General features: G+C 41.6%; 4 protein-coding genes and 1 long non-coding RNA gene across 6 annotated transcripts; 3 read left to right on the plus strand and 2 right to left on the minus strand.

Moving 5' to 3' along the window:
* Positions 1-2,012: 2,012 nt before the first annotated feature.
* Positions 2,013-18,868, plus strand: LOC6564588 (dynein axonemal heavy chain 6). Its single transcript, XM_032738485.1, has 27 exons — positions 2,013-2,800; positions 2,880-3,024; positions 3,311-3,661; positions 3,725-3,820; positions 3,880-4,010; positions 4,163-4,737; positions 4,986-5,396; positions 5,468-5,858; positions 5,946-6,222; positions 6,410-7,024; positions 7,101-7,553; positions 7,633-8,456; positions 9,534-10,128; positions 10,187-10,336; positions 10,480-10,791; positions 10,862-11,789; positions 11,860-12,039; positions 12,274-12,540; positions 12,610-12,795; positions 12,870-13,219; positions 13,311-13,452; positions 13,515-14,518; positions 14,583-14,763; positions 14,919-15,673; positions 15,762-16,830; positions 16,901-17,371; positions 18,310-18,868. The coding sequence occupies exons 1-27, from the start codon at positions 2,029-2,031 to the stop codon at positions 18,664-18,666; spliced, it is 11,988 nt and encodes a 3,995-aa protein (XP_032594376.1). The 5' UTR covers positions 2,013-2,028; the 3' UTR covers positions 18,667-18,868.
* Positions 18,869-19,294: 426 nt separating this feature from the next.
* Positions 19,295-29,205, minus strand: LOC6565414 (xenotropic and polytropic retrovirus receptor 1). 2 transcript variants are annotated; one of them, XM_032738486.2, is made up of 7 exons: positions 29,151-29,205; positions 23,250-23,444; positions 22,355-22,753; positions 20,848-21,823; positions 20,559-20,728; positions 20,370-20,503; positions 19,295-20,272 (listed from the first exon to the last, which is right to left on the minus strand). In XM_032738486.2, exons 2-7 carry the CDS (start codon positions 23,316-23,318, stop codon positions 19,990-19,992), a joined length of 2,031 nt encoding a protein of 676 aa, XP_032594377.1. In that variant the 5' UTR covers positions 23,319-23,444; positions 29,151-29,205; the 3' UTR covers positions 19,295-19,989. The 2 variants fall into 2 exon arrangements, with proteins under 2 accessions (XP_032594377.1, XP_001991022.1); XM_001990986.2 differs by lacking the exon at positions 29,151-29,205 and adding an exon at positions 25,504-25,739.
* On the plus strand, positions 26,154-28,524 carry LOC6565100 (transcriptional adapter 3). The gene has a single exon (XM_001990987.2). The coding sequence runs from the start codon at positions 26,282-26,284 to the stop codon at positions 28,100-28,102; it is 1,821 nt and encodes a 606-aa protein (XP_001991023.1). The 5' UTR covers positions 26,154-26,281; the 3' UTR covers positions 28,103-28,524.
* A 923-nt stretch (positions 29,206-30,128) lies between the features above and the next one.
* On the minus strand, positions 30,129-31,311 carry LOC116805593. Its single transcript, XR_004365271.1, has 3 exons — positions 31,229-31,311; positions 30,346-30,465; positions 30,129-30,287 (listed from the first exon to the last, which is right to left on the minus strand). It is a non-coding gene; the product is annotated as an uncharacterized LOC116805593 (long non-coding RNA).
* Positions 31,312-31,525: 214 nt separating this feature from the next.
* Positions 31,526-46,904, plus strand: LOC6565101 (actin-histidine N-methyltransferase). The gene is made up of 3 exons (XM_001990988.2): positions 31,526-32,540; positions 45,504-45,830; positions 45,959-46,904. The coding sequence occupies exons 1-3, from the start codon at positions 31,660-31,662 to the stop codon at positions 46,470-46,472; spliced, it is 1,722 nt and encodes a 573-aa protein (XP_001991024.1). The 5' UTR covers positions 31,526-31,659; the 3' UTR covers positions 46,473-46,904.
* Positions 46,905-71,840: the final 24,936 nt, after the last annotated feature.

Raw genomic sequence — 71,840 nt, forward strand, 5'->3', positions numbered from 1 at the left:
CGAGCGAAACCGAAACGTTAAATTGCCATCCGATTCGGCATCGGAATCCGAATGCAGTCGCTGTCGCTGTCGCAGTCGACGTCGCAACATTGGCTGATGATGCTTTCACCTTGAGCTTTTTTGCTAAATGCGATACTTTTTTTGTATATTCATCATCAGCCGCAACAACAGAAGTAGCACCAGCAGCAGTAGTACCAGCAGCAGCAGCAGCAACATTCGATATCGAAAATAAAAGCTTATCCGCCGCAGCGCCTGGCGACAACATCCGAATTTGAAGGTCAGCAGGCAGAATTTGAGCTTTTTCTTTATTTTGCGGTAGCCAGCAAGCGCAACAATCCGTTGCATGTAGACACAAAGTAAGTGTGTGTGTGTGTCTCAAAATGCCGGCAAAAGCTTTGTTTCGCCTATTTCCTGCTTCATTTCGTTCTTTTTGCGTTGCGTCGGTAATTAAATGGGTTAACGCGGCAAACGAAACCGACTGTAGCACATTTTCGAAATTCCAATTCCATTCCCAACAGGAAACGGAAAGCTTCCAGCAAAAGCTTGCCAAAGCTTCAGTTCAATCTGAGATTAACACTCTACTTGCCCAAAATAATGGGCGTTGGGGCAATGCAACTTTGGACATTAATTACAAATGTAATCAAAGCATTTTATTATATTTACAAATTATTATCCAAAGCAAATTTGAAGCTAACTAAAATTAAAAAGCAATAATAGCTGGAGCCTTTAGTTCGTTGGGAAACTTTTGATTTATTTGTTAGAAAGTAAGTCAATTATTTCGATAAAGTTGCGCAAAAGTTAGTAGAAATAATTGTGAACATTTTTCTACATTTTTGGTAGCTTGGTCGATGTGACCCAACTGATAATATTTACATTCGAAAACGAAGCCAGTATCATAATTGTTAATTTCAAAATAAGTAATGAGATACACGGGGAAGAATAAATTTATTTGCCGAAATTTTTACAGTTTGAATTCTTAAACGATCTATGGGATAACAAGTAATATTCTGATTTTATTAAGCTGACGCTGATTAGGGAGTTAAATGTTTTTGAGGGGTTCGAAAACTCTCCCTTTTGATTTTCATATTATTATTATTTTTTTTACAAGTGCCGAAATATTTAAGTCATTTTTCTCCAGCTCCATGAATCCTAAGCACGAAGTTCTTTGATTGATTTGGCAACACGCACAAATTTTCCAAAACTTTGTGGCTGTGGAAAACATTCTACGAAGATAAGGGATGAAATGAAATGACCCTCAAATCGCTTCCGGGATTTTTTATGCACACGTCAAGCAAGAAAATTCGTCATTCCTGTCTGCATCATCTGGAGCCTTTTTCTAAATCATTTTGATGCACTCAGTAATAATAAGATATTTTCGGCTCATCACCATCAAATGTTGACGGTCAGTGTATAAAATATACAACCGGTCTTACAAATAAAACCAATGAGTGCTAAAATGGTCTTTAATATTATTTATTCAAATTGACAAATAGCAAATAGCCAAATAGTCAAATGCATCTTCCACAAATCATCTGGCATTCACATATTGTAATTAATTGTCCTTGGCTCTTCTGGCACAAAGTTGCCTTCAGCTGCACATTCATTCTGAATATCGTTATATCCGCCTTCTCGTCAATTTCCTTGTCTGCAGTGCTTTTCGACTTTTATCTACATGTCCAAATTGACAATCAGATGACATCTTGCAAGCAGCAACATCCAATTTAATAAAGGCATTTTCTTATCTGCGTATCTCAACATCATATTTTCCAATAATTCAATGTAAATATGTCGGTTCTTACACAACCAGAATTGTTAGCTTTGGCAAAAGCAAAAGCAGCTGAAGCTTTTTGGCTGCTATGACACCAGGATAAGCTTCCCTGACCAAAAAAGAAGAAAAAACAACAATAAAAATAAAACACGCAACAAAATCAACAGTTGCCAGGCAAAGTAAATCAAAATAATATTTGTGTATATACACTTGGTTGGCACCTACACCGAGCCCGAATTTAAATATCGAACAGCCGCAGGATGCTCGTTAGCCATAGCTCCCTGGAGCAACCCAGTCCGAGGGCAATGGAGAAGGGCAACAATGGCGAAAATCCGGAGTCGGGCAGCGTGTCAAATACAGCCGGACAGCAGTTACGCAAGATCCGCCAAGGGTCGAGGGGACCGCGAAGCACCAAATTTGGCATTGAGCGCAATCTGAATATGAAAACGGGTGCCTCGCTCATACCCGATCTGAATCTGGTCATCAATCGCATGCGCAGCAAAAAGGACGACAGCTATGTGTATCTGGACTATATGCTGCCCAAGGATAGCGAATACTTTACGCCCTACAGCCTGCGCGAGGTGAACTTTGAGAATCTGAACACGATTAAGCCATACTATACAATAACACGGCACGGCGTCACCTATTGGCGAGTTTCCGAGCACTTCTTCACACCGCTCAATCAGTGGCAGCAGGAGTTTCAGCAGTTCCTCAGCATTATACAGATACGCAGCTTTGCCATCTTTCGCCTGTGGAAGGGCTTCAAGGTGTGGGAGAAGACGATCAAGTGGCGCAAACTGAGCATTGCCCGCAACTTTCTGCAGAACAATCTGTTAATCGCCATACCCCAATTAGCCAAGGCCATTCTGCGTATGCGCTCCGATGTTGTTGTACTGGAGCGCCTCAGTTTTGCCAACATTGAGAATATCGAGGAATGGCATCCGTTCTACTTTCTGGAGCTTCACATGCGCATCTACGAGCAGCTCAATCATCTCTTTCAGGACTTTCGCGCCTTCGTCGGCAAAACGCTATGTAAGTCGGTTCTTTTACATACATATATTATGCATATCATTTGTTGCATTTTATCCACACACACACATACACGTCACAGATCGCGCATGCACGGATGCTATCATGGCGCGTGGCTTCTATCCGGACGATGAGATCAATTATTATCCCTCGATCAAAAAAATGCGAGAGGCACACAGCTTCATGGATCGGGCTCGTAAGCGTTCTTTCTGCAAGACCCTAACCAAGTAAGTTAAAATTTCATTATAAAAATAAAAAACAAGTGAGAGAGGTGCAGTCGGTCGTAAGTAATCTGATACCAATTGCCACAGAACAGCCAAGAAATACCGAGAATAATAGGGATACCATCAATATCAGATGAGAAAAATATATATAACTTAACAATTTTAAGATATGAAATTGGCAATAAGTACATGTAGCAATATAGGTTACACAAGTTAGGATAGTTATCTGGGTTATCCAGTCGATCAGTGCATAAGGTATATAGCATTTCATTCCTTCGTTCATTGACAGCTTTCTCACTTATTGCGACCTGATGTTGTATCAGACGCTCTATCGCGTAACCATTCAGAGTTACGAGGATCTGCATCATGCATTCAATGAGCACCACCTGGTGGGGCCAACCGCAGCCGAAATCATGCGACACGAGCGTTTGGATACGAAAATTGAGAAGACGCGTCCGCCAAGCGCACCGCAGACTCCATTTTTCCTCGCCCAGCTGCGTCTGCTGCCCGACCGCATCGAGGTGGAGCCACAGGAGGATATACTTAAGCTGATATTTCAACGTATAACGGGATTGATATTGAAAACGGTGCTGAGTATACCACCCTTTACCAATGATGCGGAATTCAAGCAGTATACGGCGTAGGTTTTCGAACCACAAATCTGAAATCGAGTCTAATCGTGTAATTTTTGTAATTTTTGTAGGCCGTCGATAATGGGACGACAGGAGGAGTGTCTGTATGAAAGTGCGCCAGAGCTGACCTCATTATTGAAACAAGATGAGAAATTCAACTTCCATCGGTGAGTGAAGTGGTTATGGCATCATTTCCAGAATCGAAAATCTCTTATTATCCTGACAGGCGAAATATATTCATACTGATGCACACGGCCTACGAGATGGCACGTCTTTATACCGCACGCTTTCAATCCATACGAAAGAACTATGAGATTGATGCCGCCACAAATCCAGAAGAAATCAGTAGCGAGCGGGGTACGCAATTTAACTAGAACAGCTCTCTCTCTCATTCACTGTCTATCTCTCTATCTCTCTCTCTCTCTCTCTCTCTCTCTCTCTCTCTCTCTCTCTCTCTCTCTCTCTCTCTCTCTCTCTCTCTCTCTCTCTCTCTGTCGAAATTGGTGCAGATCTCACAGCGTTGCGCAACTATTGCGATCGGTATTGCAACAATTTGAGAGCATTGGATGGTATTCTAGATCACGTCTTTTTGGGTCTATTGAAATTGGGCCAGAGTGGTTTTAAGGATGCGGTTACGCCCGTCTGCCAACGACTACAAAACGTCCTGGCCATCTATTTGCCCAAACTGGCCGAGGAAGAGACAACAAAACTGTACGAGGATACCCAGGATTTCTATGGCCGTATCGGCTATGAGCCGCAGGCGACACTTCAAATAGTCGATCACATTCGCTTCCTGGACCACTGTCACGAAGAGCTGAATGAGCTATTTTTAGTTATCGATTATATACACGACCTGTTGCTGATCATCAAAGACTTTGAAATACCCATTGATGATCAACGCAAAGAGGACTACATGGACACGGAGGATTATATGAATCGGACCAAGGATACGCTGGCCGAGATACTGGAGAAACGGCAGGACTTCATCAATCAGCTGGAGGAGGTTATGCAAGACGACATCAACGCCCTCAAGGAAGACATACATGAAGTGGCCATCGAGGTCGTCGAAGAATGGCTGCTCATGGTAGGTAGCTCAACGGGTTATTCTGATAGTCGAGTCAGCAATGTTGATGTGAAAAGTTTGAAACCGTTCTTAAATCCGAATTTTTCTTTGAAATTCGACATCATGCTGTTCTCTTCTCACACATGCAGTCAATCGGCCGCAATTGATTTCAGACTTTACATACATCACAAATATACTTATAAATATTAAGTACAAAAGGGGATCTGCTACACTCTCACTTATTTTCCTTTCATGTTGCTGGCGCACAGAGCACGTCGAATCGCACAACGGTAAACGATAAACTGGACGATCTCCTAGCCCGGATGACAGCTTGTCGTGAGAGGGCAGACGAGCTGCTTGGCTATCAGAAGGAATTCCGCATTGATATGACCATGTATGAAGAGATGGACACCGGCTTCTATGATATACGAATGCGACAAAATTTGTACAAGACGCTCATCGACTGGGAGGAGTCGTTATCTAGTTGGTTGTCGTCCGATTTTAATAGCCTCGTCGTCGCGGCATTAATTGAACTAAATTCAAAGACTATCAAGAACTGTATGCAGTTCCAAAAGTATCTGCCACCCAACGATATTGTGCCAGTGTTACAAAAGTCCGCCGAGGATTTCAAGGAGAAACTGCCAGTTATTGGCTACCTCCGCAATCCCAATTTGCGTGCGGTAAGTGATTTCAAGTACAGTACACTGCAATTAAAATATTTCTACTCTTACCGTTTTACCATTTTGCACAGCGCCATTGGACGGAAATCGAGGATCTGCTGTTGCGGAAATTCTTCCAGGAGCCCAACATCAGGATTGCCACCTATGAGGAGGTGCACGCATTCGATGATCCGCACAATGCTGAGGCCCTCATGCAAATCTCGTCACAGGCAACGGGTGAAACGCAGCTGGAGAACATGCTTAAGAATATCGAGAATGTATGGAAGGAGACGGAGCTTTTCATTGTACCGCATCATGATCAAAAGGATGTCTTCATCCTCGCAGGCACCGATGAGCTGCAAACGGTCCTAGATGATGCCAATGTGAACATAAATACAATAGCTGCATCCAAATTTGTGGGTCCCATCAAGGGACGCGTGGATGAGTGGATAGGACTATTAGATCAATTTGGTCGAACCTTTGGTAAGTCCACTGTGAGCTCGTTGTGCACGATGAGCGACGACTAAGTCAAATCTGTGTGCGTAATCTAATATATGCACAAATGTACAGAGGCTTGGTTGGACTGCCAGGGCTCTTGGGTCTACTTGGAGGCAATCTTTGCCTCGGCCGACATACAGCGCCAGCTGCCCAATGAGGCCAAGATGTTCAACCAGGTGGACAAGAACTTCAAAGACATTGTGCGCCAGGCCAAAAAGGTGGCTCTGGCCCTGCCCACCATGTCCAGCGTAGAAATATACGATATGCTCATGGAGGACAATCGCCTACTAGACGCTATTTCCCGCGGCCTCGAAGCCTATCTAGAAGTGAAGCGCGTCGTCTTTCCCAGGTGCGTAATGAGCTCATAAGAGTAATGCACCCACTTGCTGAGTCCTAGTTTATTATTATCCCAATAATATTATAATTGTGTTCTCAAGTTTGGAAAAAACTTAGATGCCAGTTTCACAGGAATCATTCGCATTTAGTCACACTACTTGAACACAGTTTATTGAAGTGTTAATTTCATGGTTCTACAGATTCTACTTTCTGTCCAACGACGAGCTGCTCGAGATTCTCGCCCAGACGCGCATACCTCAAGCAGTGCAGCCGCATTTGCGCAAATGTTTCGATGCCATTTATCGCCTGGAGTTTGGGCAGAAGGATGGCGGCGATGGTAAGATGATACCGACGAATGATATCGTTGCATTCTTATCGCCCGAGGGTGAGAAGCTGCAGTTTGGCAAGGGCCTGAAGGCGCGCGGGGCCGTCGAAGAGTGGCTCAGCAAGGTGGAGGAATCGATGTTTGTCACCGTCAAACGATGCATGCGCTTCGGGTATCAGTGCTATGCGGCCAAGGAGCGTGACGAATGGTTCCAGGATCATCCCAATCAGGTGGTGCTCACAGTATCCCAGGTGCAATGGGCGACCGACATTCATCGCATATTCGAAGGAAAGGACAGGACTCCCACTAGCATCATTGAAAAAATGTCAAAATTTGAGCTGAAATGCCTCCAGGATCTAGGTGCACTGGCGACACTCACGCGCAAAAGCATTACATCGCTGTTACGAAAGATCCTCTGTGCGCTAATCACCATCGATGTGCACGCCAAGGACTCGGTCCGTATGCTCATCGAAAAGGGTGTCTACCAAACGTAAGGAAACAACAACAACAACAAAAAAATATTCCTTTTTAGATCGAATATTTTTGCTCAAGGAGTTTCTCTACAGGAACGACTTCAACTGGCTGAAGATGCTGCGTTTTTATTGGGCCATCGAAACGGAGACGGTCTTCTCGCGCATGGCCGCTGCTAATATACCGTATTATTATGAGTATCTGGGCGCTGGCGGTGTCCTGGTTCTTACCCCGCTCACAGATCGCTGTTATCTGTGTCTTATGGGCGCCTTTCAGATGGACTTGGGTGGCGCACCCGCCGGTCCCGCTGGTACGGGCAAAACGGAGACCACCAAAGATTTGGCCAAAGCCCTGGCCAAACAGTGCGTGGTCTTCAACTGCTCCGATGGCCTCGACTACAAGATGATGGGACGCTTCTTCTCTGGCCTGGCGCAGTGCGGCGCGTGGTGCTGCTTTGACGAGTTCAATCGTATCGACATTGAGGTGCTGTCTGTAATCGCCCAGCAGTTGATCACCATACGGACCGCCAAGGCCATGAAAGTCAAGCGGTGAGTAAGACACCCACCTCCGTGCCCCTTGTAGATATTCGGCAACCATTTTCTATTCCTTTTTGCTTATCCTGCTCAGCTTCATGTTTGAGGGTCGCGAAATCAAAATAAATCATTCGTGCTGTGTGTATATTACCATGAATCCGGGCTATGCCGGCCGCACAGAACTGCCCGACAATTTGAAGGCACTGTTCCGACCCATCTCGATGATGGTGCCCGACTATGCGCTCATCTCCGAGGTCATCCTTTACTCGGAGGGCTTTGAGGATCCCAAGATTCTGGCGCGCAAAATGGTGCAAATGTACCAGCTCTGCAGCCAGCAGCTCAGCCAACAGAATCATTATGATTTTGGAATGCGAGCCGTCAAATCTGTCCTGGTCATGGCCGGCGCCCTCAAGCGAGCCGCGCCCAATCAGCGGGAGGATATCACATTGATTGCGGCGCTACGTGACTCGAATATACCCAAGTTTTTGGCTGACGATTCGACACTGTTCCGTGGCATACTCAGCGATCTGTTCCCAGGTGTCGAGCTGCCCGATTCACAGCATCCCCAACTGGAGGAGAGTCTCCGCATCGGTCTGCGGCTAAAGAACCTTCAGCCAGTAGCCACCACAATACGCAAGTGCCTTCAGCTCTACGAGACAATGTGCGTCCGCTGGGGCGTCATGACGGTGGGGCCGACAGGTGGCGGAAAATCGGTGGTGCTGCATGCCCTAGAATTTGCCCTCTCCCATCTATTCGAGAACGAGGTAATGGATCCCAACTTTCGTCCCGTTGTCATACAAACGATGAATCCCAAAGCGGTTAGCATGAACGAGCTGTACGGCTATGTGGACCCCAAGACCCTGGAGTGGCAGGATGGCCTGCTGGGTCTGGCAGTGCGCGCAGCCACAAATGTAGAGGGTAAGTTGCTGGCATACCCCAATTGAAGCTTTTAATATTATAAGGTTAGTATATGATAGGATCACCTCTAGCCCATATAAACATAGAGATTATATTTTCCATTTAGCTTTCTCGCCACCTCAAAACTTAAAGTTTACTTAATTAATCCAAAATGAATAATAATTTAGTCGAAAAGAGATTAGTTCCACAAAAAAACAAGAGTGCTCTAGTCAAAAGGTACCCGACTAGGCGATACCAATTTTCATATTATCAGCAACAGCATAATCATCCTCCTACACCAATCTGATTCACTTTACACGTTTTTCACACAAAAAAATAATAAAAAATTAAATCGAAAAAATCATTATACAATAAATTAAAGAAACACATTTTTCACTTCACACTTCTTTTGGCACACAAAAAAAAATATAAGAAAACACATTCCATTTCACACTTATTTAAAAGACTTTGAAAACAATTACCCAATCGAATCGAATGGTATTTTAATTGGTTGCACACTTTGAGTATTTAAAAATATAAAAATTTGTAAAATATTGGATTTGCGTTCCATTGATCTGTAACTGTGTACTTCGATTTTGCTTTAAAAAAATAACGTTATTTATTTTATTTAATGAACAAATTAAAAAGCAGCTTAAGCGCTTTAAATATCGACGCGATATTTAATCAAATACTGCACCGATATAATAAAAAAATAAATTGCACCGATATAAATAATTAAATTTAAACAATTAAATAAATAAATTGCACGGATCTAGGAAGACGCCTACGCCGAATTGCAGAGTTTAGCTTCTGCAATCTTTCCCTTTCTCTCTCTCTCTCTCTCTCTCTCTCTCTCCAATCTCTTCTTTTTAATGGTACGCGTTTTTATTTACTTGCTTCCAATTACAAAATAATATAGCATATTAAATTCTTTGTAATCATCACAGAAAAACACTGAATCGATAAAGAAATATTTGTGCTCTTTGAAAAAAAACAAAGCTTTTGCACAGACAAATAAGTATTTATAATACTAGGCTATCTTGGCAAGGATATTTACTGTTTGGCACCTGAAATATAAATTTTGTATTGTATTTACAGATGAGATCCATCAGTGGATCATGTGCGATGGCCCCGTTGACGCTGTGTGGATCGAGAACTTGAACACTGTGCTGGACGACAATAAGATGCTGTGTCTGGCCAACTCGGAGCGCATCAAGCTGACCGCCTGGATACATATGCTGTTCGAGGTGCAGGATCTGCTGCAGGCATCGCCAGCAACAGTTTCCCGCTGCGGCATGGTATACGTCGATCCCGGAGATCTGGGCTGGTTACCACTCGTCGACACGTGGCGCGAGATAGACATGAGCAAGAAGCTGAGCTCGTCCCTGGCTGAGTTCCTCTACCAGCTCTTCATCGGCTACTTTGATAAGGCGCTGAAGATTGAACGCAAACGCGCCTCCTTCACCATACATCAGGTGCTCGGCTCCAAGGTGCGTTTGTGCTGCGCACTGATCTCGTCCCAGCTAGAGGGCGTACCCTGGAACACGCTGGACGAGGAGCCGGCCAAGAATCTAATAACTAAAATCTTTACGTGGTGTGTCCTCTGGGCGATTGCATCCAATTTAAAGGATGCCGAAAAGATGTCATTTGAGGACTTGTGGGGCAGGACAATGGCCGTGCATCCCAATATGGAGTAAATATAAAATATTACTTGGTGGGTTGACCACAAAAGTAAAATCCATCCCGTTCAGCTTGCCGAATCGCACCCTGTGGAACTATCGCGTCGACCTTGAGACCAAAGATTGGGGCAGCTGGAATGATATAATGTCCAAGTTTGTCTTCAACTCTGATATATCCTACTACGATATGCAAGTGCCCACTGTGGATACCACCAAATACGGGTAAGCAATTGAAGTTATCTGTGTTAACTGTGAATCTGAAGCTAGATAAATGAATATATCGATTCAGCTACTACTACCCTATTTAGGCTATGTTCTTGATCACTTTGTATCGCCACCTCTAACTCAGAATCCGTTGTCCATAGATATGTTGCAGATCTGCTATTCAAACGCGACTTTCCGGTCATGTTCACGGGAGAGACAGGCGTGGGCAAAACTGTGCTGGCCATCAGCTGCATGAAGCGTTTGTCCGAGGGCAATGTGATCCCCGTGGTGCTCAACTTTTCGGCCCAAACGAGCAGCTTGCGCACGCAGGAGATGATCGAGGGACCGCTGGAGAAGCGCAAGAAGACACAATTGGGCGCACCGGTGGGCAAGACCGTTATCATATTCATCGATGACGTCAACATGCCCAAACTGGACACCTATGGCAGCCAGCCAGCGATCGAGCTGCTCAGGTTTGAATCGAAGATTTGGCAATGTTTTCTTTTTATTTGACTTGGCTTCACATTCGAAACACACATGCAGGCAGTACCTGGACTTTAAGGGCTTCTACGACCGCGAGAAGATGTTCTGGAAGGATATACTAGATGTGGTGCTGGGCTGTGCCTGTGCACCGCCAGGCGGTGGTCGCAATTTGCTAACGCCACGTTTTGTGCGTCACTTTGCGCTCTTCTCGCTGCCCAAACCCAATGAGGAGACGCTCACACAGATCTTTAATGGCATCCTTTTGGGCTTTCTGAGTACGTTCTCCTCGGCGATCCGAGCTCTATCGGAGCCGATGGTGCACGCCTGCGTGGATGTCTATATGCGTGTGGCAAATGTGATGCTGCCCACACCGGATCGCTCCCATTACATATTCAATTTGCGCGATCTGTCCAAGTGCATACAGGGCATCCTGCAGGCGAACAACATGTACTACCATGCGGAGAGTCAAATCTTGCGATTATTTTATCATGAGACGACGCGCGTCTTTCATGATCGTCTGATCAATCTGGAGGACAAGACGATCTTTCGTGGGCTGATGGATGATGTGTGCAAACATCATTTCAATCGCGAAGTCGTCTCGCTCACAGAGCCGGCCATACTCTTTGGCGATTTCATGGTGTTTGGCAAACCGAAGAACGAGCGTGTCTACGATGAGATCAAGGATCATGGCAAGCTCGAAAGCGTGCTCAACGATTATATAATTGACTACAACTCGATGGGCGGCGCCAAGTTCATGAAATTGATACTCTTCCAGGATGCCATGGAGCATACGGTGCGACTGGCCCGCCTTCTGCGCAGCGATCGTGGCAATGGTCTTCTAGTGGGCGTGGCCGGCATGGGCAAACAATCGTTGACGCGCCTGGCCTCCCATGTCAACGAATACAATTGCTGGCAGATTGAGATGAGACGCAACTATGACTTAAACGCATTCCACGAAGATCTGCGTGTCCTCTACCGCATCGGCGGGGTAATATGCTTTGAGCCCTGACAATTTGGCGATGTGTTTCATAAAATCTATAATCCTTATCCACACACAGGTTGATAACCAGCCCGTTACATTTCTTCTGATCGACAGCCAGATCGTGGAGGAGGAATTCCTTGAGGATATTAACAATATACTAAACTCGGGTGAGGTCCCCAATCTATTTGAGGGCGATGACTACGAGAAGGTCATACTGGACTGTCGAGATGCGTGCACTGCTTCCAAAAAGGATGAGGTGAGTGCCCTTTGATATCGTTAACCTACTCCTTCTTATATTTGTATGTTGCCGAGTCTCCGATTCCATAAAATTTATGCATATATTTTTCATCAGTATTATTTGTCGAGTGAGAACAATTAATTCATTTTATCAGATATATGCATACATGCATATCGATCAGCTTAACTATTTTTTGGTATTTTGAATTCGCCACGGCAATGATTAATATGACTATTTCTGCTTCTTTCACAGAGCTGCCAACGCGATGAGATCTACAAGTTCTTCATCAATCGTGTGAGGAACAATCTGCACGTGGTCATATCGATGAGTCCGGTGGGCGATGCCTTTCGACGACGTTGTCGCATGTTTCCATCGCTGGTTAATTGCACCACGATTGATTGGTTTACCAGTTGGCCAACTGAAGCGCTATATTCGGTGGCTCTGGGACTGCTCACAAAGATCGCACCCAACATGGATCAACGTGTAGCGCTGGCCAGCACCACGGTCTTTATGCACAAGGTGCGTTTCAGCAGTTTGCCTACTTTCCTTTCATAATTTATTCCGTTACGGTTTAATCTCGTCCTGCAGACTGTGGAGGATGCCTCTATGCGTTTCTACAAGGAGATGAAGCGACATTATTACACAACGCCCAGCAGCTACCTGGAGCTGTTGAAGCTCTACCAGAGCCTGCTCAAGCTCAAAACGCAGGAAATCATTGCCAAGCGAAAGCGCATTGCCAGCGGCCTCAACAAACTCCTTGAGACCAACGAAGTGGTATGTGAAAGACAGAGTAGCCATCGAGGCACATTCACCACTTGTAATTGAACATTCAAATATTTGAAACTCAGATAGCAGTCATGCAAAAAGAACTGGAGGTAATGGTGCCGCAGCTGGATGAGAAATCGGCCATGATGAAGTCTCTCGTGGATAATTTGACCAAGGAAACCAAACAGGCGGACGCCGTCAAGCAGGGCGTCATGGAGGATGAAGCCAATGCGAAGGAGAAAGCAGCCATTGCCCAGGCCATATCTGAGGATGCCAGCAAGGACTTGGAGACAGCAATGCCAGCACTGCGCGACTCCGAGGAGGCACTCAAGGGCTTGACCAAAGCCGACATCAATGAGCTGAAATCATTTACCACACCGCCAGCCCTGGTGCAGTTCTGCATGGAAGCCGTTTGCATTCTACTGGGTGCCAAGTGAGTATTGAACAGACAATCCAAATATATATGTACATACATATATATTTATCTACAATATAAACACTGATTATACGTTGTCCATCCACAGGCCCACCTGGGCCTCAGCCAAGGCCATTATGGCGGACATTAACTTTATCAAGCGGCTTTTCGAGTACGACAAGGAGCACATGAAGGACGATGTCGTCAAGAAGGTCAGAAAGTACATAGATCACAAGGACTTTGTGCCCGCTGTAAGTTTAAAAATAAACGCTAAAGCTCTAGAAAAAAAAATGACAAAACCCAAATTTCGCAGAAATTCGAGAAGGTGTCGAAAGTGGCGAAATCGGTGAGCATGTGGGTAATCGCCATGGACAGCTTCAACAAGGTGTACAAAGTGGTCGAGCCAAAGATCAAGCGCAAGGAAGCCGCCGAAGCAGAGCTCAAGGATGTGATGCGAGTCTTGCGACAAAAGCAAAAGGAGCTCGCCGCCGTCGAGGCAAAGATCCAATCACTGCGCGACAGCCTCGAGGAGAAGCAACGCGAATTCCAACTCATCCAGGACAATGTGGACTTAACGTATGGACGCATCAATCGTGCCGGTCGCCTGACCTCCGCCCTGGCCGATGAACAGGTGCGCTGGCGCGAGACGGTGAAATCGCTAACGGCCGATCTGGGATGTGTGCCCGGCGATGTGCTGGTTGCAGCCGCCTGCGTCGCCTATCTGGGTGCCTTCTCCAATCAGTATCGTCGCGACATGAGCCAGCTGTGGGTGGAGAAGTGCCGGGAGTATAGCATTGCCTCCAGCAAGGAGTTCAATTTGCTCAAGGTGCTGGGTGATCCATACGAGATGCGACAATGGAATGTCGATGGTCTGCCCAAGGATAACATATCGATTGAGAATGGCATTTATGCGACACGTGCCTTGCGCTGGGCGCTCATGATTGATCCGCAGGAGCAGGCCAATCGCTGGATACGCAACATGGAGCAGGCCAACAATCTGCAGGTCATAAAAATGACAGACTCGCATATGATGCGCATCCTCGAGAACAGTGTGCGCCAGGGTTATCCGGTGCTGCTCGAGGAGCTTGACGAGACCATCGATCCAGCGTTACGTCCCATTCTCCAGCGCGAGACGTACAAGTTCGAGGGACGCACCTATCTCAAGCTCGGCGATATGGTTATTGACTACGATGACAATTTTAAGCTGTACATGACCACCAAGCTGCCCAATCCGCATTATCTGCCCGAGGTGTGCATCAATGTAACGCTGGTCAACTTTCTCGTCACTGAGAGTGGTCTGGAGGATCAGCTGTTGGCGTAAGCATGAAGACGCCACAAATACCTCTACATCTACTTATACTTTTGGTGTTTGTTTTGGCAGCGACATTGTGGCCATTGAGCTGCCGGCAATGGAGGCGCAACGCAATGATCTGGTTGTCAAGATCAATGCGGATAAGCAACAGCTGTTGGCGCTGGAAGATAAGGTACTCAAGCTGCTCTTCAACTCCGAGGGCAATATACTGGACGATGAGGAACTAGTGGAAACACTCAACGATGCAAAGGTGGGCTTACACGCAAACATCCTGCCTGATTGGCTGATCAGCATACTAATCTCCTACTTTCTCTCTCGCTCTCGCTCTCTTTCTCTCTCTCTCTCTCTCTCTCTCTCTCTCTCTCTCTCTTGCTCTGTCTCTCTCTCTCCGTCTGTCTTTGTCAGGAAACATCGTTGATTATTGCCGCACGTCTTATTGATACGGAGGAAACGGAGAAGGTTATTACCGCCTCACGGGAGCGTTATCGCATCCTATCGTCACGTGGCGCCATTCTGTACTTTGTGGTCGCTGGACTCGCTGAGATCGATCCCATGTATCAATACAGTCTCAAGTACTTCACTCAGATCTTTTGCAATGTGCTGCGCAACGATCATCCTGTGATGACCGTTGAGAGGCGCATCTCCACGCTGATGGTGGATGAGCTGAAGGCCGTTTATGATAATATATCGCGTGGCCTGTTTGAGAATCACAAGCTGATCTTTAGCTTTCTGCTGGCACTGTCTGTGGAGCGTCAGGAGGGTCGCGTTACCGAAGACGAATTTGGTTTCCTTACCCGCGGTCCCTTGGGAACCATTCGCTCCAAGAACCAGCCGCCGGGCGTCAAGCTCAGTCAAGCTGAATGGGAGGCGGCCATTTATATGGAAGACACATTCAAGGACAGTTTCGCTGGATTTACCAACGAGCTGCACAAACCATTCTTCCTACAACTGCAGGACAACAAGGAAGTGTTTGACTTTGCTAACACCAACGAGGAGCCCACGGAAAAGTGGAACAAACGACTGCACGTCTTCCACAAGCTCATGTTCATCGGCATATTCCGGAAGCCGCGTTTCCTACTTAACGTAGTCAGCTATCTACATGCTACGGTGGGCAAGTACTTCACAGAGGTATCCGCCTCCGGCACACAGCTGGGCACAGTGTGAGTATTCGATATTGATACAGTATTCTCAGGTCAGGGCACTTTTTCCTAGATATAACTTACTTGTATTTGTTTTGCTTTTGGTCAGCTTTCTGGACACATCGGCCGTGACACCGCTCATCTTTGTGCTGTCCACCGGATCGGATCCGATGTCCGGCTTCCTAAAGTTCACCAATGAAATGAAGTACACGGATAAGTATTATTCGATATCCTTGGGTCAGGGCCAGGGACCGCTCGCTGAGAGTCTGATCGATAAGAGTTTGCGCATGGGGCACTGGGTTTTTCTGCAGAACTGTCACCTGGCCACCTCTTGGATGCGTGTGCTTGAATCTATAGTACGCAATCTGACTTTGGGCATTACCAAGGCGCATTCGGACTTCCGTTTGTTCCTCTCCTCCATGCCGACGCAATCGTTTCCCATCAGTGTGCTGCAGAACTCCGTGAAGATAACAAATGAGCCACCCAAAGGCATAAAGGCGAATGTTCTTGGCGCCCTAGGTGATCTGAGGAGCGAGTTTTTCGAGGAGCACATCCAGAATGGCAACTGGCGTGCGATTGTCTTTGGACTGTGTATGTTCCATGCTGTGCTCCTCGAGCGTCGGAAATTTGGACCACTTGGCTGGAATATCACGTACGAGTTCAGTGAGAGCGACCGCGACTGTGGCCTGAAAACACTGGACTTTTTCATCAATCGCGAGGTGCTTGGCGATATACCGTGGGAGGCCATACTCTATATTAATGGTGACATCACCTGGGGAGGTCGCGTCACTGACTATTGGGATCTGCGCTGCCTGCGAACAATATTAACCATATTCTCATCAGAGCGCATCATACAGCCGGATTATAGGTATTGTCGTGGCGATACCTACTATAAAGATCCGCGGGCCACGACACTGACCGAATATGCCAAATTTGTACAAGGTTTTCCCGTGCTCGAGGATCCCGAGATCTTTGGCATGAATCAAAATGCCAACATTGTGTTCCAAACGAAGGAGACCCAATTCTTTATCAATACATTGCTGCTGGGCCAGCCGCGCTCCTCGGCCGATGAAGGTCAGGCGGTGGAGAATGATCTCTGCCAGCAGATAATCGTCCGAATACAGAAGGCCCTCAGTAATAAGATACAACGTGAGCCTATCCACGACACACTCAGTGTGGTAAGTGAGGATGAGGATCCATTGACTCATCATCTCACAAATCACAAATTTCTAATTAATCGCATTCCAGCTGGACAACAAGGGTCAGATGCCATCGTTGACCACTGTTTTGGTGCAGGAGATCGATCGCTTCAACATTGCGCTGTCCATTATCCATGACAGCCTGAGCAATCTGTCTAAGGCCATCAAGGGTCTGGTTGTCATGTCCGAGGATCTGGAGCTGATCTTCCGTTCGCTGCTAGCTAGCCAGGTGCCAGCGATGTGGGCCAAGCGCAGTTTCCTGTCAACCAAACCGCTGTCCAACTACATTGTTGACTTTCAGCGCCGCATCGATTTCATTCAGCAGTGGGCAGAGAATGGCGCACCGCGCTCCTACTGGATAAGTGGCTTCTTCTTTCCCCAATCCTTCCTCACCGGCATACTGCAGACATATGCGCGACGTCGTGTCCTGCCCATCGATTCGCTCAAGATCGATTTCCAGGTCATCGAACTGGAGCTGGTGCAGCAGGATTTCTTTGAGCTGCACAATGCTCACGCTAATGTACGTTGCCAGCAACTGAGTAACTCACTTTGTACACCTGCAGAGTGTACAATACGTATTCATATTCATTTCCACAAGTTTTATTTAAACACTTCGACTACACTTGAAACTTTATGTTAGTAGTATTATTTTGCGATCAGTTGAACATTAAGTTATTGAGTGAAAAACATTTTTCTTTTAAAGGTTATACTAATATAGTTATATTGTATGGTTTCGTCTATGAGAACCTATATGGTTTTCAAGTTGTCTCCAATTGAAACTTGGTATAGACACTTATATATCTAAATATAATGTATAAGTATAGTGTATATATTATATAGGTATAGTAGAATCAGTCTGAATAATCTGGCAAACATTTAGCTGTATATGTGTTTGTTTTTCGGCAAGTTCAATTACTCTTGAGACTTCAGTATTATTATTGTGTGTTCAGTCGAACATTTTGTTATTGAGTGAAAAACATTTTTCTTTTAAAGATTATGTTTACAACATTTGCGGTCTTTACATAAATGGTATTTAATATTGTTATATTGCATTGATTTCACAAGTTTTCAATCTAACCAGTCTCTTATTGAAATTTGACATAGATTCATTTGTTACTATATATTATTTAGGTATAGAATAATCAGGCAAACATTTTGTTGTATCCGCAAATATTTTTCGACAAGTTTTATTTAGACACGCAAATTACACTTTAGACTTAATATTACATTATTGTGTGATCTTTTGAACATTAAGAATTATTGAATGGAAACATGTTGACTATTATTGAGACATTTTCCATCTCTACAGAAATGCGATTTACTATAGTTATATAACAGCTATTGATCGGTACTTATTTTATATTATCAAATTTGAATTCATGTCTACTGTCTGCAACGGGAGGGAATATTAATTCATCGGTTTCCCGAGCCATTTGACATTTGGTTATCTCGTTACAGGATGCACGCCTCTATGGTAATCTGCCGGAGTGCACCGATGCTTTGATCAATGTCCATGGCATCTTTGTGGAGGCCGCTCGCTGGGATCTGAGCCAAGGTGGCTTGTGCGATGCCCGCTTTGGTGAGCTATATACACGCATGCCCGTCATACGCTTCATGCCCTGCCTGGAGGTGAGCGATACGTTGCGCTACGAGGCGCCCCTCTACAAGACACAGCAGCGTTCCGGCGTGCTCTCCACCACAGGCCACTCGACCAACTTTGTACTATCCATATTGTTACGCAGCAAGAGCGATCCAGAGTTTTGGATTATGCGCGGCACCGCACTCGTCTGTGCCGTCATGGAGAACGTCTCCTAGGAATGGAAAAGTTATATATACACCCACACACACACACACACACACAGACACAGATACACACACACACACACATATGTATATATATGTTATTATATATGCTGCATGTAACAAGGTGTCTTTATTTCGTACAATTCGTTTCAAATGTGTTCTCTTCGCGGGCTCTCTTTGAGGCATGACCCATCAAATACAATCAATATATGTTTGTGTATAATGTTATTTATGTATATAGGCGTTAAGTACTTATCCTAGAGTTTAAGAGTTGTGTACTACGTATATGCAGTATATATGTGTGCATTTATTTTGTAGCTCACGAAGCACGTCTGTGTGCAATTTACAAATGTTCTAAGTTCAGTTCAGATCAATATAGTTAAGTAAGGTAAGGCATGTATGTACAACATTTAAATATTTTACGAATTCGTTACAAAAACACAATAAACGGCAAAAGGCAAAAATATATTACAAAATGTTTGATTTTTAAATTACGAAAAGAGCGTTTACTTCAATTTTATACTTGGTACTTAACGTTAAACGTCTGAAGTCTGATTTTAAATGTAATATAAAAAAATATATATATATATATTTATATATATATATATACATATATATTATATATTAACAGCATGTTCTCCAAGCGAGCTTTACGAACTTATAGCGAAATCGGGCTTGGACACATGCTGGCATAAAGAAACATAAAGCACAACTCTACAAACTACTAAGTACAGTTAGTTGCAAACACAAATTGATGCTAGGACAACAAATAATTGTCTAAAGCTTAATTAAGGTTTTGTTTTTCATCATTTTTGTTTTGTTTTGTATGCGCATATATATATATATTTATAAAGGAATGTGTTCTTGCTATAGGTTCAGTGCCAATGTTTCGATTGTGTTTAAGGTTTATTTTTTTTTTGTTAGTTTTTGTCTCGATTTTCTAAATAATACTGCCCCCCTCAATGGGATTGATGGGAATTTGTAAATTAGATATGTTTTGGGTTCGATTTGTGTTCGCTTTAAGGTTAATTGGTTACAAGGTAATTTTGCTAGATGCGTTAATGGAATGCTAATTTAGTATTTAGCAGAACTTAAAATCTAATTATTGCTGTGTTCTGTGGGACATAAACGTTTAAGACTTTAAGTACTTAAGTGACTAATTGTAAACATTAATTAAAAAAAATCAAGAATAATTATTATAATGATGCCACACAAAAAAAAACAAAAGAAAAAGTTCATTAGGAAGCTCGTAAGGCGTGAGGAATGAGGGGAAGTTGGCCACAAGAGGGTAGCGGTTGGTGTGGGGGGTGGGGATGGGGGAGGGGGTGCCTTGTATTATAGCTTTTTGCTATTCCCATCAATATCAATGCTGAGATCCTGCATCGAGCCGCGTGGATGCAATAGGCTACGCTTCTCCGGATCCTTGACCTTCTTTGGCTTGGGTCGGTTAGTTTTCGTATAGCGATTGATCACCCCGTCCGTCTCATCCATCATGCGTAGGATAAGCGTCTGATCGGACGAGTCCAGCGGTGCTATTGAGATATCTCGCACGGCACGGAATTTACCGCAATTATTCAGATGCTCGTTCTCCAAGCGAAAGAAGTTCCAAACGAAGCGTCTGCCAATTGTAAATAAATATATGTATAATACAATATATATGTGTATAAATATATATATATATATATATATATATGTTGATGCTGGGTTTGCTTTACCGAAATACTTCCAGTATGCCGGTTATGGAGGTCATAATATCGCCGGTCACATATCGCATTTCAGTCAAATAGAACGACAGCGCCCAGATAAAACGCAGCGCCAGATCCTCCAATATGGCAAAGTAGTAAAAGCCCTGTGTAAATCAAAGGAGATGAGAAGATATCATGAAATAAGTGCTTCTTATATACCGTTGATGAGTAGACCACTTCCTCTCGCAGAAACGTATTTTCGCCCGCATTCTTGTCGAAGAGGCCCCAATCCATTTTGATGTCCCAGGTGTACGAATAGCAGGAGGAGACTATTGAGGAGACGATCCACAGCCAGGTGTACGGATTATCAAAGGTGCTCGTATAGTTGGCTGAAATGAAATAGAAAGAGATAGCAGGGAAAAAATGTGTGTGTGAGAAAGAGAGATATATATAACTCTGCGATGTTTGTGAAATTGCAGTGATTTCGTAGCTCAAAATTAATACTTACGACTGTTGAAGCTCTTGAGTGTGGCAAAGATGACAACCATAAAGGTGGTGGAGTATTTGCCGGCATTGACCAGATGTGGAAAGGCCTCACGCGTGTCACGATATCGCCGTAGACATTGGGCAAAGCGAAACCAGGCGGGCAGGCAATTAACAATGGGTCGCACTATGAAATCCTTTTCCATACAGATGGACGCATCCACAGCCTGTGACCAGTTGCCATTCGTAAAGTAGAAGCAGACGAGATACTCAAAGTCCAGTATGGCGGTGGCCAGCGAATTCAGTTGATCGCCCAACCAGAAATCGGCGAAGCCCACGTGAAAGAACGGCGCCGCCAAACAGCGTCCAGTAATGCGCAACAGCCAGAACCGTGCATCGTGATGCAGCACATGAAATGGATTGACCAGGAACAGCACCATGATTAGAGTCAGCGTTAGCGGATTTATGAAGGCCGGTATGCTTAAGCTGGCGCTGAATAGAAAGCTCAGCATGCTCAGCGTCCAGACGACACCGAAAATGGCTGCTAGTTCCATGAGATGTTGCTCGGACAGGTGATTGCGGGGATCCAGCTCAAAGATGAGCACATGATTAACGCCGGACGAACGCCAGCCGTAGATGTTGACGCCAATCAGAAAGATGAACTCGATGAGCAGCAGCGGTCCGCGATACAGACGAAACGTGACCTTCAGATTTTCGCCGGTTATGTCGTGGAAAATGGCCGACAACACAACAACAATGCCCAGTACAATGAAGCTGCCGGAAAAGAGACCCACTTTGAACGTTGTCCACGGACTCTGTTGCTCGCCCAGCGGCGGCACACGTAATCGCTTCATTGCACGCTGCCGATCACCACCCTCCAGTTCCCCCGTGACCGTTGTCTCCGTCTCATTGATAATGTTGTCAATGTCCTTGTTGATGAAGAAATGCGAAGCCTCCACATACTCCTGACGCCACTTGGCGCCGGTGTCGACGCGCAGCAGCTGCAATCACAAGCCACAAAATGATTTATAAGCAATCAAATGTAATTGAAGTAATTGAATTTAAATGTGTGTATAAATAACAAATAAATATTTTTTTATCCATCTAATTGATAATTAGACAAAAATATATTATTGTTAAGTATTGATAATAGTAAATCAAACAATTTATCTTAATTGCAAGTTGCCTTTCGTAATTACAAACTTCTTGAATTATTTTAATTACTCAAATTAATAATTGATTACGAATGCAATTTTAACGAAATGAACTAAATTTATGTATGTACAAACAACAAAAAATATATAACTATTTAAATAACTAATTAATGATTACAGTTAAGTATACTATTATTGATTATTGATAATAAATCAAATAATTGAATTTAAGGTAATAATAACGCAACGTAACAATAATTGCAAACAATAATTAAATTATGTACATCACAATTTTTGATGAATTATTTCAATTACTCAATTTCAAATCGTGAATCACAAAATTAAACAAAATTACATCTATGCATTTCTTACGCTCACCTTGTCATGCTTTTTAAGTATTTTGCGAAAGCCCGTATGATTCAGATTCTGATAGTTCTGCAACAGTATCAGACTCAAATAGAACTCACTGAATGCCAATTTGAGTTCGCGTGCCTTGCGATCGGGCAACGCTGCATGCCGCTTCTGTCCCTTGGACTTTTTGGCTGTACGTTCAGACTCCTCAATGCTTGACTTTAGTTCCGCATTCAACGTGGCAAATTTGCGTGTGGCCTCCGCCAACTTTTCCGAATAGAATGTGTTGATCTTTTTCAGCTCCTTGTCGCAGTAGTGAAAGAAGTTCTCATCGAAATTGGCAAAGTGACGCTTAAGCACCTCATCCTCTACGCTGTCCACGCTGGGCGCTTCCTCCACCGCCAAATATAGCATGGCCTTCATTTCCTGCATCCAAAAACGGAATAATTAGTTATATACATCAATTGATGAATGCTGATGATTTAAACACACTGCACCCGAAACTAAACCGAAGTGTCTCAACCAGAAATCGACAGTTATTTATACTAAATATGTATTATGTGCATATATAGTATCTATAGACGATGTCACCCGATGCTCAAGCCGGATTTGCAAAGTAATCTCTCATCCACATTGTATAATTGTATAACGAGAAAAATATAAATAGATATATATATATCCAGGCGTGCATCAATTTACAATTTTTACAACGAACTTTTGGATGCTCCAAAAAAGGATCAAGTTTTTCCTTTTGAAAAGGAAGCTTTTTATTTATAAAAATAAATATCAAATTTTTATTAAGTTTTGAAAGTAAGGGCTGTCTTCTTCTTTTTAGTTTTCTGCAAATACTTGGTACATAATCTGCTTTGGATTTATATATGTGGGTGTTAGATATATATGGTGTGTGTGTGACAAGTCTCACCTCATAGTTGATGTACTGTTTGCGCCACTCGGGCGTTATGTGCGCCGACAGATGCTCGGCGAACTTCATGACGATGTTATTGTGGTTGTTGCAATTGTTGTGTCTGTGGCTGTTGCTGTTGCAGTTGCTGTAGTTGTTGTTATCGCTATCGCTGTCGTGTCCCTGGCTTGGTTCTTAACCAAATTTAAGCGAACACTGCAAGCAAAAAAAATTAAAAAAAACAATACTCAATACCAAAAATAAACTTAAATGAGCTGCTTATATTAATATTTCACGCACGACTGATGCTGCTAATTTTGCCAAACCAGCCGACATGCAAAATCAATGCACATTCAGCAACTGTAAACTGCAAAAAGGTTGCTGGAGTGTGTGATACGGAGGAGAGGGGCTTAGGTTGGGGTGATGGGCAATATCTAATCAGTTAAACAGCTACAAAAATATGAGTTTTATAAAAATGTTGTCAGAAAACAGTTGACAGCTGATTCTGAGTATTTACCACCAACTACATACGTGATAAGGCCAAAGACAGTTATTTTTATTACTATTTTTAATTAAACTGCCACTGCCACCATGATGAATATTCAATTGATCGTCTTCAATCTTAGATTCGCATTTGGAACATAATTTTTGTGTGTAAAATATATAAAAAAAAAAAAACTATATAAATATTCTATCGCAAATCTGGCATATGTCTGCAAGGGTATTCCAACTTTGGCATACCAAAAACGTAAGTCACCTTTCATTTATTTGTGCTTTATTTACTTATTTATATTTTTTGGGTGGCTCTCTCGCTTGTTTATTTTCATTAGCGTAAGCCGCTTAATACGCTAAGCAAATTGGAAATTTTTGTATTTTTTTTTTGTCACTGCGTTGTGTACACAAAGACGCTCACATTTTTATCAATTAATTGAGCAAATATTTGCCAAAACACGTCAACAACTGCAATCAGAACTATGACAATAAGGCAAACAGGCACTAAGCCAAGCTGTGGGTCTGGGTCTGGGTCTCCGACTTGGCCAACTTTCGTAGGACAAAATTCATTGACTAAGACAACGACACACACACACACACACACACATACACATACAGAGAGCGCAGGTGTTAATTGATAGTGTGGTATTACGTCAATTGCGTGCATTCATTCATTCAATTAACGTCAACATTTACTTCCAAATATAGACACTTCAGTCTGGCCAACCTGATGGATTGAGCCATTCAACTCATATCGCACATCCATAATTGATGGTCTCTTTGCATACCCTGCAAGACTTATCAAATGTGCCTGTATAGGGTAGACCAGGCAGCATGAGAGATTTGTGACATATTTGTGCACATACATACATATATATTTATATTATATCGGGCCTGTCTGTCTAGAACTGGACACTTCGCATTCGATATGGGTTTGAATTCTTTTCGATAAATAAAATCGATAATCCCGCGAAGTTGAAAAGAGTTAGCTATATTTAAAAGTGCGTTCAGCAGTAGGAAGAATAAAGCAGCATACATATCGACATGGGTAATGCAATAAACAGGGTAATTTCAAGTTGAGCACTCGAGAGAACAGCAGTTTGACAAATTGTCTATGCCTCTTAAAACAAAATCAGAATTGTGTTAAACACTTGTTGACTTTGCTTAACTTATCGCTCAGCTCTTTGGTTTTCTCTACAGTGATTTCTCTGCTGGCTGATAAGGCAGCAGCAGCCGCAGCAGCAGCAGAAGCAGAACCAGAAGCAGCAGCAGTTAAGCATTTATGAGAAATACCAATACCAATACGAACACACACACACACACAGCCAGTCACAAACACATACAAATAAAAGTGCAAATATTTGATCAATAAAGTTGTCAAGCTGAAAGAAGCGCAAAGCGCACCTCGAGACTGAGTCAGAGCTCAAATTATGATGAAATGAAAGCAGCGGGCAGCGGGCAGTGTGTAGCAAGCATCGAGCAGCGCTGCATCTGAATGTCTTCTCAATGCTGATAACTGTGCAGCTGCTGCGCCCGCTGCTGCGCCCGCTGCTGCTTCTACTGTTGTTGTTCTTGTTGTTGTTGATGCTGTACAGCTTTTCAATCAAATGCGTTTGTACCATAATTAATTATTAATTGAAGACATCACGAGATTAAGTTGAACTGCGTTGCTTTTGAATTACATAAAATTGCATTACACATATATTTCAACTTCTATATAAATATATATATATATATATAGATGCAGACCCCGCCACCCCTCGATTCTTTTCTGTTGACATACAAACGATGGCTGCTGCTGCTGCATGCAGCGATGCTCCTGTGTATTATTATTATATTTGTTGCTATATTGTGTGTTGATTTCTGTAGTTATTGCAGTGGTTTGATGGGGTATGCACAAGTTGCGTGAGTTGAGGTCGGCATTTAGGCCAAGACCTAATCATTACTAATTGATAACATCAACTACGGTATGTTAAGTACACTTTATCACAGAATTGCGCGCACGGAACAACAAAGAGCAAGACGCGAACGAAACAATAAACCAGGGCTACGACGCCTCCACGAACGCTTATCGTCGGGGGCAGTGTTGGCTAATGGGCGACTCTAACTGCTGCTCATCTATCGATATTTAATTATTTCATAGCTTTAACTTGTTGCAAAATATGAATTTATTGATTTAAGAATGAATGAATAAATGAGTTGTCTAAATTTTGAACTAACAAATATTTGTAGAATGTTGTAATTATCTAAGGCAAAGGCCATGGCAGCAAGTCAAATTTATAGGATCGCTAGGTACAGCTTGTAATCGTATGCATATAAAGCAAATTCATTTCAAATTTATTTGCATAAGGTCGATCTATTGTGAATGGCGACTCACTTGCATACCGATAATTCGTGCACGCAATCGCAACTATCGATTGCGTCGATGCTTTTCAGTTCTTGGTCTCACAGCCGACGCTCATCCGCAATTTGCTCTCCGAAATTTTGACGCGACGCGAATTAATTGCAACGAATTTTACAAACGAAACGCACATGAAACTGCGCAGTTTCTGTTGCTGAAAATGAGTACAAACCTAAAGAATCTAAAAATGGGCCACTTTGCCAGTGGTGGCGGTAGCGGCGGCGGCTTTGGCATATCAGCTGGCAAATTGATTGCGCCCCATCACAACACGAACGGCTGCATGGGCGGCAATGCCGGCGGCAGTGGCAGTGGAGGAGGTGCCTCCACAACAAATGCTGCTACTACCAGTACCAGCAGCAGCAGCAACAACGCGAGCAGCAGCGCCAGTGGCAGCGGCAACAAATCGGCATCATCCCATGGGTCAACGGATGCGACGGAAGTGTTCGCAATGCCCAGCGGCACAGTTATACCGATAATACGAAGCCGAGATGTGCCTAAGCAGCTGCCGACGCTGGCTGCTGCACTGCAGCGTGGGGCGGACGAGCATTTGGCTGCGGAGGACTTGGATGCCGTGCAGTTGGAACTGGAACTGATGCTCTCGAATGTGGCGCTGCGTGCTCGTGTCTTGAAATCCGAATATGATAGTTTGGACAAGGATGAGAAGCGTCAAGATCGCCGCAAATTGGACCGGGTGCCGCCTGGCTCACCGCCAACGAACGGCCTGCTCAACGGCCTACTCGGCATCAACAATGCTGCGGGCAGCAGCAGCGGCGCAGGTGGTGGCGGAGGTGGTGTCGGCAGTCCGGCAACAGCTGCCAAGCGAAAAATGCGAGAGGAGCCGACAGGCGTTCGCAAGAAACACTCCTCAATGACGATACTCAAGCAACAACAGCAGCAGGGGGGAGGGGGCAGCCTGGCCAAGCAGCTGGCCAAGAACAGTCCGCTCGCCGTGCACACCGATGACAGCAGCATGGACTACGTGTCGCTGCCCAATAGTAACTCACAGCAGCAACAGCAGCTGCCACAGCAGCAACATCAGTTGCCACAGCAGCAGCAGCAACAACAGTTGCCAAAGCTAGCGCTGCCCAAGAACGATATGCCCAATAAATTTTGGCTGTCGGTCGAGCCGTACTGTATGCCATTGACGAACGAGGATCTGCGACTGATCGACGATCTGCTGGAACAATATCGGGGACCACTGGTGCCGCCGGTGCCCAGTTTGGGGCCGCACTACTCGACGGTGTGGGCGCAGGAGGATATGAAGGCGCTGCAGCCGGGAGGAGCGCGCCAGAAGTCACAAAATGTGAGCGCGATGTTGAAGAAGGCCGACAGCATGCTGGAGGAGAGCATAACGGGACCGTTGACACAGCGCCTGGTCTCCGCCCTGATGGACGAATCGCTGCCCAGCGAGGCGGCCGCCGTTGGCGAGCACAGCAGCAACAGCAGCAGCAACAACGAGAATACCCATTCCCAATCACAATCCTCGTCGACGCAGAGCAATGGTGTGGGATCGAAGGCAACTGTTGCTGCTGCTGCTGCCGCATCGGGTAACTTTCGTTCGCTGTCGATGCTGAAGCACGGCGTTGGCATTGAGCAACGCCTGCGGAAGGAGCTGATCGAGAGCGGACTGATCGAGGCCAATGAGCTGGCCAAGCACGAGGATGTTGACGAGGTGCTGCTGGAAATCAAACGGGTCACCGCCGAAATTAGCGCTGTGGCCCAATTTAATAGCGATGAACTGAAGCGTCTGCGCTCGGCGGCCAGCGACGAGATCAAACGCATCGAACTGAAACGCAAACTGGACACCATCGACCAGGAGATACTTGAGTGCTACAAGCGGATGCTGCAGTATCGGGCCAAGCGCAAGGGGCACACGGCCGAGGAGCGGCAGGAGATCATGCGGCTGACCAGCGAGCAGCGTGCTCTCGCCGAGCAACTGGAACGCATGCAGCTGATGGGCGCCGGCAATTGCAAGTTGTAGGACAGGAGCCTGGCCTGGAGCTGGAGCCAATTAATGGCCCTGCATCGGGCGACTCTGCTACTGCAGCAGTGGCAGCGTCACAGCGTTTGGAACGACATCAGTTCCCAACTTCAATGTGTATAAAGATGACAGATGATGACAGGCGACGATGGCGTCGGTGGAAACGGGTCAAAAATCAAATCGAACGTTAACAGAATTCACTGCTTAAACTAGCTTAAACTTTTCTAATAATAGAGCTGAGCGCGTCTCACTTTTCTCTTATTATGTTTTATTTGTTGCACGAGACACAAATTTATTTTTAATAATTACATGCCTTATTTTTATTACTTTTATGTTTGTATAAAGATTAGAAGATTACATTAATTGGCAGATAACAGAATACTGATAAGAAATGTAAAAATTGAAAACGTTATTTTAAATTACTTTTTGGTTTTTACTTTTACCTTTATTACATAAACATTTATTTTTTATCTCATTTTTATTTTTATTTGGCACATAACAGAATACTGTTAATAAATTTCAAAATTGAAAGCGTTATTTGAAATTGCTTCTTTTTTTTTTTTAATATATATACAAATATTTTGTTATTTTTCTCATTTTTATTTTAAATTGGCAGGAAATTGTTATTTGAAACTTCTTTTTGATTTTTTTATCTTTTAAATTTTTATATATTTTTTTATTTGTGTCATTTATCCTTTTAACTACCAGGAAAACGAATATTGATAATAAATTTCAAATTATAAGTCGTTATTCGGAACTACTTATTTTATTTAGTTTTTTAATTTAAAACAGACACTGCTAATGAATCTCAAAATATAATTCAATATTTGAAATTAACTCATTGCTGTTTTTATATATTTGGTTTATATATTTTAATTTCTATGCATATGACACGCGCCCAACTCAAGTTTGTATATTAGCATAACATTAACTAAGTAGACACCAACACAGACACTCACGCACACACACAACACCTTTGACTACATGTATACTCCATATAAACACACACACATATACACATATATATATATATAGAATACATACATACACTTTTTATGTAGCTTAAGTTATTGTGCCAGGTGGGCAATAAAGCTGTCGCTGTCACAAAAAAAAAAAAGTTGCAAAAAAATTTAGCAATTGTTTATTATTGCAATTGTTAAAGGAGCAGACACCAACCGAGCACCACAAGCGTCCAGTGCGCTTTGAAAGTTAACCCAGCGGCTGCAGCTCATTCCAGGCACACAGCGGAAGCGGCAAGCTTTATATTTACCCTTCGATAAGGTTTAGAGGCCAGCGAATCCGGCGCCTCTGCTTTTTGTTTTCTATCGCCTAATTAAAATTAAACAACTCAACTCCATAAATTTAACATCCACACACGCACACACTCAGACACACACACACACACACCGACTTTTAAATACGCTGTATCTGTGTGTGAGTTGCAATTTTGAGAAATTGCTTAGACAACTGATAGCTGATGTGTCAGCTTCGTCAACAGATAGCAAATTAAGTTGCAGCAGCTGCAGCGTAGTAAATGTATCTACTATTCGACAGCGAGACGGCCGCAGCTGTTACAAGCATCGCATCTTATCATCTTATCGCATCGCCGTGTGTCATCTTTTTCTCTCTATCCGGAAAGCGACAAGCAAAGCAAACAAGTCTTGCAAGGAAATTAAATCCCAGTCAATATCCAAATTGAAATGCCCCCCAATTGAAATACCCACTAAGACTTTGCCTTATCAAATTGCAAATAAAACGCGTTTGCTTTCTGATTAAAAACTATCTTCATTGTTTACATATTTCCATGATGTATTATGTACAATATATGCGTTTGGCAATGGTATATATATATATATATATATATATATATATACATATATGTATATATATATCTATATATATGCATATCTTATGGACAGACTATATCCATCCACACGATTGACAAATGCCTATCACTATCTTCATTGTTTACATATTTCCATGATGTATGATGTACAATTTATATACATACATATATATCTATTTTTGTTTTTATATATATATTTATACCTTATTGAGACTCTATATACATACACCTCATTCACAAATGCTGGGAACAATGGCTATTAGGGGCAAAGGGAAAAGCGATAATCCTTGCGATAATCCACAGTAATCAAATGATCCGCATCGTCCAGCGCGGATTGAGCTACAAAATCAAAACTGTCGTTTAGTTATGAATATTATATATGTAAGGATTTATGTACACCCTGCATTTTCAGGCTGCTGTTTTAAATTGTCATTGTTGTTGCGTCTATTCGCGAGTTTATCCAGTTCCGTGCCATATGGCAGACGTCCTCCACAAGGCCCAGATTATCATTAGAAGCCTAGATTATAAAGACAGGAAATGAGAAGTAATACGGGCAATTCATTTTACCGGTTAACAGCTCTTCTTTTTCTTTTTTTTTTCTCGAGTGGTAACAACGTAAGGGCGAGCTCGTTGTTGGGGGTGGGTTTGGGTGGGTTTTGTGGGTGTTGAGTGCTCGAAGAGAATCAGAACAAGAGAGAGAGAGAGAGAGAGAAAAGACAAAAACAGAGAAAGATATAGTTTTGCCAGTTTCTGTTGAACAAATTGATCAGCGCAAAGCATGGACAGAAAACATAACAGTTATTTTCGTTACGAAATGTAATGCATAAATGACACATAAATATGTATCCACAAACATACACATGTAAGTGTGTAGCACAGTTGTGTTGTTAGATGAAAATATCATAATTTTTCCAATCGATTCCTGTGGGCAGTTGTCCTTTCTTTTGTTGTTGTTGTCCTTGCTGCTGCTTCTTCTTCTTTCTATTTATCTACCTATCTTCTTTCTATTTATTTATTCATTCAACGACGCTGATTGACAACGGTAAACACTAATTAATTAATAGGGTCATCCACACAGACCGCCATCTAGCGCTGTTTGAATTATGGAAAATGCATTTGAGATGCATTTGGCCATCTCTCAATTCAAATAAAAAATAGTAAATACTATTTGAAGCACTCATAGGTTGTATTTAAGATTGGCATTAAGTATATAAACACGATATTGGAGAATATATCTTGTATATACATATGTATATACAATGAGAAAAAAATGTACTTACATTCTTGATTTCGGTCATTTTTAAATTGTAATTCGAATGGCGGGCATCGCAGTGAATGTCAAATATTTCCAGTGCTTGAAAATGTCGTAAAAATAAATGAACTATGAACTTTCTCTGGTGATTGAAAAATGATGTGCTACTTTTTATACGGCAAAACTTTACGGGGCAGCATCAAGAGAGATAGAGCTCTAATAATGCACATAAATGTACAAAACTGTAGTAATCGATAACAGTACAGCGATAACAGTCGGTGTTTGATGGGAGCAGTATAATCGCTTGCACAGCTGTTTGTCGTACGACCGCACGTGTTGGCAGAGCTGCATTTCATTTTTTCCCTTATTTGGTTGTTGTTTTGGTGTTGTTGCGCGGCGGCGTCATTTAACCGGTAATTCATATACAAACACACGAAGTTATTTGTGAAACAATTCACAATGGGCAAAAACAAACGCAACAACAACAAACAGCAGCAGCAGCACAAAAGCACTCAGCAAGCAGCGACAACAACGACAACAACGCCAACGCCTACGCCAAATGCCAAAAATGCGACTCCAAAGAGCAACAGCAACAGCGGCGCCTTGAGAATACCCAGCCTAAGCGAGAAGGATCGGCGGGCGTTGAATGCGATCGCGCAGGCGATATTAAAACTGGTGCAGACACAGACCGCCAATCCCAACGAGGAGTGGAAGCAATATGTGGAATTGCAGCGACTGCTCGATAGCATGATGCTGCTCGAGAAGCCGCTGCAGCTGGCCACGCGCAGCCCGGAGGACAGCAGTGGGGTGGAAAGCGAAAAGACGCGTCTCGCCAAGGTGGCCGCCTTCAATGAGTGGGCCCGTGCCGGCGGCGTGCAGAGCGATTGTGTGGAGATCACCACATTTCCCGGCTATCAGCTGGGCCTGCGCGCCAAACGTGATATCGCTGCCGAGGAGCTGGTGCTGAGTGTGCCGCGCAAGCTGATCTTCTCCGAGGAACTGCTGCCCGAGTGGAAACGCGAACTGTTCCGCAATTTCCCCACCCACCTGAATGTCACCTACACTCTGATCATCGAGAAGGTGCGCGGAGCAGCCAGCGCCTGGCAGCCCTTCATCGATACGCTGCCCACCCGGTATAGTACCGTGCTCTACTTCACCGTCGACCAGATGCAGCGACTCCGCGGCACATCCGCCTGCTCAGCTGCAATGCGCCATTGTCTCGTCATTGCCCGCCTCTACGCCTCCATGTACAAGTGCGCCTACATCCAGCCCGGCGACAACGTTATGGCTGCCAAGGCCAATCTCTTCACCGAGTACGGCCTCTGCTACGAGCTCTATCGGTGAGTATTTCTCTCTCTCTCTCTCTCTCTCTCTCTCTCTCTCTCTCTCTATGTGTGTGCCTGTGTGTGTGTGTGTGTGTACTCACAATATTTTCCAAATAAAGAAGAGCTTATTTTTTTGTCTGTCCGTCTGTCCGCTGATATCTCAGCTGGCCTGATCTATTTATGTTCTGATTTCATTCTGATTGGTTATTTTCTAATTATGGATCGGCATCTGGAATTGGATTGGCATTAGCTAAGGGCCCCTTCTTATTGAGGAAAATGCGCGGAATGGGGCACAAATGTGGCAGGGTGTCAAACGGAAGTCGGAATCGATTACCGATTGAAATTCAGAATCGGAACCTATATTACACATTTTTTTAAGGAACTCATTATTTGTCCCGAAATAAGTTTATCGGAATATGTTAGTGAAACATTATTGTAGTCATTAGCTGTATGTATGTGGATGTGCTTGTATCAGACAGACAGACAGACTGCTGAATATATATTTAGTTATATATATATATATAATATATATATATATATATATATATATATAATTATACATATGTATATATTTAATTTATGGGGTTGCAGATGTTTCCTTCTGCATTCACAATTTTATCAGCATACCGTAAAAGCCAAGATATCAATACGCTAGCGAATGCCTTGAAAAGGTTTGAAAAATGAAACCGGGAATTCCACTGGAATATTTCGGTTCGCTTTGATACCCTGTTCAGTATGTACGTAAGTAGAGTATGTACCTAAACTGATGAGACTGATGACCGACCTTGGAAGCCGAGTGAAAAGAAAGAAACCTGTACAACATGGAATTTAACTTTTTATTCAGATCAACTACTTTTAGGTAATACACTATAAGTGTTATTTGAGTTCAACTCTAATCAGATTTGAGTATATTCGATTTTAAATTCCGCTGGCGTATCGAATGCGTGTGTCCAATTAGAAAATGTTGCCAGGCATTTGTTGCATCTAATTTTCGTCATATTTCATAATTACACATTTTTTTACTACATTTTATTTCAAAAAAAGAAGAATAAAATAAAACGACCAAAAGTCAAAAACAAAACGTAACTTATTTACATGCTTACATATCTGTATGTATATAGTATATAATATATATATATATATATATATATATGTATATATATATATATATACATATTTGTATAATTAGTATATATGTGTAGTTCAGTATTTCGTATTTTGTGGCCACAGCAAAATGTTAAAATTGGAAAAAATATAGAAATATATCTTGAAAGTGTTGTTAGATATTCTAATATACGCCAGTGTTGAGCAATTTGCAGTTTTACAGTGCACTAATCGGAACTACAGTTAGTGTTGTTGTTCGTGTTGATATTCTGTTGAATGCCAAATCCACTAATTTTGTTTATATGTTGACTCTCATGTCAATTGAAATATTTATTGTCCTCAAAAATGTTTTGAAATTCCAACCGATTTTGCATAGTTTTTCTTCATCATTTTTATACTTTGATACCGAAGGTCTCTCTACGTTCTTTAGAGGGCTGGGAAATCGATAAAATCGATAGCTGCAAATCGATTGAGTCACATTTCCACAATTTTAAGACTACAGTCACCAATTTGGTTGGTAGGTTGTTGGTAATGTCCTTCAAAGATCTGCATATGCCACGCCCACCTCCGAAGCCTCAGGCCCGCCGCGCTTACAAATTGCAAATGGCTATATCTGCCCCAGTTTTTGAGTTAGAGCCGTCGGATTTGGTAGGTATATTACTGGTAGTCGCCTTTGCGAACCGATATCAAATTTTTATGGCCCGCACACTCCCGTCCCCAAAAACGATAAAAGCGTATATCTCCCGCAATTTAAGAGCTATGGTTAGGAAACTTAGAAGGCAGATTACTGAGACCTTCTTTCAAAATTTGTTTCGGCCACACCCTCTCCCGCCTCCAAAATTCACAAAAGCCTATATCTACCGCAATTTGAAAGCAAACTTGGGCAGTATTTCTTGGCTACACCCAATTTGTTCTTTGCTATCTGTCATCAGCTGGTATTACTTATGGTATCAAAGTATTTCGCAGTCGGTTACGCCCGAATGCAACGTTCTCTCTTGTTGATGTTTGTGTTTGTACAAAACAGTCCCCACAAAATTAATTCAGTACAACTGTACTCGTGTGGCTCTTTCTCTGTGTTTTTTGTTGTGTGTGTGTGTGTATGTGTGTGTGTATGTTTGTGTGTATGTGTGTGAGCTAATGCATTTATTGTGGTGCGCTACCGAAACCCATTTCTAATGCTGTTTGTGCTTCTGAAACGCAGTTTTTAAATTCACTTATCTTGGCCTTTAGGTTTCCTCTGTCTTATTTTACTTTTTCCTCATAGGTTTTCAATTATTTCATATGATTTTTATTTGAAAGGTTATAGTTGTAAAATAATGTGCCACCCGATAGTTTAACGACGCCCGAGCGTACTGAGCTGTAGTTCGCATTGTGAATTGCGCTTAATATCTAAGTACGGTTCTATATAAATACGTTTCTGAAAGACAACATGACACTAGCCCACAGAAAACCACTGGAAGCGAGACGAGCCTTAAGCTAACAAAATGATGTTGGTTGTGCACAATTTATTGGTCAAAGTGATGTTAATAACGTTTGCTTCTTCTTCTTCACTTCCGTTCGAAGCCTCTTTGATGATGAGGCATGCAACATATGTACAATGCACTCGAAATCCGCTGGTGGGTACAGAACCCTCTGTACCTACTGGGAAGACGTTCAAGTGGCCAAATTTGGACTTGCATTCCCATTCCCAATTCTACTTTTCAATTATTCTTGCTAATGCTTCTCGTTTCTTGTTACGTTACTGTCTTCTCTTTAGTCTACTCGCTTTTCTTATCTAACTTCTTGCTCGCAGGCAGCAGAAAGTTGAGCACATGTGTAGTTCAGTGTCATGGGCTTCAGCTAGTTTTCCTCTCTTCTTTGACCGCACAAAAAAAAAAGTCTCCATCACTTATTAATAAACTATAACTTATAACTTATGCACTTTACGGTGTGTATATTTTTAACATATATATATATATATATATATGTATATATATTTGTATATATAAAACTTGGCCTAAACGGAGCGATCCCACTACATGTCGTCTAGTGTTATCTAAAGTGTGTGTGTGTGTGTTGTAACTAGGGTCTAGAGCTTAATTATCGAATGATTTGCGCAATGTATCGAATAGATACTCCTGCACCTCCGGTGAATTGGGATCCATGGTGTTGAGCTTCTGATGTGCAGTGCGCAGTGTAAGGGCCAGTGAATTGACACCGCCACGCCCGCCGCCCGCCGATTTGGCTGTTGCTGTTGCAGTTGATGTTGTTGCTGACACTGATGCTGCTCCTGCTGCTGTTGATTTTGACGCTGCGAGCTGCGAGCTGCATGTGGATCCCTCGCGATTGAACAACAACGAGCTCTGACGCTGCAGCTGATGCTGATGATGGTGATGATGATGCACTGGCGTGTTGCACGACACGGTTGCAACACTTATAGGCTTGTGGCAACTGTTGTTGTTGATGCTGTTATTGTTGGTACTGCTGCTATTGCTGTTGCAGTTGCTGTTGCTGCTACTGCTACCAATGACCAGCTCCTCCATGTGCTCCCGCAGCGAATTGCGTCGCGAAGCGTTCGCAGTTTGCGCCAACTGCGGTAATTTACTCTTCATTGCATTGTATGTCTTCAGATAGCTGGTCTTGCGCCGCCGATGCTGCTTCCAGCGGCACACAACAAATATGACCAGCAGTGTGGCCATCGAGGTGAGCACTATGGCAGCACTGGCAACAATTGCCGATCGTATGCCCGCTGGCATGCTAGTGTATAAATTGTTGCCACTGCCATTGCCACTGCTGCTGCTGCTGCCGCCCAAATGCTGTTGCGACATCGATGTGGCGGCCGCAGCAGACGGACTACGTCGGAAGCCATGACCGGATAGTTCTAGATCCAATAGATCGTGTGCACGTGCCACTTCATTCTCAATAGTGTCGATCACATCGCTGTTGTCCTCGTTGCGGCCCATTGCTGCTGCCAGCCTTGTGGCATTATTTCCATTGCTTCCGTACGCATTTACGCTCAGATCAATGTCCATGCTGTTGCTGTTGTTGTTGTTGTCGCTATCGTTGTCCAGTTCCTGCGAGCTGCCAGCGTTACCATTAAGCAGTAGGCGTGGCTGCGGCAAATAGTACGCATTCCGCTTATCCTCCAAGTTGCCGGCAACGGAGCCAGCCGAGCGTCCAGCGAGCGAGGCGAGCGCCAGCGTCTTCCATGATGGAAAGAAACCCAGCGACTTCTCGGCCCGCTGTTGTTGTTGCTGTTGTTGGGCTGTTAAGGTGGCTGCTAAGGATGTTTGAGCATAGGCGGGTCCTGCGTACCAGAGCGGGCGAGAGAGAGAGATAGACAGGAAGTTGGTATGATAAATAATATTGCATGGAAATGAGTGTGTGTGTGTGTGTGTGTGTGTGCGTGTGTGCGTGTGTGTGTGCGTACAGTGTGTGCGGCGGTTATAACGAGCTGTGGCATGTGTGCTAGATTACCAGTCGTTGGTTTGGCATATTTGTCTGTGTGATTTTATACAAATACCGGCTATCGATAAATATCAATATATCAATTTGTGAGTTATCGTTGTAGGGAACATGCCATGGTAAACCATGATCATGACCACTATCTATCGAGCGGTTGCTTTGTTTGCCATCGATAAAATGCAATCGATAATCGATATATGATATTGATACATATTGATATCAATTGCAGCTTCACATTTGACATATTTAAATAAGTTATTGTTATGATGAGCAACTAGACCAACTTTTCGACAACCAACCGCTTGCACGCGCTTCGATATTAATCGATAGCCGCTAATATGCCGCCACATCCCCAGCTGTTACTTACGTGTGTGCATTTGGCCCGTGCTAAGCTGCTGCCGCATTGTTGAACACGAACACGAACAACAACAACAACAACAACACAGCAACAATAGAAAACCAATAATAACAATAATAAGAATAATAATGATAATCGCAATAATAATAATATTCATCGATAACACACACGGCAACAGCTCAGCACGGGCCAAATGCGCTCGCGTCCATCCGCACACGCTCACTGCAGCTGTCGCCGGCGCTGCTCGCGCTGGCGTTGACGTTGGCGTCGCAGCCGCAATGCTGTTATACCTCGATTGCGATTGCTGTCGTCGTCATCGTTATCGTTATCGCTAAAGTGATCGCCATCCCTTTCGCTATTGGGCTCAATGTCAATGATCGATGTGAAATAGCTGGAGCCCTGCGAATCCGTTTTGATCTCATCCGGCTTCACGCTCTTCAAATCAATCAAATTGAAATGCGGAAAATTCTCGAATGCTGTCACAATATCCATATTATCCTGGAGCACAACCTTCTGGCCGGGATAGAAACGTGAATGCCCATCGCCATTGCTGAGTATGGTGGATAGGTGCAGCTGACTGGAGCCGCGCTTGCGATGCTCGATCAGCTCCTCCAACGTCATGTTGCGTTGCTCGAGCACCTTGAACAGGCGATTGCCCGAACGGCGATCCTCAATGAGCTCTAAAAGATCGGTGCGATCATCCACATCATCCACTAAAGGCCCCAATTGTGCCACTGGCGATGATTGTTGCTGTGGTCGCTGCTTTTTCGGCTTGCCACGCTTTGCTGCTGTTGCTGCTTCTGCTTCTGTTGCAGTTGTAGTTGTTCTTGAGGCAGCAGCTGTGGATGTTTGGATCGGAGTCGATGTCGGAGTGGGTGCAGTCACGCGTATATGATGAGTGTTACTCTCGACCTCATCAAAAAAATTCTCCAGCTCATCGTTGCCATCGTTGTAATTGAGTTGCTCTTCGCTGCTGTTGCTGCTGCTGCTGTTGTGTGTTGCTGCTATTGTGCTATGTGTCGGCTCGGAGCTGACCAGCTCCAGTTCCACATCTTCAATGCTCTCCACAGAGTTTCTGTCATAGTTGCTGCCTATAAAATTGTCACTAATACGTTTGGTTTGCTCTTTGCTGTTGTTGCTGTTGCTGCTGTTGTTGCTGTTGTTGCGTGTGCGATAACGCGTTGCTGCTGCTGGCGGCAACTCGCTACTGTATTGCTCCTCAGACACATCCAGCTCTGGCTCTGAAGCATCAGCAACTGTTGCTTCCCCCGATGATGATGTTGTTGTTGTCGTCTCCAGAAGCAACTCTTCCTCTGCTGATTCTATTGTTGCTGTTGCTGCTGCTGCTGCTGTTGTGCTTCTTGTTGTTGTTCTTGTTGTTGTGGTTGTGCTGCTTGCTGCTGTTGCCTTGAACAATGCAGGCGGCTTAAGTGTTGATCGCATTTGCTGTCGCTTCTTGTACAGTGGCAATCGTGTTGTTGTCACCGCTGTGGCTGTTGTCATTGTGCTGGCAGTTATTGGCCCTGTACTGCTGCGCCTGCTGCTGCTGCTTGAGATGCCATCGCGCGACGAGCTGCCAAATAGTTTCAAGCGCTGCAACGCAGGCAACTTGTTCGGCTTGGGTCTAAATAGCTCCTCTCGCAAATCCTCAGAAGGGAACATTTGATGCTGCTGCTGCTGATGTTGCTGCTGCTCCTCACCTTGCTGCTGCTGATGCGCATGGTCTAAGAAAGCAGCGGGTATACGCCGAACACTGTGCTTATTGTTTTGGCCAGCTGCCGTCGTCCTCAGCTCAAGGCTGGGCCCGGCATTGATGGCAGGCGCAATGGCTGTTGTTTGGAGCGCCAACAGCGCATTCTGTTTACCCTTGAGCAGATCGTCCAGCGATAGATTTTTCTGCTGCAATATCTCACTGAGACTGAGTCCACCAGAGTTCTTCAATATATTCTTAAGATCGACGGGCGTCTTGTTGCCAACTGTTGGCATTGGCTGTTGCTGTTGTTGCTCCTGATCTTGTTTCTTTGCCTGGCCATAGGGTCGACGATATGACTTGCTACTGCCAGTTGGTGACTCGGTAGGACGCTGTCGCGGTTTATTGTCGCGTTCTCGTTCCCGTTCCCGTTCCCGCTCCAGCGCTGCCATCGGCTCGCGTATGGGCAACTGTTTGCGCCTGGTCAACTGGTCATCCTCTACATGACCGCGCCAGTAGACATTGCCGCCATTTAGCGAATCATCCTCATTGGTGGCACCCATTGTCGCCAGCGGCAGCTGTGGCCGACGCTTGCGCTTACCACCACCACCACCACCGCCATTTGCATTGACACTGCCCAGTGGACGACGACGCGTCAATGTTGCCTCCGGCGTCGGTTGGCCATCGTCTACAATAAGCGAGACGCCAGTTTGGAGCAGCTTCTGCAAGTGCAAGTGAAGAAAGAGGCCAAATGATTATCGGATACTATTAATAATGTTGTTTTTGTTGAGAGTCAAACTGATTACGACGATATTCATATGAAATGCTATATACATATATCAGCCAGATCGAAACTGCTCTAGAAACTTTCGGTCAAAAGATGAGTTGTGGCTTGAAGAGCGTCTTTGTTTAGGAACAAGAGCTCAGTTGTTTTATTTATCTATAACGATATTAAAGGTGGACGGTTAAGGGACTAACAGACAAGCTCTGCCATGCAAAACAAGGCACATATTATGTGTGCGCTGCACGAATTTGCAAATCGACGCCAAAATGATGTGTGTGTGTGTGTATGTGTGCCTGTGTCAGTATTATGAAGCCGTATTTGTGCTTGTGATTGTGCTAGTATGTACTTTACACACAAACAAACAAATTTAGCTTGGAAAAAAATTTTTTTAATTACAAATATCTATGATAAAATATGAAAACAATAGGGCGAAGTTAGAAGTAACCCGATAGGACTTTGTTTAGCTCTTTGAAGCCGCTTTCTTTTTCGTTACCATTTTAACGAATTTTTATGTGTATAGGGTGTAAAAAGTAGATTTATTGAGCCGTTTAACACATGGTCAGCACTTGACTTTCCTTGATTAATGAACTCCATTGATTGATTGTGGCCCTGAATGATGCCAACAGAGTAATCACTGTTCGCGCTGTCTCCCTCTTTCTCAGTCTCTCTCTCTCTGTGTCTCTCTCCAACACTTTCGCTGGCTGTGTGTGCATGTGAGTCTGTGCAATCAATGAAATATCACGCTCTACCTTTATGCTTCTTTACAAATCTGTAAATAAAAACGTAAGACAGAATGCGAATGTGGTGTGTAGTCAACTAGGCGATACCCTGTAGCCTGTTGATGTAGGGAACTAGAGGAAAGATCTTAGGGAGAAGGAGAGAGAGAGAGAGAGTGAAAGAGACAGAGCGAACAGTGATTACTCTGCAAAGAAATGAAGGAATTATAAAATAAAGAGATTGAACACAGAAAAGTCTAGACTGCTGGTCCATATTAGATCAGGGGAAAACGGTTGGAAACAATTGAAAAAGAGAGAGGAGGTGTATTCTTATTTCTTCGCTTCTCTTCTTATGCAATGCAGACAGACATATTCACATCTTATTAAATAGGTAAATAACACAAATAATAATTAATAACTAGAAATAATTACTAGGAAACAGGTGTTTGGTATAAAGTCAACATGCTGTGGTATCAATCAATTACTTTATACTTCTCGAAAAGTTAATTACATTTTTAGGCTTACTAATTGAATCTAGTAAGCCAATCAATATTTTCTACTTCCAGTCCAGCCTACATGCCACATCGCCCATAAGCTTGCCCCGTAATTAACTTGTGCATCTTGTTTAGCCAGCCAATTGCTGTTTGCCAGTTTAATGCAATTTAAGCGCTTCAAGCGCATGAACACACACACACACACACAATTTCGAAGCTGTATTAACTTCATAAACTGCTCTCAAATGAAAATTGCGTGCTAGTAAGCTAGATAGCTTGTGCGAGAAAGTGCAGGCACTTTCCTGCTCACGTAATTAATTTTGAATTCATCACCGTGCAAACTGCCGCGCCCTCTTCATGCCCCTCCGCCCTTCGTATAGATAAAGGCCCGCATATTATGCTTTTGATGGATAAGAAGCATGGAACTGAGGATTATTCTCCCTTGGATTATTATGTTGCTGTCTTTGCTCTTGTTGTTGGCAACGAACATGTGCCTGCTTACCCCCCAACGCCCACCGCACCAACCCCAACCCGTTATTCTTATCATTTCCATGATTAGTCTGAGTAATTGACTTGGCCCAATGGTCACTCTTTCCCACTCTCTTTCTCTCTCTCTCTCTCTCTCTATCTCTCTCTGTATCTCCCTCTATTTATCTCTGTCTCTTAGCTGTAATCAGTCTAATGCAAATGCCGATTTGTGCACTTATGAACATTTTTCTGTTTCTTTGAGTGTGTGTGTGTGTTTATGTGTGTGTGTGAGTAAGTCTGTGGCTTAAAGCCACATAAATAAAATTGGGGTGGATTGCATAATCGTAATGCAGTTAGGAAAACATTTTCCCCGACTCCGAAATTGATCCGGTTAGGTTAGCTGATTAATTTGAGATTGTATTGCCTTTTTCATTCTGGCGTGGTGATTGTGTTCCGCTTTATAATCTGGGCATTAGGTAATGACATCTGCCAATTACCATTAACTAATCAAACTTTCAATTTCTGTGCGACCTGTGCAAATAATTAAGCTTAAAGCTAATGATAAAACTAAATTGTTGACGAAAAAGTTTCACAAGCAAAGCAACGAAAGCTCGCACAGATTTTTGGCCAAAACTCATTACACAATATGCCAGTTGAAACAAGGCAAAGGGCGGAGGGCAAAAGAGAGAGAGAGAGAGAGAGAGAGGGAGGCGTGTGTAGAGGAAAACCGAGAAACGAAAACTTTTTGCGACAACTGCACACAATGCAAAAATAATGTCAAATTGAAAACACAATCCACCCATTCCAAGCCTTTCCCCAATCCGTTTAGTTGTTACCCCCCAATCCGCCACCATCAGCGTAGCGTAGAGCAGGAAATAACGAAATAGGATAGAACAAAACAAAACAAAATGAAATGAAATGGAACAGAGTTCACCATGCAAACAAGAAATGCTTTCAGAACCCAAGGCGTTGCTCAATTTGGGGATTTCCTTTTACCGTATAGAGATGAGCACGTGTTCTATTATCTTGTTAACTTTGAGAATCGCAATCCAAAAAGAGTATTTTTGATTGTAGCCTTAGTCGCATAGTACTTAGATGGTACTCCATATCTAAAAAGCGCTGTAAACGCCTCTCGAAATGTTTGAGAGCAAGATTTTCGACGGTCAATGCTCAGATTAGAAAACTGCAATCTGCGAAACTTTTGCATCTGCATCTGCATTGTATTTTGACGGTCGCCGGTGAATAAATATTGTACGTATATCAATATCAATATCGATCTAGCGCTAATAAATATATAATATGAATAATTAGAGTCTATAATGTTTTTCAATAGAATAAACAACAAACAGAAATTTGAAATGATTATATTTGCAGAATTGTAATTTCATTTTCATTTAATTTGCAACTCTAATAAATAATTTTGAGTCGCTGGGCACACGATGTATTTTGAAGCTCGACAAATGAAATGACATTTTCGACATCGATCTTAGGACGAGGCTTTAGTTTTTCTGAACTATCCGGTAACATCGATATTAAAATGATTGAATATACGCTCATCTCAATCTCTGCGGCATTGTATGCATTTCTCTGCTCCAGCTGTCTGACATGTTTTTTGTTGTTGTCTACCAGTTTAAGATGAATGACTACCTGCCCGCAGCCCTGCTCCCCTGCTCTGTGGGCTTCTCAGTCGAGGGGCGTGCGGGGATGATGGGGGTGGTCTTTCAATTTGGCCAAGTTGCAGCTGTGGAGGTTGCATGCATAATGAAGATGGACGTCAATGGCAATCGAATTGTTTCATTCAGTCAAAGTTTTAAACAAAGATACCTCCCCTCCACGCTCCACCCCAACCAACGCATTTAACCGAAACCAAGCCGCAAGTTGCATTCGATAGCGAACAAAAGCCGAGTAGAACAAACAGGAAGTGGATGTGACTTTAAAATGCCACCCTGCGCGTGTTTTTGCACTGCTTTAAATCAAGCTCCACACACACGCGATATATATAGAGAGAGAGAGAGAGAGAGAGAGAGAGAGAGACAGACAGAGTGAGTGAGTGGAAACGAGAGACTCTCACGTGGCATGTGTGTGTGCCTGTGTTGACAGCATTGGAAACACTCTGCAACTTGGACTGTCAGCAGCAGCAACAGCAGCAGCAGCAGTAGCAGTAACAGCAACAACCTTCAAAACTTGCAACGCGCTTCGCTTGGCTGCCACATATGGCGTTTTTATAGCCACATTTTGCTGTCACTTTTTGTCCTTTTCTATATTTTTTGTGCACTTGTTGGCCTTGTTTTAAAAGCCAGCGGCCAGTTTATTGTCAAGCTGTTGAGCTGCAACCATTCCTTCTTCTCTAAATGATTTGCTATTGTTGCTGTTGTTGTTGTTGTTGTTGTTTGTGTATTTGTTCAAGTCTTGTACAATCGATAAATGTCATCTTAGCGATAATATTGTCATCGACTGTGCAAACATTTTGTTTCACATTTCTTATACATATATAAATACCTTTATTTTTTAAATTTAACTGATACTTATTTTTCTTAGTTCAATTTTTGTTAAAGAAAAATGTGAAATTGCCAGCATTCAACAACAGCAAAATAGAGTTTTTCATACTAGAACTCATCTTTCGACCGATTGTTCCTATATAAGTTATATGATATAGTGATTATATTCAGCCGGCTTCGACAGACTTTAATCCAATTTTGATTCAGATAGTTTTTAAAACTGGGACTAGTTGGCAAAGAAGCAGTCAGACGGACATGGCCATATCGACCAAGAATATAGATACTTCATGGGGTCAGAGATATCGCCTTCAATACGTCACAAACTGCACGACAAAGTTATAATATATTTACCATGGATATGAAAAAGTTCTTGTCAAAAAGTGCCGCAAAAAGATTCTCGATTTGAATTCTTACGTTTAACAAAAAGTTGTGTAGTATGTTAGTTATAAGTGAGTTATTGTTTAACGCTTAATTGGCTGTACTGGCACTCCGTTATGGTACTTTTGAACGACTTATACAGCAAACACTTTGATAAGTTTTATGCCTTTACAAATAATAATTCCGCCAAAAACACTTTGGCATGGCAACTTAGCCTGCTGCAAAAGGCAGCCCGAAACACATAATGGGCTTTCCAAAGGGGTGCAAGCAAAGTTCAAAGGGAGTGGCAGAGGCATGTGGAAGGGAGAGGCTTGTTGGTTGCCGGAATACCACAAAAGTTGCTTAGCTGCTTGTCGTGATTTTTGCTTTGTTGCTGCTGCTTCTGCTGCTGATGATGATGATGATGATGATGATGATGATGATTTCTATTCCTACCTGCAACGCACTGCGCGTCAGCCCCGACCCCGCCCCGACCCCGACACTCAACTCTTTCGACTATCCGCTGCACGAGCACTTTATGTTTATTTATTTTTTTTAAACCACTTCAAACAAGTTGCTGCTTTTTATAATTAAATTGAAAAATTTATGAGCAATTAAATGGAAAACTTTGCTTTGTGGTCCAAAGCCATGCAAAAGCCAATGAGCATCAAATCTAATAAGCATGTTGGAAATAAGGGTGTGGTCTACTAGACTAGCGCATACTCTATTGCCATACATCTTCAGTCATCCATTTTTGATACATTGAGTGAAAAATAGCGACGCAATTTAAAACATTTCTTAAAGAGCTTACTTAATTTTCTGGTTCTAACTAGGACTGTCTCGGTAATTTTAATATGCATTTTCGAATATGAATTTCAAAATACACAATCTAAAAGTGAAAGAGTTGCCATCTTAATATGCTTAAATTTTATTTTGTATATTATTATTATTTCTCTTTCCCTCTCCCCTCTCTCTCTCTCTCTCTCTCTCTCTTTCGCCCTATGTATTAATCTCTTTTTATATGTATATGTATTTAAATGGTCTAGAATTGTGAATCTATTTTAGATGGGCCGTATCAACGGTCACGACACGTCAGAATCTGGTGCCGCGAGAGCTGTCAACGGTTGGTGAAGTCGACCAGGTGTGTCAATTGGGTGGTTTTGAGGGAACGGAGATAAAGCGTGATGCGGAGACGGGTGCGAGAAATGCCCCCATATCGGCATTGATACCCTATTGGGATATGACGAATCATCGTTGCGGCAAGATAACCTCATATTATGACCGTGCCGCACAGCAGATGGAGTGCACCGCCCAAGAGGCATTCAAGGCTGGTGAGCAGTTCTTCATCTACTATGGCGATAGATCCAATGCCGATCGTCTGGTGCATCATGGGTATGTGTTGAGCAGCTCAGTTGTTCAATTCATAAATTTTGAATCCAAACATTTCGTTAACGATTTGAATTCATGATTTTGAAATGAATAAATAATAATAATTATAAATTATTGCATTCAATAATCAGATTTCTGGACATGCATAATTTGAAGGACTATGTGCAGATACGTTTGGGTCTGAGTCCAACGGATCCGTTGGTCGAGCAGCGTTCGCTGCTGCTGGCGGAGCTGAACATTGAGCGGAAGGCGGAGCTGCGCGTGCTGCCCGCACCGGAGCACATCTCCGGCGAGCTGTTGGCCTTTGTGCGTGTGTTTAATATGAGCAAGGAGCAGCTAGAGCATTGGTGCAGTGATCTGGAGCGTGCCGTCGATCTGCTGCACATTGATTGTGCCCTCGAAACGGACCTGGAGACGCGCACATGGCAGTATCTATACCAGCGGCTCAAACTACTGCTCGGTGTGCTCGAGGCGTCGCTGCACGAGGCGGATGAGCGACAGCAGCTGGAGGCATTGCAGCGGGAGCAAGTTGAGCAACCGTCGGCCAGTCGGGATATTGACATCATGGTGTTGCAGTATCGTCGCCTGGAACGTTGCATCCTCACCGATGCCCTGCAGTATGCTCAGGAGCGCCTGAAGGTCTAAGCGGTGCACGGGTGCACAAAACAAATAATACTAAATCAAGTGGCCATTTACAGCAGTCACCATTTATCATTTTAGTCACCATACAGAGACTACTACTATTGTCGCGAAGCTAAGAAATGAGCTGAAACGATAAATTCAAAAACACAAAAATTGGGTTTCCATTTTGTGTCTTAATGCCTGCGGTGTATTTTTTACATTTATTTATTTTTGCGAAGCACAAAACTGTTTTTTTTTTCTATTTCTTAAATTATTAATATATTTGTTTTAACGTGAACTAATTGTGGACAATTTTAAAAAGATTTCGAAAAAATCTGCATAAAATTGTTACCTTTCATTTTCATTATTTTTAATTTTTTATTAAGATAATGTCATTTAATAATTGTTTTAAGTTTGTTTTTTGAACCAAATGAAATAAAATAACAGTAGCCAAACTCATTTCAAAAATGTCTAACTTATCAAATGTTAAACTCGAACTTAAACTAAACAATCCTTGCAAGCTTCAAGAAGTGATGACTCAACTTAAAATTGTTCGAAAATATGTACCGTTCAACAAGATGCAATGATTTTATGCAAAATAATCAAGCAGAGTTAGCAATTTGAATCAAGCTCGCATTAAAATATATAAAAATGTACTTAAAGTTTTAAAGTCGCATACAACCACACACACACAAACGGGCATGCGTAGAGGCATTAGAATTAAATCAAGCAAAACATTCAACCACGTGTCTATGCGGTTTGCCCCACAGTCAATGTTTGCATGCGGCATGCGGCATGCCGCGTGTTTGTGTCTGTGTGTATGTCAACACGCACACCAAAACTCTGATGAAACGCACTTATACAAAGTATATACATGCAAAAGTGATATCAGCAGAGGAGAAACAAAATTATGTAGCACGGAACTCCAGTACTGAAGTTAAATAAAATAGCTACCCATTGCAGATTCACAGAAACCATTGGCGCTTTTGTGAGATTTAGCTTGACATTGTTGAAATGCAATCCGTGTTAGTATCTAAGAGATTAGTTTAGCTGTTTCGTATATTCCGTAATTTGAAGTGCACCCCCCAGTAACTTCATGGTATTGTTATCCGTCAAAGTCCGTCATACTGTCTGTCGGTCTGACCGTCTCTTTGAACGCAACTTTTTTCGACACCCAACGAGATAGAGACTTGACGGTGCCCGGGTCAGGCAAAGTAAAAATTTGGGGCTGGGAAATCGATAATATTGATAATTGAAGATTGATAGAGCCACATATCGCCCACTATTATAAGACTACAGTCACCAAATTTGGTTGGTAGGTTGTTGGCGATATCCTTCAAAGTTCGGCATATGACACGCCCACTCCCGCCGCCCCCAGGCCCCCTGTTCTAAAAAATTGTAAACGTCTATATTTTTCGCTGTTTTGAGTTATAGCCGGCAAAGTTAGTAGGTATATTACTGGTAGCCGCTTTTAAGAACCGATAACAAATTTATATGGCCACGCCCACAACTGCGCCCATAATCGGCAAAGCCAATATTTTCGAAAGTGTCAAGCGATAAATCCGCATATCTCCCACAATTTTAAAGATACACTCGCCAAACTTGGAATGTAACTGGGTTACCCTCAAAGACAGTGCAAATAAATCTTCAGACCACGCGCATATCTTCCACAATTTGTAAGCTAGAGTTCCCAACTCCTCTAAGAAATCGATAAAACATTGGATGGCCACCAAACCAATAGACCTCTTAGTGTACATCGATAAAACCATATACCCCACACAATTTGAAAGGAATATTGTTAGTAACACCCTTCAAAAATCCGGAAAACAAATTTTGAACCACGCCTACTCCCCCTCTATATTTTTTTTTCAGCTATGCCCACTCCCGCCCCTAACATTTTCAAAAGTCTACATCTCCCGTAATTTAAGGGCTAAAGTTAACAAACTTGGAAACAATATTAATGGATACTCTTCCAGCTATTATTGTTGGTTATCAACCTGTAACTAATAAGATTTTTTAAATATATCAAATTCGCCTGATTTGAATAGAGTGAGATAGAAAGTGGAACACAGGTAAGTATCTTGAGATTAGTTTAACTGTCCCCTATATCGTCAAATTACGTAGACGCATACTGATAATTTGATATGAGTTGCGCAGAAACCGTAGTGTGTTTCTTATAAATAACTTAAAAAACTTAACTTATATGTAGTATCTAGAGGTCAAATCGTGATTAATAATAAAAACATTTATTGTTGTTGACAATCTTTTCAGCATTGATAAATTTATTTCTACATGTCAAGAACTTATCTCTCAGATAATGGTCTATATGACAGTTATTTGATACAGTGTTTCGATCCGGAAAGCTCCGAGAATATAGTGCCTGTTCAAGTATGAACATGTGACGCTCTGAGAAGCAGATAGCGGACTCATGCTGCATTCTCAAGCGTAGGCACTTGAGGCTGGCACGCTGCACGCTATTTTTGAAGATAGCAGAGGAGATACACTGCGGTCGCCTTACAACCGGCTGCATTAGATAAGAAAAACATGTATTTAGGGTAAAGAATTTTGAATAAAATAATGGGCTGCTCGTCAGGGCAGTCAGTTCGATTCTAAGCGTCGTCTCATCGTGTCGACTACACACTATACGTGTTTCCCACAGTGCCCATAGCAAAAGCAGAATGGGTGCATTTAAGATGGGACATTCAGATATTCTAAATTTGTATTAAAATCAAATCTATTTTGCGGGTGACTACTTTATATATATATACATGTATATACATACATACATAGTATGAAGCATACTATACTATAGGAGCTGTACACACACACAACACGCACACAGTATTAACAAACGCTGTTTTTAGTCGCATTCTGCGCTTTTACGTCGACTGACGAGACATAGTTTGTTGCATAAATGGTAAGCCGCTTAGTTTTTGAGGACCAGTGGGCAAGAACATTTGCTAATTGGTTGACAGTAACTAATTTGCCAGTCCAATTATCAATTTGGTGAGTGGGACGGCGGGGACTTAAGGGTGCACATCAGCTTAAGTGACGCGATTGCAATTTGGCGGTTTGTGTTCGGTCCAAAAAAAAAAAAGAAGAAATGCAAAACTCAGCCAGACCATAGAAAAAGCAGCAGCCGTGGCAATCGATGGCATAAGGGAAACTAAATTGCCAACAGACTGTACACAGGATATGCACATACATATATTTCAATCAACTGCCTAAACACTTTTCAAATAGAGCAATTGAATTGCACACTCAAGAAAATCAGCTTGCAAGTTTTGTACTCTGGTTGGTAAATGGAAATGCGGAAGTGGGAATAGGAATGGGAAAGGGTGGCGTATGGGATGTGATTACTCGCTGAAAATAGCTATTCAAGTGTCAAATCAAATGTCGCGCAAGTGAGTTGCAAATGGTTGCCTGGCACTGGTTGCATTGCTGATGACTTTTGTCGCGCCACTTTAATGACATTTTCACAGAGTCTCAATTTGCAAATTTGTCAGGAAAGCAATGCGAATTGCGAGCCGGGACAGACCTTCGGGGGTGTTTTAAAATCTAATAAAATATGAATGCCACTGCAAGCTGAGGTAAAACAGTAACATCGGCCATAAATAGTTTCAATCCCTTAATTGACCTTTCGCATTTGAAGCTGTCACTGTTACTGGGTCGCGAATCCTATATTAGAATGTACATGTCGTATTATATGCTGTGCTATTTTGGTCCTTTGGAAATGGGTAAATATGTGGAGTTCAAAGCAAGCGGAAATACTGCTGATTGAAATAGAAATAGAAATGTATAAAAATAACTCTATTCACAGATTGCTTTTACAATCATGCTGATTTTGGAAGCCAAAATTCAGATAAATAATTCACAACTGTAAAAAGGGTGTGCAAAATGCCTAGTTCATTAAGTAGGAATTTCCAATTGGCTCTATTTTTTTCAAATAACTAGATATAGATAGAAGTTGCTTTTTATGCAAAAGCCAAATGCAAAGCATGTCAGTCAGCTTGTCCGTTAACTTATTAACATATTAACATACCACATTGAAATTACACTTGCACACACAAGTACACGCACTGTAGCTAAGTACTGTTGCAATTGGTTGCGTGCATGCTCTTGCATATATCTGTCAATATATATGTAAATATTTCTCATCAATAGCCAGACATAATTTGGTCAGCCACATTGCGTATACGTAACACAAGCAGCGCCGCATTACGTATACGCAGCATCGCCTCTCAAGGGTCATTAAAAAGAATAAATTATGCGCGGCATGCAAATATAAATATATATATGTATATGTGTGTGTGTGTGTGTGTGTGTGTGTGTGTGTGTGTGTGTGTGTATGTATCCCTACAATATTATTACACATATTCAAAGCGAGAGAAGCCAAAATACTGTCCGCCCACACTTAAGGCTTTACTCGCTTTTGCAGAATCGTTGCAGGGGACGGGGGCTTGTGTGTGGTTCAGGAATACCATAAAAACAGATTGTAATCTGTGTAAGTGGAAGTGGCCACATTTGGTTGCAAGCGTGCCATTGTCAGTGCCCCTCGCCTGTTGCGCGTGCAACACAGTCGAGAGCAGAGCATGCAAAGCAAAAAACCACAATACTTAAGAAAGCTATGGAGTGCTATTAGAGTGCTCTACAAAAGATACTACTTTGCTATTTGCCAGCACAAAATTCAAAATTATTTCGGCCAAGTTTCAATAATTTTGATAAATCAAAATGTATCTGTTATCCTGCAAACATTTAAATAAAATATATTGATTGGGTCTAACTGCCTCTTTATTCGTACATTGTGATAATAAGTAGACACCCACATCACTTCACTTCACTTTTCATAATTGCAGGGTATTCTAGGGTATACTGAAGTCGAAAAATAGAAGCCCGGCAACTGAAAGTGCTCTTAAATTTCCTAGTTGCCATATCAAGATATTCGCATGTTTTAGTGTTGTTGTTGCTATCGTAGCTCCAACAATTTTATGGGGCTTACTATAATATTTGAATGAAGTTTATGTTTTCCTCTCCATTCCTTGCTTACAGTCAGTTTTTCACTTGTTGTCTGTGGCAGTGGTAGTTGTGAAGTGACAACTGTCAGTAAACACAAGCCAGCAGAAAGCGACTTGATGAAATTTTAAAAATGTGCCATATGCATGTGAGTTTTGGAAAAGCGAAAGCTGCTAAATAATAGAGTTGGAGCTGTTAAGCACTGAAACCAAAGTAATCTAAAACAGACTACATGTTCCGTTGTCCACAAATTCCGTACAAAATTGCATGTGAAACATTCTCTAACAATTTGCATCCCTTTCGATAAATGCTCAGAGAGGCAAAGTTGACAAACAAAAATGCCGTAGTATCTCTTGCGTACAGAAAGCAACGCTGAGAGTTGTAGGGTTTTTGCCTTGCCTGTTGCTCCTTTTACAGACTGTTCGATTGTGTAACTTCTTCCTTTGCCTCCCAATCCTCTGGCTTTGTTTTGCGTTGTGCTTCCCAGTGTCCTTCTCGCAGCGCTTCTTGATTGACTTCTCGCTGTGCTTCTTTTATTATGACTTTTCATTTGCTTCGGATATAGTTTTCTCAATTTTATTCTTCCGTGTTGGCTTCGCTTCTCACTTTTCACCTAATTTCTCGATTCGCCTCTCTCTTCGATTCTCACTTCACTGCACACTACCTTTGCTTCTACCATTTATTTTCAATTTGCATCTCACTTTGCTTCTTCTTTACATTTGCCAATTTTTTCTTGCTTCAATTCGAGACGACGAGGAAAGCAATTCATTAAAAAAACCTTAACCATAACAAGGCTGTCGCACAATTGATTGAATCCGTTTTCTTTGAAAGCTCCCAAAATTGTTAGTTGTTAATTGAATAGAATTTGGTACTTTCTTGGTAAATTTCACATTCCGCTTTGGCTACGACAGGGATTTTAGCTTAGCTTTCTTGGATCCCTTGGATCCCTTGGATCCCTCTGACAGTCGACAGCGCACTTGCATATATGAGTAGCTGAGTAACTGAGTAACTAGCGTGCTTCAGTGCTCGAGTTGATGGGATGTTGTTGCTGTTGATGTTGCTGCTGTGCGTAACAAGGTTACCCGTGCAACTAATTTGGATGGGACATGACTGTACCTGGTTGCGAGGTACTGTCACAGTGTTTGCTAGCAATTAACTGGGCCATTGTTGTTGTCAACATTCTTAGCCAATTGCAGCTGGAGCAGCAGTACCAAGAATTCTTGCACTTTGCATTGGCAACGGCAAGGGCAGCTGCTTATTTTATTTGCTAATTGCAACACTCACCGGCAAGCAGCAAGGACGAGAGAAGAACGAGCCCTCGACAAGTGCTCGACAAGTTTCTAGCAGCAGCAACAGACAACGGTGTCGACAGAGGCCAGAAGGCAGGGGTTAGACGGCAGACAGCAGAGGGCAGAGGGCAGAGGCTTATCTCCTTGTCTCAACGCATTCTGGCATCCTTCTTCTGGTAGCATGGCAAACAAATTAAAAGTGTCGCATCTGTTTCTTTCCCCTTTTTATCATTCTATGTTGCGTCTTCATCTTTTATATTTCTATCGTTTTCTTTGCTGTAACTTTGCATTTTTTGCACTCTTCACAGTGGGCTAGTTGTCTCAACGTCCAATTTGCTGGCAGCCTTAGAGCAACTTTCTTGGTCGTTGGATTTGTTCACCAGGTAAACAAAACACGCATCCAGCCTCGGTAACAATCGAGAAAGCCAAAGTAATTGCTTAACACACTAGTGCAGAACTATTTACATAATGGCTTGTAAAGGGATTTATATATTGTTTAATCAATTCAAACTTTTGACATTTGCATTTATCACTGTTCTAATAATGAGTGCTCATTAAGCTTAATCGTTTTCCAGGCAATGTGGTTAATAGGCTCTTTTTCCAAACGGGATTTAATTTTAATTTCAAATTACTTTCTAGTATTTCAAATTTGAAAGTTATAGAGTATACAAGAAATTTAGATGTGCAAAAATTGAAGGATTTTTTTGCCTTTATCCCAATTGCAATTGGGACATTTTGAGCTTTGGACAGTATCAGTTCCTGGGTCTGAATTCTCGATTTTATCCATTGCATGCGAGGGATTAGCACAATTACAAGCTGATTACGTGTATGGCAAAAGAATATGTCAAACAAGCTAATAACAAGCTTCCCAGCAGGACACAGAGAGAGAGAGAGAGAGAGAGAGAGGGGGGGGGGGGGGGGGAGGTTGAGAGAGAAAAACAGTGAATGATAGGCAAATATAGAAAATGACATACAATGCTAGAGACGTTTAGATGACAGTTAAAATCAACACGCATACGCCATGTGTGCAGTAGCAGCAGCTGCAGCAGCTGTAGCAGCAGCAATAAAAGGCGTTTTAGTTGGTGTGTTCAAGTGGGGGGGGGGGTTTGGCAGAGGCAGTAATCCATACAAAATAGTTGTACATGTGATGCATATTTCATTTGATATGACCAGGGCTCAAGCAAGCACTATCAGGTCATGTCTGGCCATTATTTATTCATGTTTCCCTGTTCGCCATTCGATGGCAATATACACACACACACACACACACTCAAATTGAATATGCCAAGAGCGCTGTTGCTGGGTTGGGTGCCGACTATTTAATATGAATAATAAGTAATAAATGCATGTACTTACAATATAACAATGACCTGACTTGATTACTTCATAATATTGTTGATGCTTAAAGCTAATGCGATTTTATCTGTGCTGCTGTTGCTGCTGCATTCCGAAGGGAGATGATGTCGGGTATACGAACGACTCTTAAAAGTTTCATAAATTGTTCACTTATGCGCACAGAAAGAACGAGATAGATGGAGAAAGTAAATGAGAGGGACAGTAAGACACTTTAGTTTCATTTACTAAATCAGTCAAATGTACGTTCTTGTATGTGTGTGTTTGTGTGTGTGTGTGTGTGTGTGTGTGTGTGTTTGCAGTACCTAATCAACCGACAGCACAAAGTGTCCATGGGGAATGGCAAAAGCGGACAACAAATTGTGACAGACGGACGAAAAGCGCCCAAGTAAACCCCAGCCAAATACAGTTTGCCAGAGAATCTGGAGTGTGCCCACAGAAGGGTGGAGGGTGGTGGTGGGGGGGGGGCGGTTTGGGGGTTGCAGCAGCAGATTTGCTGGATCCCCCAGTGGACTTTTGGAATTCTGCTTCATCTGTAAATTGCCGTGCATAAGTGTGTGTGTGTGTGTGTGTGTGTGTATGTGTTTGTATTAAATAGTGTCCCAATTCGCTTCTCACTCTTGATAAATTTACATAATTGCACAATTTTTCACAATACGACAGCTTCATAAATATTAAATTTAAATTAATTGAATGCCGTTAAGAGTATCAACCGATTTAAGTGTTTGCTTGTCTGTGGGAGTATATGTATTTGTGTTGGCAATTAATGGCTAGTCAACAGATTCATAAATATATCAAACAATTAATCAAAGTGCGACACGCCAAAAAAGATAAATATATAAAGGATGCGCAACAGCATCAGCCAAAATAAAAGCAAAAAAAAGCTACAGCAAATGGCGGCTTACATTTCCGCTTTCGCTTTAAGGCGATGCAAATAGACCAAAAGCGAGTGCTCGACTCGTAGATACCCTGCAACCAAGTCTTTATCTCTGAATAAACCATTACTTAAACAATTTTTTCTCATAACAAACCTTGGAAAGACTTCAACAGTCTATCAATATAATGCCAAAGTAAAATTTTAAGGATATATTTGTAGATTTGTGGAAACGAACTATGTCAATAACATTTTTCAACCATTTTGCTCTTTAGTTGTCAAGACTTGCATCAAAGTACATTATATGCTTATATATGTAATATGAGTATGTTTTGTAAAATAATTTTTTCTTATTTTTGTGTGTCTCCAGCATAAATATATGTGAGCGGATAAATATTTCAGCAATCAACTTACAACTTGTCTCTTGTCTCATATATTATTTGGTGGCCGTACTTGATACAGCTTCGCGTTGAGAAGCGAACGAACCTAATAAATATTTGATGGAGATACTTATTTTAAATAATCTTTGTTCGAACAGTAAGAGATATTAAATAACAGATAAGTGGGGCACAGAGATTATGACAGGATTGGAGTTGGGGAAAATATATACTTTCCCGCCCCTGTTTTAAGACGATGCAAATAAATCGAATGAGAGTACTCTAGTTGAGGGAACTCGACTCGCAATTACACTCTAGCCAAGACTTTACCTAAGAATACACAATTTCCTAAATAATTTCTTGTAGTAACTTCTACAGTTGACCAATTTAATGCCAAAGTTGATACCTGCCAAATTGGAAGGATATATGTATCTGTAAAGTTGTGGAGACACTTGAAGGTATTGACAAACTTAAATAAACAAACAGACAAGACTTACTCAAAAGCGTTACACGTCGCATGTCAAAGTCATAATAACATTTCAAATGTCATATACATATGTATGTATGTATATATTTGTCAACAGTATGGTTTCACACGCATTCCTTTTATAAAGTGGCCTTTGCAGTGCAGGCAATTCTCTGGCCCTGATATTCTCATGCTTATTTAAATATATATTTACATATATAAATAGTACATATACTTATATCACACAACATATAAATATGTAAGCACATGTGATTTATAATTAAGTAATTTTAATTTGTATTATGTCATTCAATCATTTAATTTATGTGCATAACTTTGGCAAGCGTATGAAATGTGTTTTCATTTCCAACGATTGCATAATTAATGATTTGAATATATCATAATATTCCACATGTTCTTTTCATAACACGTCCCATATACGCTTACAGCGACCAAAAAGCTGGTTTCGTAATTTATGACAGCAATTATTAATGCACAACGATGGCAAAATTCTATATAAAACAGATCTCACATTGATATATGTTTTAGCCTTTCTAAGACTATACAGTGCATTATTTCACAATTGTATTAATTAACCGAAATGCTTTAGACCCAAAAGTTAAAATTTTGTAGTGAATTTTTTGTAATCTTTGGGTGACATTTATTAAAGCATATCGAACTGCGTATGCAATTTTTGCAAGTGCGTAGTTAACACAAGTTTAATCTTAACTAATTGAGTGAATAGATAAGAAAGAAACAAGTGGGTATTGAGTTAAGATGATCATCTTGTTTGGACAAATGCATTTTCAGCAAAGCTGACTGCTGATGCATTTTATATAAATATTTAATATTTCAATTAGCCGCAAATGAAAATTACTAAATGACACACACTACACATCAAAAGGTGTCAAATGTACAGGTTATTGCATCTAAAACACACACACTCCACACACCACACGACATGGCCTACTTTTCTGGTTGTGGTCTGGAGTTTGGGTGCTCTGAAAATGTTGTCTCCAAGTAGCTAACTTCGTCGCTTATTTGAGGTACTGAATAATTTAAATGCATTTTTAAAATGAGGCAGGATATAAACCGCAAGCAAATTACTGGAAATTGACCGCACTTAAAGCACACATACACACACACTCTCACTCATACACACAACAAGAAAAACAATTTTAATATTTAATTGGAAGCACCAACTTTTTACAACGCGTTGAAGCAAAAAATCAAGTGAAAGTCATAAGAAACAGCGATAACAACAACAAAAGGAAACACACAAATTGCTGTGTGTGGACGCCATTTTGTGTGTCGTCGTGGCAGCCACTGTTGCAACACTCGTTTGTTTGCTGCACTTTTTCAGGTTTAGTGGTAATTTTACGAGTGCCACTTTTTTTTAACAATACATTACAATATACATAATTACCATTTATAATTATCCAAGTAATTATGACTAAATGAAAACTTATAATTAGAAAGGTTTGTAAGATTATGAGTTGCAATTCCTGATTATTTATAACATAAATGTAAGACTGCAAGAATAGTTGGAAACATCAATGTGAGAATACAAGAATAGTTGGAAAGTTTACTCAAAAACTTAATGTTCAACTGCATAATAATTTTTCTTTTGACTTGCATGCTTTTTACAGCCATTAGGAGTAACTTATTTAAAGTAAATTGGTGCCTAAAAATCATTACTTGAATAATTAAATCTACAAATTTGTAAAAATGCTATCGAATAAGTCTGTAAAAATTGAACTGACCTTGTCTGTACATGTGTATGTGTGCTGCCCCAGGCAGTGTGTGTGGCATACAAGCAAGAAGGTGACCTGATTGACTGAGCAAGGCGACAGTAACATGCGAAAACAAACACACACACACAAAAAAGAATACAAAGTAGACAGGAAAGTTATGCATGCAAAAAATATGAAAAAATATAAACTAAACAAAATGAGAGGAGAGAGAGTGCAACTTAAAACTGATACCATTGCTCCCCTGCCTCGCGGGTGTGTGTGTGTGTATATATATATATTTATCCTGACTTTATTTGCTGCAAGCTGTGCTGTAAGTTGTGCCACAATTTTTGCGGCTGCGCATATTCATTTCAATTTCTATTTAAGAAAATACACATGAGTATGTGTATGGGAGTGTGTGTAGGATGTGAAATCCGCAGCTAAGTGGCCGCAACAGTTGCATTCAACGTCATGTTGCCACGCTGCCAAAACGTGCGCACATCGTTTGAATAACTTGCAAATGTTCATAATGAGCTACTCATTACTTATGTAATAATGTTTACACGTCGTTAGACACGCATTCACCGAAACTCAAAACACTCAACACGCACTCACAACACACCAGCTGCAGTTCCAGCCAGCAGCAACTCCCACAACATGTTGATGCTATTTTCACGAAATGCTTGCCACAAACATTTGAGTAGACAACAAGTTCTCTAGTCTAATATTTGTAATGTATTCAGATCAAAGTTAATTAAAGTATCTTATCGGTGTTTAGTCAAACAAATTCATTTTTCAGTTCGAATTACTGGAGCGTATTTTTTATTATATGTATATATGTATGTACGTATGTGTTAAATTATATTTTATGTACTTCATTAGGACTGCAATATATGCTCAAGTTGACAGCTTTCCTCAAGCGTCATCGGACTGAAAAATTTAATATTTAATTGCCAGATATACAACACCTTGAAGTTTGTCAACCAGCCTATATGGGATAGCTTAAAGTAGCTTCCGAATCAAAAATTTAGTTTTGTTTCAGTAACTTTGATTGGCCGTGATCCCTGGTGTGTTTCTTATTATTCATATATATTAGTAATAATATTAATTAAAATAATAAATATGGTAAAAAAAAAGTATATAAACTGTTATTAAAACCAAACAATATCAACACATATATTGTATTATTTAAACAATTGTCTGGAAATGATAATTACGTACTCAACCATAATTTTATTGAATCGAATAGATGTATTCGATAAATTTCAATAGAACTCGTTCGAAGCTACAACAAATCAATAATGTTTTGCGCACACATGGTACACTTAACTATGGAATAGATGACATCTTCTAGCTTGGCTTGGAATATCAATTTAAATGAAAATGGTAGTGAACAAAAAGCCAGTCACAAAATGCTTACATTTCAAATTAAAAGTTGAAAACTCCAAAATAAACCAGACGCCATCGAACAACGGATGCAAAAGTATAAATGTGTATTTGGATATACACACATATCTACCCTTACATGTGCGTAAGGCATGCAACTAATTAATTGTCATGGCAGCAGATCACTGTACGTATGAGTATTGTGTATAATGCGTATGCGCACAATATTCACTCAGCACTGGGCATAATGGGAATTTCTTTCAAGTAAAATGTCTTGTCAAAAGAATGCTGTTCGGCAATGTTGGAAATTGCATAACGAGCTGTTACAGTTGGTACTGTTTTGTATTTGTGTGTGTGGCAGTGGCAGCGGCAACAATTGACAGCGACACACATAAAAGCTTTTAAATCTTAATAAATCTTGCATACAATTTCAAAAAGTAAAAGCAGCAACCGCATCAGCCGCAGCCAAAGTTAAAGTTTCGTTACGCGGGGCGTGACCGAGTGACAACGATGTGGCATAGATTGTGGCAACACCACGGTTGGTGGTTGACTGTGTTAAGCTTCTGTGGCGCTCCTTCAACATTTTTGGCAGCTGTAGCTGACACGCAGCACATCGAACCTGGCAGCGAGTTCCTCCTATAGGGCTGCGGTAGCCGGGGAAGGGGGAGGGGAGGTGCGATGTAAACTTAGTTGGGGTACCACAAGTCAAAAGCAATGGCGAAGCTGGATTCATGGTTTGCAATGTGGGCGCACACCTGGAGAAGTTCAAGGGAGCGACTTCTGCACTGTGTTTTGAATATTTTCCCTCATGTTGCTCTTTGGTTGCTAAGATTTATATCAAAGTATATACATACGTATATAGAGTATATTTTGTATTAGTTTCTGAGCAAGCATTTTTTCTTATTTCTTGTGTGTCCCTCTAGCATAGATGTGTGTAATCGGTTAAGTATTTCGCATCCTTCAGCATTCAACTTACAACTTGTCTCATGTCTCATATATTATTTGGTGTTTGTACTTGATACAGTTTCACGTTAAGCAGCTTGCGAACCTAATAAATATATGATGGAGCTATTCATTTTGAATAAACTGTGATCGAGCAGTAAGAGATATTAGATGACAGATAAGTGGAAGCGTTTCTGGGAAAGTTTGTCACAGTGAAAATGAGAGATGAGAGAGTTGCAGTTAGAGAAATACTTATAGCATAACAACTAGCAGAATTGCCGATCAACGTACAGATGAATGTAGGATTTCGTATAGGAGATAAACAAACAAGAAGCGGCCGAAGGTATCTGGCAACCTTGTTGCCATTATCCCGATACTATTGAGAGTAGGTAATCGAGTCAATAGCGATATCAGTAAAAGTATCGATATCTGATCGGTATCGAGACATTTGGTTACAGCCAGAGTTGCAAGAAAAATAAAAAATAAACAAAAAAAAGTAAGAAAAAATACTAATAAGCAATATAGATAGACAGACTTGAGAGATTTTAATCTAGATTTTAGATTTTAATCTAGATTGTAGATGGATACATCACTACATAGAGCAGCTGCTTAAACTGACGGGTTTGTTACTCATAGGAGAAGAAGCTTACATTCTAAACTATGAAACTCGTAGCAGTTGCGTTCAATTTTGTGATCATATATCGAATAATAAATTCGATAAATTTCATTTTAAAACGCTTGCACAGCATTGAGTGGCTTTGTTGGCTGTTGCCTACTTTGTAGTGTTGCCATAAAAAAAAAAACCGCTAGAAAGAAAACTGAACAAAAACAAATTGTAAAGCAAGCAAGTTGCTCTGCTTCTCAAGCGCCTTGGCTTCCAAACTGCTCTCTCTTTATTTTCTCGTCTTGCAATTTTGTATAAATCTGACACTGTTAGAAAGTGGCTGTTGTTGTTGTTGTTGTTGTTTTACTGCTGTTGTGATGCTTTTAGTTTTAAAAAGAGCCACACAATGTTGCCGCATACACAGACACAGTCACACGTACATAGTCTGTGCTCTTACGTGTATAAATTTTGCACAACTAACTGCGTCACATTTTGCATAAGTAATGAGATCGATTTCCGGTGATGGTGCGTGATGATGATGGAGAAGAACCCGACGTTGGCGACGATGTGAACGTAGAAGCCTTGGCGGAGTCAACAGGGGCGGCTGCGTAGTAGCAGAGGCAACAGCAGCAGCAGCAGCAGCTAAAAATCTTCTGGGCCAACACAAGTCGCCTAAGATTGTCAACAGCTATTGCTTATGTCACAGCATTGCCATAGCGTCTGTTTGTTTGTTTGCTTTCGGGTGTGTGTGAGTGTGCGTGCGTGTGTACATTTAGGTGTTTGTGTGTGCGTGCAATGAACCGCTTCGCAACTTGCAACTTGAAGCGGCAGCTGAACAAAATAAACCAAAAGTGCCATAAAATGTTTGCACACAGTTTTTCAAGTAAAGCATTTGGCGCTTGGCTTTTGGCTCCAGCAGCCAGCTGCCTCCGTCCGTAAGTCCCATCCGACACCATTCCCCCACTCCCCGCCCTCCCTATACCTACTGTCGGAACACCGTAAGCCACCGCATGGCCATTCATCCATTGCCAGAAATTCCGAGTCGCACCTTTGCTGCATGTTTTGTTGCTTATTTACGTCCGTTTTGCCCATTTTTATACACGCCATTTATTTGCGTTTCCTGTACTTTTTTCTTCCTCTTCTTCTTCTTCCTCCTCTACTCGGCTTCCTTATTTATGTTTAGCAATAGCACGAACAGCAGTTTTTCTTCATTATACACTTACAATGGGTACTATAAGTTAGTCTCGGAAAAGTCTATAGCCAGAAGAACCATGGAATAGAGTTCAATTGACATAGTCTATATAAAAACTTAGTTGGCAGTAGAGCCTTGTTCAATTAATACTTGCTAAATGAGCTTCATTTTATTGACATTGCGTAAAACGTGCATTGAAATAAATTGGATCAAATCAGGCTTATTTCCCATAAACTCACAGTAAATAATTGTTATAAATGGTTCACGAATATAAAACTCAGGAATATTTAATTAGACGCCGATGTTGGCAGGACGAGCTAGTTCTAGTTCCAGTTGAAGATGTCTCCGAGTTGTAGTTCCATATTTGATAGGAGGTGTACCCGGATGGAGATAAGAGTATCTGAAGCTTCGCCAAGCGTCTCGAATAAATGTTTTATTTGTGCAGTTATTTTTACTAGTGCTTAACAAGAAACAGACAAGGTCCCGCTAGTTGTGGGGATGGGATATTCACTAAAATAAATCCTTACGAGCATACTAGTACACAAAAATATTTATTTAATATGTAATTTAAGACTAGTTTATGACTGACATCAACATGCTAAGAAAACCAAATGTCACTTGAGGTTATTTTTAGAGCCCTAAGAATGTTATTAAGTTTGATTGTCTAATTTACGAGAGGAAGAAGATGCAACAAAAATAGTGATGGAAATTTGAAAGTTTTGTTGGTCATGTGCCAAGGGCATTTTATGATGAGCATTTTGAATTTTGCATGAGCCGCAACAACAAGTTCAAGAAACTCTTGGTGGACAATGTTGAGAGTTGAGGCAGTTGGAAGAGGTGCTGTTGTTGAGTGGTGGGACAGTGGTATGAGTTCTTGTGGAGACTGGAGACGAACACATGACACATAAAAACTGACATGAAACTGCCCTTAACGAGCGCATAAATCTTTAACTGGCCTGCAACAAAACCGAGAGGAGCTGCAGAGAAGCATGGGCCAGGGAGAGGGAGGGGGCTTTAATTTTGATTGTGCACACATTGCAATTGCGAATGTTTGAGTCTGTGTGTGTGTGTGTGTTTTGTTGCTGTGCACTTTTTCACCAAGTGTGTGTGTGTGTGTGTGTGTGTGTGTGTGTGTGTGTGTGTTGTTTTCGCTTTGTGGCAGTCAGCACTTTTTGGGCTGTGCTTATTTTGTAGCATACTTTTTGGCAGGCCATTTAATATGCACCAAGCAAAGGGTGAAGGAGAGACAGAAAGGCAGTAAACGAGGAAAAGTACACAGTGTGTGTGTGTGTAATTGCGCGCACAGCACTTAAGTCATTTCGCTGGCAAGTGTGTATGTGTGTGTATGCAACTTTAAATGCTTATTTAATTGTGTTAAGTGTCATTTACAGAACAGCCCTGACTCACACACACTCACACACACTCACACGCACAAACACATATACATAGAAGCTTTTACTTTGCGCCATTTTAGCAGCAAAAACTTTTAGCTAACATTTTAATTTATGTTGTGCTGCCACGCCCCCATCCACAGATACACTTACACACATATGCGTAATATAAGCAACTCAGTTTTCAAAATTAGTTACAGCGCAAAAGTTGCAACGTCTTCATTACGCGCAGATAGACGCCGAGGCACTCACACAAGCACAGACACAGACTCACACACACATACACATGCTTGTATAGATGTGTTGTCGAGTTCCGACCAGGCTTGTCTGGCATTCGGAAAGGAGTGCAGAATGTGGGCGTGTCTGGAACTCACTCATACAACACTCATCCATTTGCCTTTGCTACTATTGCCAGCTGCACATCCTGCAGCTACAAGCAACTCCTAAATGGGATATTTTATCTCGAGCAAAAGGACGTAACAAACAGCAATAGACATATATTATAAATTGGACATTCCACTTATTACTTCCTTGACTTCGATAATAAATTATAACCTCTTTTCTTGTCATTTTTTGAGGTAAATGCATTTTTGACATTCGCCAAAGACTGACAGTAGGGTAAACTGACAAATTCAGAATGTTTCTTGCTGTTTGTTTTTTCCTGTCTTTTTGTATTGCTTACATAGCAGATATGTGGTTTCCCAATCCTATATTTGCTGGAAAAGGGTATAATGAAGGCGTGCAAAAAATATGCAACAGCCAGAATGAAGCCCCATAAATATTGCACTAGTGTACTATTTAGGATAGGTGCAAACGTGGGTTCAGGGTATCTCCTCGTCGAGCATTCTCGGTTAGAGTACTTCTTACTTGTCTAGCCACTATTTTTTTTACGTTCAATGCTTTCTTGTGCTACTTAGCCACTTTGCATATATTTTTGTTAACTTGGGCTTCGGAATTTACTTAAATTTTTTTTCTTGGAGATGAGTGCATATTATTTTTAGTTAATGCCAAGATTCCACATGGAAATTAAAAATTAGTCTCTTACACCCTGTCAAAACTAAAACGATTTCCATTTGAGAAATAACAATTTGAGCTTGGTATGAGCTTTAAACTGATTTAGTGTGTAAGTTGTATGAACTTCTTAATTAAGAACTTCTATAGAAAATGTACGTATTCCTATCAGTTTTCCTATAATTAGAAAATACTAAATTTAATCTTGAATCACAAAAAACTACTAACCATTTTCCATTAGCTTTTGCTTATTAAAAAAAATAGTAAACGTTGTATTAATTTCAATAATGTGTAACCTTCTCCTAAATTCCAAAATTAAATTTATTTTGATAATAAATTTCACTTAAGCACAGAGCCAAGCTCAGGCAGACAACCATACACACACACACACACACATATCGCTTGCAACTGTTTAATGATTAGCAGCAGCAAATTTGTTGCTGTGGCTGTTGCTCGTTTGCTCGACAGGTGGAGTGAGAGGAGTGTGCGGGGGCGGGGAGGCGGGGAGGCGCAACGCTTTCAATTTAAAATAACAAATAGTTTAAGCGCTTTCAGACTGGGCCGTCTAATTTGTTGCACACATAAATTAAAACGGCAAGCTAATAAATAACGGCTCATTAAACTCTCACACACACACACACCCACACACACACAGACACACGTATACAGCGAGATGAAGAATAAGAGCATCGCAGTGTGTGAGAGAGATGTTGTTGAAATTTTAGAGGCAAGAGCGAAGCTTACACTGAGCGACGGGGGCGTGGCTTCTTTTGAAATAAACTGCTCTTTGTGAACGGCAAACCCCAACCTCCGCATCAGGACACCCCCCGTTTGGCTGGTCAGACTCAAATTTGATTATGTAAATAGCGTGGATGTGGCACGAGCTTGTGCGCGTAGCTTTAAAGCCGGGCTTGGTTGTGGCAAGTGTTGACAAACGCATTAAAACCGTAAATTTTGCCGCTAATTATAAATCCAGTACGCGTGTTGCCAAGCTAAATACATGTGTGTGTGTCCGTGTGCGTGTGTGTGTGTATCTGTGTGCTGTGTAAACGATGCATTAATTAGCAATTAAAATGCATAAATTAGTAAGGCAATCAATTTAAAATGCAGCGCTAATAAATTTTAAAGTTGCTTTTGCCTCTTTTGTGTGGCACTTGGGCAAACAACACTTGTAATTTGCACCCTCGGGCACTTTCCTGGCTTTGTTTTCCCGCCAACCCGCACAACGCTGGCAAACAAATTTAACAAAACAAATAGCACTCGAAGTTTCATCAAATTTGCAGTCCTATAAACGATTTCGCAATGTCCCGTAAATGAATAAAGTGAATAGCACTCAAACGGTTTTTAATATGTGAATGAATATGTTTTAAGCATGATGTTTCTCGATTCGTCCTGATTGAACGATGACACCCTGCACCCATTAAAAGTGGCTTATAATGATATTATGGTTTCGTGCAAGTTTATTTCATATTATCTCATTATTACTATTGGGATACCTGCCCTTTACGGTTTACTAGATCTATTGTGCCAACTTCTGGGCCTATAGCTCCTCCATCAACCGCAGCTCCCGAATGCGAGAATCTTTGTTGGGTTGAGGGCTTCTATGTCCTTGAAGCTCATAAAATGCATCCCCAGGATGCTGCATCTTTTCCTGATTAAGGCGACAAACTCTGCCAGGGATTGAGACATTGAGCATTGAGGATTCTTACTCGCGTTCACAAAACCTTCAGAGTTCGCTACTGTAAATACCTAGTTTAGTTAAGTGACTTCCTAGTCTACAATGTCCTGTCAGTAGAACGGTGAATATTCTATGCCTATTATTCCCCATGATTATTAATTGCTTAAATCGTTTATGATTATAGCCACCCGAAAAACATTTCGTCGAAGTCCTGCTCAGTTCCGTTATCGCTCATCCACATTTTTTTTACCTGTGCTGGCCATAAGAAATAAGAGCACTAGCACATCTGCTTACATTTGGGTGTGCAAAATATTCAAAAGGGAAAAAAATTTGAGTTCACTCGACTACCGCATTGTTATTTGTTTTGTAAAACATTGTTGATTGGTTTTCATCATTCAGTAACTTAATTTAAAGTTTCGCACTTAAGATTTATATACATGTATATACACATAAAGATGTATTTAAGTTAAATTAATGATATAATTCATTAATTACCATGAAATGCCAACTGACATTTAAAGCCTTCAAGCGTCTCACACTGAGAAATGCTGTGAGTCAAGAATTTTTGAAAATATGCCCAATAATTCGACGGTGTGTGCCTGTGTGTGTACATGTGTGAGTTTGGCAATCATAATTGCCGGGTGACATATGCTGATGAGTGTATGTGTGCTGTGCCTGAGAGATGTGTGTGTGTGTGTGTGTTTGTCTGTCTGGCGTATATACTATGGCATTCAGATGTACATACATAAATTAAAATTAATTGAGTGTATTTCAGCCACCCGAACTTCAGCTAAACATGTGAAATGGTGTGAAATAATTTGTAGTATGTGGTCGTTAATGTTACTAATGTTGTCGACATTGTATATGATACAAGCCACATTCAAAATATGATATAATTTATGAAAGATCAGAAGCAATATTAAGCTGAACTCTTTTCATCGCCCTAATGACTAGAGACGGTTAGTTAACAGCCGTACTTATTTGATAGTTAAAATTTGTGCGAAATACTGTTTGGTCTTGTACAGCAGTGTCCTGTATCCAGATCTGTCTATAGGTACTCCTTTCTTTCTCTTACTGACTAAAGAATATTTTCTTGTTGGTCCTTAAAATTGTCATCAGAAATAAAAAGTTCCCAACAAGAACAGAGATTCTTCTAGATAATAATGTAAAACATAATAATATTACTTGGCGCATACGCGATATTGTTTAATCCAGGTTAAAAGGTAGAGTGCTCTTATTCGTATAAGTGACCAGTTCAAGTAATGGAGCAGTGCCGAGTGCTGTGCACTGTGGAATGAGACTTTTGTCACGTTCATAATTGCATAATGTATTATGCAGATTTTTCATAACAAGTTGCCACAGCAGGGTACAGAAATCTGGCGATAGTCGTCTTTGGCTTTTGCCTTTCATTGCATTTGTTCGCAGGGTATGCGAGGCGTAGCGGGTAGCAGTAGTGTCGAAAGCAAACCGCTCGCTGGCAAAACAAAGGCCAAAAGTGTAAAAGAACTATGCTAATAGCTTGGCTAGGCTGCCAGAGCTGCCTCCCCGTTGAATAAATGGCGTGGTCCCTTCTACTTTGTTCTAGTCTTGCGCACATATTTATATATTTATATATATACATATACATACGTATATCCATTTTTTGTGCTAACTTGGATCAGTTGGGTTCAACTTAATGGCTAACTTAAGACTTTCACATTGATAGCATAGCAATTAGCTAAGATTTCTTATACAAATTCAAATTGAAGTCTTACATTATTCGAGCTTTCCACCAAAAACGATTTCAGGAATTCTGATAATCGATGGTTATTGAGCTTATAAGCTAATATCACTACGTGATAGCCAAAGGTAACGAGCAAAATTCTTCCATTAGTTGAGACTATTTTAGCTTACATTTTAAATTCTTTTACTGTTTAATACATAGAATAATTACTCATTCTGTAGCATAATAATAATTCATTGTGTAAGGAAAAAATGAATATATTAATGTAGTAAACTGGTTAAAATTGTGCAGTTGTGTGCAATTAATGAATTCTTGTTATTTTCTATCTGGCAGTACTCATGCAGCCTTAAGTGCCTCGTTATCAAACACTCAAAGTACTTGTTTCGTTACGAAATAAACCTTAAGCAGCGTTATGTAACTTGCTGTTTGTCGTTAAACTTCAGAGTGCTGACTTATTCAATTGGTATCGCGCACACAACTCGCTGGTAGCCATTAGAAAACCCACGGAACTACCGTTGCACAATTCTCAGCGACAATGTGGGGAAGTAAAGAGGCAATGTGAGACGGAGGAAGGTAGAGTGGGATTGGGCACACTAAAAACAAAAATGTAAACGTAGCAACAGAAAAAACAGATTCGTGAAATTTGCATATTTTCAACGCTTCTGTGCTTAGTACCGACGCTGCTGCAATGCACGACGCTCTTAGTGTCGTTTGCCAACACTGAATAAGTAAGAAGAAGCACCAGCACCAGCACCAACCAGCAATAGGCAAAGACAAAGACAAAGAAGAAGAAAAAGCAGCGGAAATATGCGACGACGAAGCCCTTTGCATATGCAAAGGCTGTGGCTAAAGCCGCCGCCCACGACGTGTCTTTGTTTTATTAAGTACTTCTTCTATTATTATTATTATTATTATTATTTTTATTTCTCCCTGCTGTTTTGTATGCCGGCAACAACCAGTGCGAACGAACGACAACGTCGACATCGTTGCCAAGATGCAAACTTTGTGTAGACGATGGTAGGCAGATTTTATATTTTTTGCTTTTGTTTTTGTGTGCATGCCCTAACCGAAAGGCATTTTTGGTTTATAATGCAATGTGTCACGCATTCAACGAAATTTATGGAAAAGATGATCTACATTGAAAAAGTTTTCTTTTCTTATAAACTATTTGTTTGGTTATTATGTTAACAAATTGAATTACTCGCTATTCAGATCAGTTGCTCTTCAGCTAATATGAAAGCAAGAGTACAAATTCGTTGGCACTACTAAAAATGAAGTGCTCTTAGTGCTTTCTATTTATTCTCTTCCATGTATTTTATTTTTTTTCCAGCGCGGCTTTTGTTGCTGAGCAGCAGCCCAAAAGTGAACATACAAAAGACAAAGTAGCACAAATTTCCATTCACTCAAAAGAGGAGGAGAGGCAGGGGGTCTGGTCTGGTCTGTAGCGGAAGATCAGAGGATGGTGTTGTCGTCTCGTGTCTTAGAGACGATGTGCATGCCAGCAGGCAGTAAAGCAAAAGGCGCCAAAATGAAAGCCTTTTATGCCCAAGCGCCCCACGCTGCCACACCCAGCAGTGGCCTCAACCCGTATCCCCTACCAGAACTAAAATCGACTCGAGGAAATGCCAAGAACAAAAGAATCAACGCTTAACACAATTTTTTCTTTTTTTTGCGTTTTTCATTTTTCATTTCTTTTTATACCCTGAATCCTTTAAAAATGGTTAAAAGGGTATAATGGTTTTGTGCAAATGTATGTAACAGGCAGAAGGAAGCATCTCCGACCTCATAAAGTATCTATATTCCTGATCAGGATCAACAACCGAGTCGATATAGCCATATAGTCGGTCCGTCCGTCTGTCTGTATTAACACATGGATCTCTGAATATGAAACACCCCGTTATTGATCTCATTTCTATCACACGCAATAATAAATATACAAACGCATGAGCGAGAAAGAGATGTCATGATAATCGACGCGAGCGTCAATATGTTTGTGTCTATTCTGCAGAGCTCCGTTATCCATGATTGTATGCACCTGTATGCACTTCTGTATTTGCAAGTGTTTGTAGCCAGCCTGTTGGGATCAGTTCGGGCTTCTGAATAAAAACAAGCGCTGCCTTAGTCATTTTTACTCTGGAGTTCCTGTGCCTGCCTAAAGAAAGGAATGCACTTGCAGATCTGCTCACATTTTTCAAGAGATATTTGCCAATTTTTAGAATATCTTTAACAGCTGGGTTCAGGGTATATTGTAGTCGAGCTCACCCGACTACAGCATTCTTACTTGATTTTTTTTTTGTTCGTTTTTGTCGGTTCAAGTGGATTGCGGCACACACCTACACGTTACTGAGTAAGGGGGAGGACTTACATATCCAAGTCTGCTAGGCTCGAGTAGGCTCCGACATCGTCTGCTTCACATGTAGGACAAGTCACCGTAGTCCTCCGCCCTAGTCCTGCGCTACTGCTGTTGTTGATAGAATTTATTTAGTTATGCACACCTTCATTTTAAGGCATTTTACGTGCTACACGAACACATTCTCAAGTGCCCAAGTGTGTGTGTGTGTATGCCTGTGTATTTGTGTGTGCCACAAAGTTTTTGGTGTCACGGCGCCGCATGAAATGATTACAACGTGGCCGACATTAGTGGGCAAGTGGGCGTGGCACGTTCTAACCGGTTTATTGACATTTGCAAAGACAAATCGTGATTTTCATTATTATTATTGTTATTATTATTGATATTGAGTATTATTGATGCCGGTTTGTTGACATTGCCAAAGCGCTGACTAGCTTAGTGTGATTCCCGTTTGTATTGCATACTTTTGGGATTTCAGAGCATACATAAGTAAATGTCCTAAACTCCATGACTTGACTAAATAGAAGCTTATAATAACAATCAGTAATTATCCCTTACAATCATGAGCTTAAGCCGCTTCAGCAAATATATGCCTAGTATTGTGTTAGGGTTTGTTCGGCTGACTAGCATAGATTAAATGGCTTCTTATTATTCTTCAACTGTAAACTTTTCATTTATTACTTTGGGAAAACTTGCAGATATTCCCAACGGAATGTTGAGCCGAAATACATATTTATTAAATACTGTTAAAGAGTTTTCAGAATTACAAATATCTCAATAAATTCGAGAGGTCAACAAAACCAACTGGAATCCTATATAAATTGTTTACTATGCTTTTGTTATCAGAAATCAAATAGTTACCAACTCAGTTGCTTTAACTTTCTGTTAACTTGCAGTTATTCAAAGTGCGTTACAATTTAAGTCCAATGCAGGAACTGATTGCGAATTGCGCACTCGAATTCGTGTGGGAACGTGTACCAGAAACAATCGAAAGCCGCAATGCGCTGAAATTGATACTGAGTTTGTTGCCGGGGTTTGCGTGTGGGACGTGCTAAGGGAGACACGCTTAAGAGTATCTGTGCGGCATGCCACACATTGAGGTGGAAACATTGCAAGGATGCATGTGGGGTCGCCAACAAATGTGATTAGTCAATTGCCGGGCGTAAACAATGAGCACTCAATTATGGTTCAAGATGAATGCATTCCATGCCACCAGCTTGACTGTGGGCACAAAACCAAAAAGCCCAAATAGTGCAGCTTAAGGGCAGGGGTATATGCAGGGGCAGGGGTATATGCAGGGGCAGGGGTTGCTAAATGTTTCAGCATCCGCAGGGACATCAAGCTTACTCGAGAGCAAAAATGTTTTATTCTATTTGTATTTTGTAGTTTAATACTTCTGTGCGGATACGTGGGTATCATATATATATATATACATATATATATATATATATATATATATATATTCATATACGAATATAGCTTGAAATCACTTTGCATTTTCGTAATTGTTAAAAGCGTAATTTTTGTCTTGAGAGTATGAGAGGAGACAAATGTTGAGCTGACTGATGGCATTTTTGGTTGCCAACTGTTTACATAAGCTGAGTGCTCTGCTTTTCACTATCCATTGAACACCCTTTCATACTCTCTCTCTCAGCCATGTCAAGCTGAAATGATGGACTCACTGAAACGATTATTGTTAGCAATTAGTTATCATGTCTCATAACTTGGTTAACCCACTTCGTGGTTCACTGATGACTAGAAAACCCTCCAATATAGTCTTTAACATACTGCAAGAAATATTTATAAGCATTTACCCCTCGACGTACCCCTACCTCAAAAGTCGTCCCTTTAATTTTTACGATTTTTTACGACCGAAAATCCATTTGGCTTATTACAAATGCTTCACAAAAACTTTGTTCGAATTGAAATTTAGGAAAAATGCATTCAAGATTTAAGACGTTGGCACTTTTTTGAGTCCATCATACAGTTTCTTATGCAAGCCAAATACAA

This window comes from Drosophila grimshawi, unplaced genomic scaffold, assembly GCF_018153295.1.
Source record: "Drosophila grimshawi isolate 15287-2541.00 unplaced genomic scaffold, ASM1815329v1 contig_1006, whole genome shotgun sequence".
NCBI lineage: Eukaryota > Metazoa > Arthropoda > Insecta > Diptera > Drosophilidae > Drosophila > Drosophila grimshawi.

Excerpts from the sequence above, each read along its gene's own strand:
- LOC6564588 (XM_032738485.1), top strand. The coding sequence starts at position 2,029 with ATGCTCGTTAGCCATAGCTCCCTGGAGCAACCCAGTCCGAGGGCAATG. Across the intron at positions 5,859-5,945 it reads TCAATTTGGTCGAACCTTTG|AGGCTTGGTTGGACTGCCAG; the intron begins GTAAGTCCACTG and ends ACAAATGTACAG. Across the intron at positions 16,831-16,900 it reads TCCACGACACACTCAGTGTG|CTGGACAACAAGGGTCAGAT; the intron begins GTAAGTGAGGAT and ends ATCGCATTCCAG.
- LOC6565414 (XM_032738486.2), bottom strand. The coding sequence starts at position 23,318 with ATGAAGTTCGCCGAGCATCTGTCGGCGCACATAACGCCCGAGTGGCGC. Across the intron at positions 22,754-23,249 it reads AACAGTACATCAACTATGAG|GAAATGAAGGCCATGCTATA; the intron begins GTGAGACTTGTC and ends TTTTGGATGCAG. Across the intron at positions 20,504-20,558 it reads AAGTGGTCTACTCATCAACG|GGCTTTTACTACTTTGCCAT; the intron begins GTATATAAGAAG and ends TGATTTACACAG.
- LOC6565100 (XM_001990987.2), top strand. The coding sequence starts at position 26,282 with ATGAGTACAAACCTAAAGAATCTAAAAATGGGCCACTTTGCCAGTGGT.
- LOC6565101 (XM_001990988.2), top strand. The coding sequence starts at position 31,660 with ATGGGCAAAAACAAACGCAACAACAACAAACAGCAGCAGCAGCACAAA. Across the intron at positions 32,541-45,503 it reads CTCTGCTACGAGCTCTATCG|ATGGGCCGTATCAACGGTCA; the intron begins GTGAGTATTTCT and ends AATCTATTTTAG. Across the intron at positions 45,831-45,958 it reads GATCGTCTGGTGCATCATGG|ATTTCTGGACATGCATAATT; the intron begins GTATGTGTTGAG and ends TTCAATAATCAG.